Genomic DNA, 56,955 nt, shown 5'->3' with positions numbered 1-56,955 from the left:
AGCAACTGGCTACTTCAACCTGCAGGCAAACAGAGGCAGAAAAGTACATTATCAAGCTGCACTGTAAATTATTACAAGAACATATCCTTGCATCTCATACATATTAAAACTCATGCTGTATACAGAACATGGTAAATCTGCACTAAGTAGCAAATTACTCAGCTGATTCATTTCAAAGAGACAATGTTGGTTTAAGAGGTAAAAATAATTTTGCATGCTACCTCTGTTTAAAATAATTGCATAGTCCACCTGTGTTTAAATAAATAGATGAGTTATTAACTATAGGGAAACATTTTAAAACAAAACCGTCTTCCATTTTCTAGCTCCTTCACACTACTTTGACCTTGTAAAGCCAGTTTCCCTCACAATTATCTTACATGTCTCCTCCTGACTCTGTTTCTCTCTGTTCAACCAGCGTACCCCTGGTTTGTCCTGCTGTCACTAGGGTGACCGAGAACCCTGCTCGATTTGTGGTTCTTAGGTGTTAGTGCTTCAGTACTTGACTTTCAGCCAAAACAGCACTGATGAATGAACGTTTGCAGTCTTTTAATGTCAGAGTGCTCAAAAAGCAGTCTGCAACCCCTACCTGCCAGGGATGGTTTGTGGGGCATCTTCCATCAGGTTTCCCTCCCCTCAGCCCTGGCCGTAGGAACCAATGTAGAGATGGAACAGGAAGAATATAATTTCAAGATGGAGAAATAAATGATAAACGTTGGCGTGTCCCTGTAGCAAAACAGTATGTCCTCAGAAGGTCACTGCAGCTGTCTGTGAGATGAAATTCAATGGCAGTGTATAGGAATAGAGGAGAAGAAATTAAGAAAATGTACGTTATCCAACCAAAACTGAAGTGAATACAGGTAACCAAATTAACTAAACAATATGGAACAGTGAAGGACATATGGCTATTAGTGAATGTTAAATGCCCAGACACAGGCTCTAGCTGTGATTATAATCATAAGTGAGGCACCAAATTATCCTTCAGGATCTGTGTAACATGCCCTGCCTCTGCAAAAAGTCCCATGAATATTTAAAGATACGAAAGTACCCAAGGCCTGCATTGCTCTGCATTTTATACCAAGGAAAGAAAGAGCAAGAGGGAACACAGGACCCAACAGAGAACCCCCCCAAACATACCCATGGGGGCTGGTTCCCAAAGGGATGTCTCTCTGGTGGCCTGTGCATGTCTTCTCCTGCTCAGCAAAACCCATTGCCACATTGGTGATAGACTCTACCCCTCCTCAAAGCCAGGTCCTCTCCAGGACACCAGTGTCCCCCCCATGAAGGTCACAGCCTATTTCCCACCCTGAGATATCTGCACACTGAGAATATGTAGAGCGGGAAGCTGTTGAAAGGCAAGCCTGGCTCCAATCCAATTGCAATTCTGTAGTCCAAATACATTTCTAGATACACCACAGGAGGTTCCTGTTGGCTCTGGAGGCTTGTGGCTCCCCTTAGGGGCATCAGGCTCCCCTTAGGGGCATCAGGCTCCCCTTAGGGGCATCAGGCTCCCAGGTGTGGCCTGGTGTCAGTCTTCTTTGCTTGGCATCAGCCCTGTGAACATTCGTAGACAACTGGCAGTGAGTTTTATCAGCACAGGAGAGGATGCTCTGATTAAGTAACTTGGTTTCCAGGGATAAACACTCTTGGCAGAACTTAGCAGGTTTAGTGGTTTGTGTTGTACCATTTTTTTGACAGATTCCAAACTCCTCCTAACAAAGGAAGGAAGGGGAATGAGTTTGAAGTTTTAATCTAATTATGTTTGCATCATGAATGAGCAGATGAACAACAACATCTGTTTTACATAACATTACTTCATCTATTCAAAGATTTTACTCTTATAGAATGACCTTCTTTTGAGCAAATCGTCATGCCCTGTGGAATTACTGAATGGGTTTTTTGTGTGGTCAGTTGCTTTGAGTCCATCACCAGATGGCCACCAAATGCAATGGCTCTGGAGGTAGATTCAGGGGGTAACACCTTGGGGAACATTGTGGTAGTTTCTCATTAACACAACAGATTTCCAAACTGATTATTTCCTTTCACCCAGTTTGAATGCTTGAAGGCTGCAGATGTTTGTGCTCACTTTGAAGAGGTCAGAGTTAAATATCTTTGCTTTCAGTGCTGATGGAGAAGCTGGCAGTGATGCTATAGTCCTGATTGCCCAGGGCTATTAATGAGCCCAGGTTAGCACATGATGCCACCATCTCTCCTTCCAACTATGAATGTGACTGGAAATAAGTGCGTAAGATTTTGGTACACCCTTTTTCACCCTTTAATGTGTAATGCTATTTTTTTTCTACATCAAAGTGAATAACACATGTGCTGATCAGACATTTTGCTTTAGTTCTGAAAATGTCCAAACTTCCCTCTCCTAAACATTTTTTTTCAATCAGTGAAAATAATGTCTCCTTTATGGTCAGTCTGACCCTTTCTCATTTGCCCACTCGATACAATCTGATTACCAATACTCCAGGCAGGAACCAGGCTGCTCTTCCTCTATGAACAAAACTCAGGACCACGCTCTTCATTAAGATCTCCCATGTAGTAAACCAAACTTTTATCGGGAAAATGATTTGTTTATCGCAATTGCTGCTGTGGTTATATCTGGTTTGTGATTGACCCGCTGCTGTGTTAGGTGCCTCAGAAGAATGCTCTGTGAAATTGTTCTTATCCCCGAGGAGTTATGCTCTCAATCAATAAGCAAAACAGATGAGGACTAGGGAAAGGGTGAAGAGTTACTCTTGTTTTTTTCCAGTCAGGCACTTCAGCTCAGAGAGGTTCCTGGCTGGGTAGCACTGAGCATTTACATGCCCGGCTGAGCTCGCTGCAGGGATGAGCATTCTCCACCCCTGCAAGCCTGAGCTTTTGCAGCTGGCCTGAGACCAAGCAGAGAGGGAGAGAGGGCTGAGGTGAAGCCATTCCTCAGGAGGAGGGAAATGTCTGGAGAACCATCCTTCCACAAAGCACGCAGTGGTGAAACCACCGTTTTTCTACAGGAAACTAAACCTTCACAGTAAAGCACCACCAGTGCCTCCATTGGTTGATGTCCCAGAGACGGGATGGTGCAGGGGTTTATTGGAGGGGGGTGAAGCCATGCCTACCTGTTGTGCTGTGCTTTACATGACAAGATGGGAGTATTAGCCACCTGGAGCTGTGCCCTCCCGGCCCATGGTGAGAAGCAAGGCAGCACGCACAGGGAGAGATGAAATGGCATTGTGGAAAAAGAGACGATTTGGGGCACACAACGTTTCTTGCAGGGTTTAAGAACATTGTTCCTATTTTTATTTCTGTTCTCCTAATCAAGACAGAGCAAACTGAAAGTCCTGCTATGCTGAATGTCTTATCACTGTTACACTGCTACACTCGATTTGAGACTGACCTGCGAGTAAGTACATTAGAGAACGCCTGGGCTAGCATCTGTATGCCTGAGCACTCAGAATTTCAGACACGACAGCAAGCAAAGGCTGGAGGAAAGGGAGGAGGATGATGCTCTTACACGGGTGGGTGTAGATGGCTTTGGCTTGGGGAGGTTTGGGGATTGGGAACCAGGAGAGCAGAGCACACCTCAGGAGAATTGTGAAGGGACTTGGTATCAGCCATACCCTGTCACAGAGGGGCAGAACAGAGAAAGATGCTGATACCTGCCAGGTGGGACAACGGCACGGTGACCTGCCTTGGTTAGAGGCTTGTAGGCACAGGCAGCACTTGCCAATGATGTCATCAGGTTTTCACATCAACACACTCCCTTCTGCCTCTTTTTTAACAGGAAATTAAGCCAACACTTTAAAAAAAACATCCCTTGTCTTTTCAACAATTCATCAGCTTTTTCTGAGGGGGCAAGGTATCAGTATATACTTTTTTTTTTTTTTCTGTCGCATTGAGGTTGAACTACCTCACCATGTCTGAACTTGCTTTTCTGAGGAGCTGTGGCAGAACTAGAAAAAAAAAATATGGGCTTCTTGAAAACCTTCCAAGCCTGTGTCTTGCCTTATAAGTTGTATGCATTAGTTATTCTCAATCACATCAGAATATATTTCTTCTTGGTTTTATATCACACTTCCATTTGTCCCCCAGCCTAATCATGTGGTTTGGTATCAACCGTGTCCTATTACCCAAGTCCCAAGCTAAAGTGATGCTTGTCAGATAACTTGAGGACAGATGGCTTGACTCCCCTGTGTGATGGCTGAGAAACGTGTGCAGTACAGCCCACATGCTGGAGAAAAGGTTTTGCATTTCTTCCCTTCCTCACACTGCGCAGCAGTACATCCCTTTGCCAGCAGAAGCAGGGAGTCCACCTCCGTCCTTCTTCCTCACGGGTGGGGTGCCTGTGGTTGAGGAGACCCACATGACCACAGGGATGAGGATTTCTTGCTGCAGCCTCATCCCTGCTGCGTCCTCCCTTCTCTCCTTCCAGGTGTGCTCTGCATCCTCCACCCAGGCCAGGAACCAGCCTCCACCACAGTCCAGCCACCCCCAGAGCACACTGTCAAATATACCTGCAAAGTGACTGGAGGGTGTTACAACCTGGACCGGGAGCCCAGAGAGTTGTAAAGGTTCTGTGATCCCCTTCGGTTAAATTAAGGTGAAATGACACCAACCAGGTAAAATGTTTTACTTGTGGTAGAAACAACTTGGAAAAGGATAGTAATCAGTGTGGTCTCTTACAACTCTATAAGAAAGAAAAGAAAGGAAAGAAAGGAAAAGAAAGGAAAGAAATTAAAAGAAAGGAGGGAACAAGAGTCTGGATCACCATTCCAGGTTCCAGCATTGTCTCAGATCCAGTAATCTTGGATGGTGGATGCACACACAGCAAAGTTTTCCATTGTTTTTTAAGTTCATCTTTATCAGCTGATTAGCATACTAGACCAAGAGAGGCAGGTATTCCACAAACTCATTCCCCTGAGACATAAGGAGAAGATGGAGCATGGGTTTTGCACATGCATTGAGGAGTGGGGTACATCAACCCCCTCATCCAATTGAGTCAGTGGTCGTGCTCCACCACAACCACCTTTATTTTATCCTCAGTTTTCACTTAGGTCCATCTGGTGCTGGTGGTTTATCTCTCTTATAAGTCTTTTATCCTAAACATACAGTTTCACTCAGTCCACATTTCCCCTCTTTGAGGCTTACTGAAGGAGTTTGACAACACAACTGCACGGGAGTGGAGATGTGCACCCTTTGATACACTCTGCACTTTCGTGGACAGCATTCCTTAGACTGACCACAAAGGCCACAGCTTGTCCTTGAGGCTTTCTGTGTTGATGAATGTTTGAGGCATTAATTCCCTCAGTTCCTTACAGGGGATCACAGTTCACCCACATCCACTGGTAACCAGTGTCACCTGGCACCCACTCCTCCCCCAGGGAGACTGCTCTATATCACCCTTTCTGGATCTGATGTGAATCTGGACACTGATTTCTCCCAAAAGAGAAACCTCACCCATGGCTGGACTCTTAACCTCCTGCCGTTTGCTATGGCAGTGATGTGTTTCAGAGGAAGGATCCCTACAACCCCGTGAACATTTTGTGTAGAGGCATTCCAGCTTATTTGTCTAGACAGGGGAGAACAGCAAGCAAAAAAAAGGCCAGGAAGTGTTTGGTAGGGGACTAGGCGCATCCAAGAGCGAGAAAAGGAAGAAAGGAGAAGTGCTATCCTAAGTGACTAGGGGCCAGGGGGGCATTTTGGATGAAATTGCTGAGTTTGCATGTCCCATGGCAATTTTCAAGTTTTACCCCGGGATAAAGAACTTTATGGATGCAAAATCCAAAGGGATGAAGAAGCAAAATGTTTTCCAGATGTAAATAGGGAAGGACACAGTAAATGCTGGAGAACCCTTATGGGAGAAAACCACCTCCATCTTAGAGTCCTTCTCAAATTATCTTCAGTTGAAGACCTGGGCAGGAGGCATGAGGGGCTGCACAGTGCCTGTGATTTCAGAGTGGCCATCCTAGAGGCCATGCAGCACTGTCTGCCACAGATCCCCCTTGCTACTCCAAAGCAGTTCAGGAGAAGTGCAGTCTTTGGGAGAGTCAGTGAGGTATCCTACTTTGCACGATGCTGAGCATCTTGTTGCTCCTTCCTAGGTTGTTGACTCTTCCTTCCTGGGCTGTTGGCTGATGCGAGGTACACCACACAGCTGATAAGCAGCTGGGAGGTGCTGCTAAGCTATGGTTTATGTATCAGATAAAAGTCAAGCACAAACACGGGCTATTTACAGAAATATAGTACTTAAATATACACTCTCAGCAGTCTTTATGAAGTTGTATCAAAGGTTTTTAGAACTAGAAGTGACATTTTAAGACATCTGCCAGATCCTACAGTCCATCCCGATCCGCGTGTAAGATTATTTCTTATATGGTTTCTATGGCAATCTAGTTTTAGCAGTCCCCAGAATGGAGCTGCCATCATCTCCAAGGGAAATGAAGGGCTACAGCCTGGCTTACCTCAAGATCAGAATACTGACAGCCTGAATTTGCTGTACCAGCAAGGGCTACTAACACCGAATTCACTTACTCTTCTAAGTCCCAGAAGAAAAGGCTTACCATTTTTTCATGCAAAGGCTAAAGAATGCAAAGCACTTTGGGAGATTCACAAGAAAGGGGTCCTTGTATGAAAACTATTTTTAATGAACTCTAATGAGAAACAGAGAAACCCAATGCTTCTGAATTTGCTCAGGGCTACACAGGTTTAGGCTTTCTGAACAAAGCATGCATTTATTGTATGTTAGTTTTATAAAACAAAGATTTAAGGAAAAAAAGCCATCGTTTGAGTATGAGGGTGGATAATTTTCAGATGCAGAATCGCAAAGAACTCCATTCCCAGGTTTATCCCATGTTTGGCTACACCTTGCAGCAAGAACCAAAGGGTAGAGCAGTACCTATATTGGAGCAATTCATCTTCTTTTTCCAGTCTTTGTTGCCTCTTACACCTCACATGGGGAGAGTGACCAAGGTAAGAAACTTCTGACATGCATGTCTCCAGGATCAGTAATGTGCAAGACCTGGGCCAGTGCAGCTCTGCTGTTGAACTTGCAACATTTTGACATTTTACAAAATAAACTCACATAATATGTTTTTAAATCCCACTCAGAAAACCACAAACTTCATTTTCAATTGCAACAGGCCCACACTTCTGACTATTTTGCCATTAAGACAGGAAACCAACAAAACGCTGTTTAAAGATCTAACAGCTATGGGTGCCAAGTGCTACACCATGAAACAGTAAACAGTTGTTTTGATGTTGAAGTTGCGCTTCTAGAAGGTACTTTTCCCACACTTTGTATTGGTAATGGGATTTTCACTGCTGGTGTGAGCTACAGCCCCTTGCCGTGACTCCCTCCTGACTTGCTCTCAGTGTGAGTGCTCAGCACTTCGCAAGGTGGAGCGTTCAGCCAAAGCCTGGCAGAAATGAGGGGAAGAGCCCCTTACCTTGGGAGGACTTGTAGTAAGCCAGGAGACAACCAGAGCACTCTTCCAAGCTCAGTTCAGTTCCTGCTAGAGAGGAAATGACCAGCTTGCCCTACACATTGGGTGTTTCACGCTCCCAGGAAAGGGCTGGGTTGGGTCTGCTGAAGTCAGTAGTATCTTGTGTATTGGCACGAATGGTAGCAGGTAAAGATAATGGAAGGAAGGAGAGAAAGGAAGCAAAGCCACAGTCAAAGCACAAGGGAAGGGGGGAACCTGCATTCAGGTATTTCCAGTGCAGTGGGGAGCAATGGGGTGGGCTGGCCGAGGAGTGGAGTAGACTCTTTCCTTATCTGTGATGGCTGTGATCTTCCAGATAGGCCTCAAGTCTCTTAAAATTTGAAGAACGGTCTCATGCATTTCTTTACAGTTCCTTCCTTGCAACACACACCTCCTCCTCCTATCTGCCTTGGTGAAATAGCTGACCCGATTTTCATGTCTTCTCACCAAGCTGTAACTTTTGAGCACAGGAAGAAGCCAGCCCTGAAGGCGAATACTTTGTCACAACAGAAGCATCTACAAAAAGACTGTTGGAATGTAATCCTTAAGTTACCTAAATTCTTAGTAATCACTGTAATTGATTAATGAGCTTTTGAATTGCTTTACATTCTCTTCACAGATTCTGTGATACACTTATCAGATGTATCAATGCAGAAAGTACTGCTGAATTGTTAACTTAGAATCTCCTTGCTGAAATCAGAACAACAACCAACGTTGAATGCAGTTCCACCTGTTACAGAGTTCTGACCACTCATGTCTCCAGAATGGCTCGAACAAGTTCATCAAAACCACGTGCTGGTTCTCCACTCTGAGCTGGATGAAGCCACTCAAAATCAGACTTACTTGTGGACAGTCTTGTACCTACTAGGTCATTCAACACTGTGAGCTGTGTGGAGCTACACAAAGCTCCTGATGACGTTATGATTTTATACTATGTATGAGAGAAACCCCAGGTACAGTTTTAGGTTTGCAGGAAGAAAGAGTCAAGATCTTTTTATTAAAATAAATAAATAAATATTGATTTGTTGCTTTCCTTAGCAGAAACTCTTTTATATATTAGAAGCTGATAGGAGTTAGGCTAGGATGAAAAAAAAAAATCTCTATGTGTAGGTTGTCTCCAGTTATTTCACAGTGTTTGAAATCCCACTGAGATGAGTAGAAAGAGTCCTCGAGTGATCCAGGCAGAATTTTGGTGTAGGAATAAGAGGTGTGTAAATTACTTCACAGTGCTGAGAAAATTATATCTTGTGTAAGCAACTGATTTCTACTTTAAAAACAAAGAACCCTGATAGCATCAGCATCAGTAAACTGTCATTATAAAGTGTGTTTTTTCAGACAGACTGGATGAGGAAGCAGCAGAGATGGGAGATAGCTGGGGGAGAAGGTTGTTCATCAGCAGGTTTTCAGACCTCAGCATTGAACTTTTTTTAAAATGAGATTCTGGTTTGCCTGACTAATGCCAGCTGATATAAAAATACTCTGGCCCATGTGCTGCATTTGGCTTGGGAAGTGCCCACTATTTTGATTAGATAATCAGACAATAAACTATATGAGACAGACGCATAGAAAACATGTTCCAAAAATGTCTCTCTTGCAAGTTAAGAACATAGTAAGAACACGCAAATGAGTGTATTCCTACTGATGTCCTGCAGATGTCATATAAACTTATACTATAAAGCATCTCCATTTAAGCTAGAGAGCTAAACATAGATTTTAGCCTGCTAAAATTTGTAATGGTACCAAGACCATGGGAAATGGCCAAGTGTGAAGACAGTTGCCCCCGATAGGCAGGGAGAAATCCCAGTAACGTGGGAACCAGCAACTACAGAGCCAGGTAATGGAAGAAGTTTCCTGGACAGGCATAATTTTGATGCATATTTACAATATTTTAATTACTGGAGCTGTCAGTAAAAGTTTGAAAACACTTGAGCTTCCTTTACAGTCCATACATTGCCTGAAAGAACGGGGATTTCAGGTAGCAGTTATATTACGGGATCCCATTTGACATTCAAGATTCAAAAGGAACGGGAGAAATTGTTAAAAGAAGAGCTCTGGAGGTATTGTCATGGGAGGAAAAATCACCCTACACTTGGAGCCTCCAACACCTCAGCCAGTAAGAGAGCTAAGGAATGAAGCTGATCTCTGTCTAGTACCATATCTGGGGACCAAATCTCGGAGAATAAACAAATATATATCCAGGCAGAAATAAAGCAAGGGGAACTTGGGCTGCAAACAAGACGTAGGAGTGGGGCGATGAATTGCTGAAGCATCTTTCCTGTGGCTGTGGCACAGTCTCTGTTGCAGGATCATGAGGCAGTGTCCTTAAACAAGCCGTAGTTGTCCACACAGGGCTTAATCTGGGGAGCCACTGTGCGTGGTGGCATCCATTTGCAGGGTGCCACCGCTTGCAGGGATTTTCAGGTGCAGATGGAGAACAGCTCCTGTGGCCCCCCCAAAAAGCTCGAGGCCATTAGAGGAGGTGCCGCTGGGTGATGGGGCTGGGGCTGGGCACAGCGCCTGGCGGGCTCGGGCTCGGGGAGACAGGCGCGACATGGGGTGATGCGCACGTTGCTGCTGCAGATGTGAGTCACAGGGGCTTGGGAGAGCCCCCGGGGCTGGTCACTGCTGTCACGACAGTGCCAGTTCTCTGCTTGCCTCTAGACGGAGCTGCGCAGAGCCTCAGGCCACCAGCAGAGAAGTGCAAAGGGCTGAGCGGATCAGCTGACATTTTTCTGGGTCAGACTTTCCAAATGCCTTCATCCACCAGTACGCACCATCAGGGGATCCTCATTTTTATGAAAAATCTTACAGAGAAAATTGGGGGCTGAGAAAGAGAGGAGAGAGTCCATCTGTACTCTGATGATAAATAAAATGACAAAGCAGCAAGGGGCTACCTATGATTGTGCATGATTGTGCCACACAGCCTTAGAAAACCATCCAGGAGCTGGCAGAGAAACCTCCTCTGTGCTCCCAAGGACTGGAAAACTCCCCTGCATCCCGGGTACTGCTTGCCAGGCTGGGCTCGCCTGCAGGAACTCATTAGGGTGACAAGTTATAAAAAACAAGGCGCTAAACATCCTAAAGCGTTGGCTGCTTTAGCTGACTAACCTGGAAGGGAAGGCAAAAGGGAGTTACTGCTCTACCAGGGTGAGGTAGAGTCACAGTTTAACCCTGTGTCCCTCTTTGCCGGGCGCAGCCCAGTGCTCTCCCTCCAGCAGCAGCCAACTGCAGGGGCCTAGAGGAAAGTGTACGAACCAACACGCAGCAGCAATTTCCCAGAAATGCTTCCTGGTCTCTGTGATTTAGCGCAGCAACTTTGCCTGCTTTTGAGGGGGCATCTCTTCTCTTCCATCCTCTGATAGCTGATGCTGATGTACTTTAAAAATCCCGATGTGAAGAACTGACATTACAAGCTAGCACACATAAATCATATGCTGAGAGAAAAAAAAAAAAAAAAAAAAAAAAAAAAAAATAAAAAAAAAAGGTGACATTTTGCTCCTCATCCCATCATCCAAGCAAATTCCCTGCAGAAAAACAGAAAAAAAAAAAAAGTTTGCCTCAGTAGTGAGCTCTCTTCCTACAAGGGCAGGGTTGTTTTTGAAGAAGGGTGTGTTTCTGTTTGCCTTCTATTTAGGTGTTAATCAATGGAAATGTCTTCTGCATCATTATTTAACACATCCACAGTTGGCACAGCCTCATTGGATGGTTTTCTGCCACTCAGATCTCCTCTGCCCTGACTTGATCCTGGTCCTGACCCTGTCCCCGGGAGGAAGCCATAAGGAGAGCAGTGACAATGTGGCTGCTGAGCACTTTCATCCTGGCAGCTGTTTCCTCTTGTACGTGCCCTGCTCACCCCTCTGGCTCCACGTCCACCAGTGACAACGGGGACACTCTCTTACTTCAGCTTCACGTTTCTAATTTTTCTCTTTCTCTCACACAGGCGATTCTGCACAAGTCTTGCAGCAAACCCCCATATCCATCACCAAGCCAGAAAGCAAAACGGTGCTAATCAACTGCCATGTCTCCGATCCTGATTTTAATAACGTTTTCATTCACTGGTACCAGAAGAGGCCCAATGCAGCCCCCAGGCGTGTTGCCTACATGTCCTCCAGGCTCTTCCTTCAAAACAAGACCGAGGAGAGGAAATTTAGTATCGAGAAGGACCCCGCCAAATCTGTCTGCACCCTGACAGTGAGCAAAGTAACTCTGCAAGACTCCGCTACCTACTACTGTGCTAAGTGGGATGCACAGCAGTAGAAAGCCATAGGGGACCTGCACAAAGATGCGCCCTGCTTTCTGAACCAGATCCTGAAGTGTCTGACAACACGCAGGAACATCCCCACCCTGCTTTCCCCATCAGCCTTGAACCAGACACACCGTGCAGGCAGCCAGGTACCACGGCCGGTGCTGAGCACACGCTGCGGTCGGCACCGGCAGAGCTGTTATTTCACTTTTCTAACAAAAAGGGCATTTTCGCAGGTCTGGCTGGATTGCCTCTGGGTGGGTTTACAGGCTGGTAGGTTGGGCTAACTAAAAGAAGGAAAAACCTTTTTATTCCCACTATCCTTCCAGCTACATCTGGAATAAATCCCCAGTTAAATCATTTGTGTGGCGGAACAGAAGGATACAAGTGAAAATAAACTTGAAGCACCACTCAGAATTGCAGATGCAATATACTCATTCAGTACTTCTTTGCTGGTGGAGAATCTTGTTTTATTTTCTCTTTGTTTTCCATTTGAACCTGGTCAAACCTTCATTTAAATTCAAACACAACTCTCTTAATTGACTTCAGTGGGGCTCCTCATCTTTCACGGCATCAAGTCTGCAATAAAATAGATATTCATACTTCCATTGTGCAAACAGAAAGACATTAATTTACATTATTTCATCCCTTTTCTGCTTATGGCCTAACAACTGATTGTTAAAATCACAGGACCACTGTGTTCTGATCCCAAAGGACCCAGTATTCCCAGTCTCTGGTACAAGGTACATTTGGAGATGCCACCCTGGGGTGCAGCATCTCACTGTACCTGTGACAAGAAGCAGTTACAAGTGCAGTAATCCTGAGCTCCAAATGGCTGCTGTTTATTTTCCTGTATGATGAGCCATAACATGAGAGCCTTTGAATTCATTAAGCTCCATGTTAATTTTTTTCTCCCTTTTACTGACAGTGGACCTGAGGAAACGTGTTTGACACTGGGCTTTGTTTAACAGCTTTCCACTAGTCTAAAAGCAGTGGTGAAATTTGTTTCAGACTTCGCAATTACTTTGTAAAGGATTTAAAGTAATTGTGTGTGTGTATGAGAGAGCAAGTGAGCAAGAGGAGTTTGTGCCACTTGTGTGAAAGCCATACTGTGACTGTTAACATTTAGTGGGGTTCAGTCAGGCTGTTCTAGCTCCAGATAAAGTACCGGGTCTCCAGAGCACACTGAGCACTGGGGTAGCAGTTACATTTCACAGAAGAGTGAACAATCGAATTCCTGTCACAACTGTAGAATAGAAGTTATTGGATCTGTATGAAAATCTTTGAAAAAAATTAAAAGCTGGCTGACCTAAGTAAAATAACATTACAACAGAGAAAGGGGAACTGGTTTAGTTTTCTTTCCGAGGGAACCAGCAGCAGCCTTGCCTCTGAAGAATGACTTTGAATTACATAGAATAATTCCTATATTTTGCTTATCCTAATTATCTTTATTTTAAACTAAGCCTGTGGGGGCTGTAAAGCATTTGTGTTTGAATTTGAAGATGCCACTCGGGGGTGTAGCATCTCACCTTGCCTGTGACAAGAGGCAGTCAGAAGCGCACCAACACTACTTCTGAGCTCCCAGATGGCTGCTGTGTATTTCCTTGATCTTTGGCATTCAACCTGTGTGATGAGCAGTAATTTGAGACCCCTCAAATTCATTAGGTCACATGTTCTTTTTTTTTCTTTTTCCCCTCCTTTTTATTGGCAGTGTACCTGAGGAAAAGTTTCTGACCCCAGGCATGGTTTAGTAGCTTTCAATGAGTCTAAAAGCAGTGGTGAAATTTGCTCCAGACAAGGAAATTACTTTGTAAAGGAGTTAAGGTAATTGTGTGTGTGTGTGTGTGTGTATGAGAGAGAAGAGGTGAGTTTGTGCCACTTGTATAAAAGCTATACTGCGACTTGTAACCATTTAGCGGGGTTCAGTCAGGCTGCTTTATCTCACCCTCACCCACCTGCTGCCAGGGCAGCCCCTCCGGATGATGCCCCAGTGAGTCATTTCCTTTCCCCGGCCGCAGCCCTCGGTCCCTGCCGGGACGGGAGAGCCGTCACCTTCCTCCCGGAGGCAGACGCCAGCGAGAGCCCTCGGGATGCTGCTGCTCCTGCTCCTGGTCCTGGCTGCAGCCTGGTCTTGTAGGTTCCCCCGCGCTGCCGCGGCACGGGGCAGCGGCAGGAGGCACCCCGTATGTACGTGTGTGAATGAACAGCAGGCTAAGAGTGGTTTTGTTCTGTTTTCTAGATGGACAAGCACAAGTGCGCCTGAAGCAGAGCCAAGTATCTGTTACCAGAGAGTCAACTAAAACTGCACGGATAGAGTGTGTAGCCGAGGGCATATCCAACTTCCATTCTGCATATATACATTGGTACCGGCACATACCCTCCAAACCTCCTGAACGGATTCTGTATATTGGATCAGGTGCAGCTTCTTTTGATGACCATTCCCACACAAACAAGTATTCTTGTTCAAAGACAGGAACAAACGTCTGCATTTTCTCAATCAAGGACATCAACTCAAACGATGAAGGTACCTACTACTGTGCCTACTGGGAGTATCACAGAACTAGCGGACCACAGGCAGTCTGTACAGAAAGCTGCCTGCACCCTGAGCGGCAGGCTTTCTGTCAAATGCAGAGAACCACAGTTGTACCTTCCTGCCTCTAAAACATCCCAACAGGTTCATGCCGAATATGTAAGTATAAATAATGGCCAGAGTGAGCAGCAAAGAAATGCAGCGTGCTACCACTCAGCAGGTACAACGTGCTGCGCTGGGGAAAAGGAGAACTCCGGTGGGTGATGGTGTTACAGATGAGTTGTACAGTAACACAGATTGCCTTTGAATAATATAGATACTTTCCCAGATATGGTCTGAGCTAAAAAAAAAAAATGAAGTGATGGCAGGGAGGGAGCATAGGAGGAGGATGTTTGTGCTGAAGATGTAGACTGGGAGACTTCAAATCCAGGTCACGATGGAGATACTGATGATACTCATCACCAGCCACTCTCATCATAATGGTTATGATGGCAATGACTGCTTTTTATATGAAAACCCCTTAAGATCCCTCCTTACGGGTAAGGATCCATTACACTGGGCAACACCTGAAAAAAACGCTCATGAGAAAGGGTTGCAAAGACTGTTTACAAGAGAAAGCTGCAGATTAAATCAGGGAATATATGGGAACAGTGACACAGCACTGCTCAGCCAGCCAGCTGGGAGCAGAGCCACAGTGAAATGTCATTTATAGTGATGGTATTCGCAGCCCCACGTCCATGTGAGTGCTTCATGCAACCCGAGCGTGTCGTTTGCTGTCCTCAGCCCATCCCCCAGCCCAGGTTCACTACCTGGGTTCCTACAGGCCCAGCCATCTTCTCTGAAAGCATCATTGCTGCTGGTTCTTCTTGCAGCTTTAGTTTCACCTTGGGAAATACCTTCCTCCCTGGCTTTCACACTTAAGCGGACTAAGAATAAAGACAGAGTCTTCAAGTAAGTAAACTCCCCGCTTGTTTTTTGTTCTTTCTATTTATCTATGTCTACACTACAGAACACGACACAAATTCATGTATGAATCGCAAGAACAACAGAAGAACATGAACTTTCTGTACTGGTTGTGAGATGAGATTTAGTGGTATACATTGCTATGGACAAAAAGACCTAAAAAAGATCCAGAGAGGATTCTCTCTTTTGGGTCAGAAGCTGGTAAATCTTTCTTAGCAAAGAGCATGGTGTGTGGTAGTGGCTCCCCAAGGGACCATTTGCTATGAAGTTTTTGCAGGGTACCTTTTCAGGGCTCTGAAATGAGGGAAAGTACAAGAAAAAGCAGAAGGCAGCAAACAGCTGGCTGGGAGGCATGCATGCTCAACCCTGCCTTCCCTTCACCTTCTCTGGGGTAGCTGGGTAAGGCTGACCAAACAGTTTGGAGCTGTTTTAAGAAAGAGTAAGTGATGATAGTTCACTCTGAATGATCCAATTTATGTTACCAAAACAGGCAGTATGTTGTAGGAAAGGCTGGTGAAACATGCTTCTGAGGCAGCTTTGGGGTGTCCGAGGAGAGGAGACCATCCTTGGGAAGGGGTGAATTGAACAGTTATGTGTGAGCTCAGCAGGTAAGTCTGAGAGGAATGTAGTAAATAGATGGAGAAAACATTATTTCAGATTGAGTATTTTAGGTCCTTTCTACACTGTTACTGCTGTGGTTTAAGTTGTCAGTGAATTTAACCTCCTCCATGGTGACGAGTTGAAGAACGACCATTGGATGTGCCAAATGAATCATTTCCTCCTCCCAGTCATTTGAGGCTTTCTCCACCCCACAAGCTTTGTAACGTTTCTGTCTCTACTTCATTTCCAGGCTTAACCCGCATGGGCAGCATGTTGCTGCTTCCAGTCCTCCTTTTAACTTCATTTTGGTCCCGTAAGCCCTTTTTTTCTCTCCTTCCTACGTGCAGAGAACACAGTCCTGGCTCCAAAGTCCAGAGTTTTCTTCCCCTCACACAATTTCTTTTCTTCTCCTTCCAGGCGGAGACACGCAGGCAGTGCCATTGCAAACCCCAGCGCTGCAGAGGCAGGTGGTAGGGAACTCGGCCAGCATGCAGTGCCAAATGAGGACCAAAACCATCGTGCACTGGTACAAACACCTTCCTGGAGAGCCTCCGACGAGGATACTGTACACATCGGGACAGTCACCTATTTTTGATGACAGTCGCGATAGCAGGAAATTTCAAGTTCGGAAGCATCCTACCGAGCTCCGCTATGGCCTCACAATAAATCATTTAACCCTGAGGGATTCTGGCACTTACTACTGTGCGTATTGGTTTTACCAAGGCAACACGGCATCAGACGGGCAAAGATAAGCCATACAAAAAGGCACTTGGTGCTCTGAACTCTGATAAGAATTCAGATACTTCCCTATTCCACCCCTCAGTCATGACTTTTTTGCAGCAGGATAAGAAAACCAACAATATCTTCTGACAACTGTTAAATATATGATGTTAACAATCAGTGTACCATTTCAGTACTCACATATATTTGCAACATCCAGAAACTGAACCGTTGCAGTCACTTTAGGGTAAATATATTAAACATTGTTCTTAAAATGAAGGCTTGATTGTACTGAAAGCACTCACCTGACAGTGAACACAGCCTGTCTCTGTGTGTGAACAAAAGTAAGCCATAAATTTCTCTTTTCTATTAGAATCCTTAGAGCAAACAGAGAAACATATCACCATCCCCTCAGTGTTTTCTCTTGAAAAAGACAAGAATATAAAAGGAGGAGAGAAGACCACACACACACTCCCTCTCTCCATATTTTTCTTCTCTCTTCCTTCACATTTCAGTCACTATAAATTCCTACAGCTGCCCAGAAAACCCAATTTTATTGTCACAGTTTCTCACCTGATTTGTCCAGGACAGAATGGAAAACCTCAGCCACGGGCTATGCCCCTGGCAAGCAGTGACTGTCAGGCCCTTCGGGTCAAGTGTACTGAGTTTTACAAATCAGGTTCTACAAGCAAAGCCTGGTTCTAAATACGATGGCATTTGCCTGACAGCTAACTCAGAAAATGGAGATAGTTTTGTGTCTCTGAGTTCCTGAGGTAAGACAGAATGCACATGCTCAGTATCCTGTGAGATACTCCTCTGATGTGTTTAGACCTCCAAAAATGGACACAATTACGTCAGTAGTGGTGGTTTTACAGTTCTGCAGCTCTGAATATTGTTTTTGCTAAACTTTTGGTAGTATTTGAGTACCTAACGACTTGCTATTGATGTGTCTGGCCTCCTTAACTATTTGAAAAATAGGTTGTAGCACATGTGACCTCAGATGCTAATTTCAGTCAGCTTGCCTCCTGCCTTCTGTGGGATGTAAGGATCCTTCATGATTGTTGTGGTTTAGGCCTGATTGACAGCCAACCACAATGCAGCAGCTCTCTCTCTCTTCCCCTCCGGCAATGAGAAGGGACAGAGAGCCAGGCTTGGGGTTCGAGATAGGACGGGGATGGGGAAAAAATCCCCCTTTTATGATCACGAGCAAAAGGCAGACTCGTTAGGGGAAGGAAAAAAAACCATACATTTATTACAGACACTAACAACACATAACAGAGTAGGACAGTGAGAAGCATTGCCACATCTTGAGAACACCTTCCCCCCACCCCTCTCTTCTTCCCAGGCTCAGCTCGGCTAGGGGAGTGTCCGAAACTTGTTCCCCCCTGCTCCATCGTGGTCCCCCTCTCACAGGAGACAGTCCTCCACAAACTTTCTCCAACATGAATTCTGACAGTCCTTAAGTCATTTTTCCTTCTCATCCCCCTCAGGGCTGCCTGACAGAAGATTAAACAGGCTTTTCCACGGTTATTTACTGGGAAGAGAGGGGGCCTTCCCTTTGCCATCACACAGAGATGGCTGCCTCTCCTCACCTGCCTCTCTCCGTGGCCCTGCGCTCGTGGCCACCTTTCCAGGCCAGTCAGCCACCTGTCCTCATTGTTTTCTTTCTGCATGTGGCCAGAGGCCAGTAGGAGGGAGGCCGAAGCCGCTCATCTCCCTCACACCCAGCAAAGAGCAGCCCAGGCTCACCGGTCACAGGGCAGCTCCCCGCGGCACCAGCCCTGCTCAGCGAGATGCTGGGCCTCACTTTTGTTTTCCAGTCTCTCTTTCCAAGAAGTGTTTACATCTCATTGGAGCTTCAAAACCGAAACCCTGTGGCTCTACGTTTCCTCCCGCCCTTGAAAGCAAAGCAGAGGGGCGTCCCCCCCCTCCACCCTCGCCGCAGGCTGATGGCCCTTCTGGCTGCTTTGGTGGAGGGGAGCGCCGGCTGGCTCGGGGGCACCCTGGGCGCTCCGGTGTGCCGCAGCTGGGTGGCTGGGCTGAGGCGGCAAGAGGAGGTCCCTAACAGGGTGGGGAACCCCCGCCCGGGCCCTGTACACCCCTTCTCACCCCTCCGGGTGACGGCACGCACTCACCGCCCATGGGGCGACCTCCGGGCTGAAACCTTCATGCCCCGAGACACAGCTGGCGCTGCTCTCACTCACAACCCTTCCTCGGCGGCTCTGGCTCGTTTTACAAGGGCCACAATCCTTGGATTTGCCAACGTTTCTCATATTTACCTGAAAACCAGACAGGACTACAGCCTTCTAGCATTTGCCAGCCTGGCAAGGGTTTTCGGCAAATGTGCTCCATCTGCTTGCACACAGAAGACCTGTTGCTGGAGACCTCTCAAGGGAGGTGACTGCCTCTTCCTCCCACACAACGCTGTCCCCACCTGGGGTCCCTTTCACCCTCCTCTGACGCCCCAACGACAGTGGAGCGTGACCAGCAAACATGCTGCTACTGGCAGCACTTGTGGCCACAGCCGCTTGGTCTTGTAAGTCTGGCCTTATTTTCTTATCTTTCCTCACAGGCACCCATGGCTGTGCTCACAGGCATCTTCCCAAATCCCTAAATTCCATCTAATAACATCATTTCTCCTTTTCTCTTTCCTAGATGGATTTGCACAAGAAATTCCTGTGCAGAGCCCTATATCTACCACCAAGTTTCAAAAAAGTGCACAGATGACATGTGAAATTCAAGCATCATCAGTAGTGTTTGAAAGCCTCGTCATACACTGGTATCAACAGAAGGAGGGTAAAGCTCCAGAGAGGCTCCTCTTCTTTTCAGGAGGGAAAACTACGGTTGAAGGTGGCTTTCAAACAAATAGGTACATCGTTAAAACTGTTCCTACGCAGAAACTGTGTATTCTTAGAATAAGCGATGTAATTCCAGATGATGCTGCTACTTACTACTGTGCCTACTGGGATCCTCACAGTGATAGAAATTCAAAGATCATCAAGGTAAAAACCTCACCTCCCTCAATCTCTGAACCACAAGGCTGTACCCATGTCACTCCTCTGGTCTTCTCGCTCCATCTGGTATCAGCTACAGAAAAGCCAAACCTTTTTTTGTTACCCAAAAAGAGCAGCTAACCCTGCACAACTGTCCTTTTCAAAGTCTGGGTTGCCAATAACACACTGGTGTTCAAACACACATCTACTGTTTTAAGGGCAAAGGAAGTCTTCACTGCCTTAAGACTTAGCACATAAATACTAGAAAGTCATCTGCTCCTTTGGCGTTGTTTGCACAGCCATGGCAGAAGTCCGGTGGCCCCTGAGGGGACCAAATGTTGCATTGACTTTCTAGTTCAGCCACTGTTGTAGAAGAAAGAGAACATGCTGAAGAAAATACCTTGATGGTGGGATCATATGCTTGCCACCACCTAGCACTTCTAAGAGAAAGCTCTGTATGTTCCCCACTTCTTCTTCCCTGCTGTACATGTAAGCAACCGCAAGTCCCTGGAAATATTGTTTACCTAATTTGGATACTGCAAAATCCCTCACAGGCCAATTTAAATCAGAGATTTACAGTCTCTCATCTACCACAGATGATGATGTGCTGCTTACAACCATCCTCTTATTTCATTTCATGTTAAAGCAAACAGGATTTTTTGGAAGAAAGGAGATTTGCTGAAACTGTCAGGTTTAATGGACTTATTTCAAATTTGCAGTATATGGCTCTGGGCACAGCAAGCATGTCACAGAAGAGTCTGAGTGCAATAATTTTTGTTTGTGCCTTTAGCCAAGTATGTGCCCACTCATCAGCTTTTCTTCACTTGATGAAGAGTATAATTGGATACTTGAAATGTTGGACCGTCACACAGAATGAGCTATGGGACTTTAGAAAGAAGATCGGGCTAGGTGCAAATCAACACCAAGCACCAGCAACCTCAGATCCTAAAAGCTTTGAACACAAAGTGAAGTTTAGGCAGGCAAGTGCTCACTGATTTCACTGAATCCTGTTGGCAACTTCAGGGCTAGTCAGCGATGTGACACACAACTCCCAGCCAGAAATCGGTACTATCACATGCTGTCTTTATTTATAGGATATCACAGCAGTTTTCCAAAGGGTTTCCCTTTAGTTCAGTGAATCGTTCTTATTTTTTGTTGTTTTCTGCCTTTCACGTGCAGTGGCTTCCAGCATCCATCACTACTACACTTGCAGTGCTGCAGTCAGCACTGATGTTTTTCTCAGGGATCCTTCCCTTGTGGTCCTGTTGTGGTGACAGAAAGCTTGCTGAAGCAGATCTCATCCTTGTCGGAGCATGTGGCATCCCTTCCCTTCCCTTCCCTTCCCTTCCCTTCCCTTCCCTTCCCTTCCCTTCCCTTCCCTTCCCTTCCCTTCCCTTCCCTTCCCTTCCCTTCCCTTCCCTTCCCTTCCCTTCCCTTCCCTTCCCTTCCCTTCCCTTCCCTTCCCTTCCCTTCCCTTCCCTTCCCTTCCCTTCCCTTCCCTTCCCTTCCCACTTGCTCCCTCATGTCCACTGCTCCCCTCAGGAGCTCAGGGGACACGTTCCTCTGGCCTGACGCACAGTGTCACCAGCTGCCACCCAAGGGAGTCCCCTCCTCCTCCCATGTGGTGTTGCTCACGCTGCACCAGGGCCCGTTCCCTCCTCTGACTCCCAATGACAGCGGAACGTGACCAGCAAACATGATGCTCCTGGCAGCACTTGTGGCCACAGCCACTTGGTCTTGTAAGTCTGGCCTTATTTTCTTATCTTTCCTCACAGGCACCCATGGCTGTGCTCACAGGCACCTTCCTACATCCTTGATTTCCAGCTAATGATATAATTCCACTTATTTTTTTCCCTAGATGGATATGTACAAAAAATTCCTGTGCAGAGACCTCTGTCCATCACCAAGTCTAAAGGAAGTGTGCACCCAGAATGTCACTTTAAAGGCATCTATGGATATTCTGGTGGCATCATCATATACTGGTATCAACAGAAGGCAAATAAAGCTTCGGTGAGGATGCTCTACTTAAGAGCAACAAAAATAGTAGGTGATGGCTTCCGAGCATATAGGTACACGGTTGAAAAAGTTTCTAGCCAGAAACTGTGTATTCTTACAATCAGTGATGTCGTTCTGGATGACACTGCTACCTCCTATTGCACCTACTGGCATAGTTACTGTTGTAGGAACTCAGAGATCGCCGAGACAAACACTCCTCCAGCATCCCAACCACAAGCAGCTGGAAGGATCCCAGCTCACATCCCTTGGCGTGGATGAGCTGCCTGGCCTCAGGCGTAGGCTCTGGAGAAGCAGGACATGTCTTGGAAGCATCGGCAGCTAAAACCTAGAAATTTTCACGGAACAAGTGCCTAGAGCAAAGAAATCAGTGAAGGTCCGACACCTATCCCATCTTCTCCATTCCACTGTCTCCTTCTTTTTGCTCAAGCATGTCAGCAAACTGGTTGCAAGGATTTATTTAACAGAAAGGGAGCACATTTCCTTATTGTTGTTCCTAGAAATAGGTTCGCCTGTGGGACGGGAGCTCTTCAAGGCCTTTTCCCTGACAAAGAAAACTGAAATAGAAAGCTTTAGCCTGAAGGTTTGTAAAATTTTAAGTAAAGGAAAAGCAGTGTTATTTTCACTTACAAGTTAGTAGCTATCTGAGGAAGAAGATTTTCTATTTATTCCTCCTGAGATCTGGAGGTGGACATCTTTGTTGTTTTGGGGTTTTTTGTTCTGGGGTTTTGGGGGGGATTTTTTTTTGCTATATCATTCCCTTTCTCCAACTTCTTCTTTATCACTGTCTGTATTTCACTGGTGTTGCACCTGAATCACCCAAAAAGTTGGTGACACTTACCAAAGCTAGTACCAAAGAAAAGAGATTTAAATAGTTAAGAACAACTTTTCATTCTTGAGTTTCGTATGCAATGCATCCCTCCTAGCTATCTCCTCAAGGTGCATGAGAAATTAATCCACAGAGGCTTTTCTCTACCATCAGTCCTCTCCTTAATATTTTCCTTTACTGTGGTGCCCTAATACTCTCCTCACTTGGTTCATTGAAGTGTAACTCATTAAAGAATATTAGTCTGATGGGATGAAAAAGTGACACAACCATTTCAAATATGTATTAGGTCTCCAAATGGCCATAGGTCAGTTTTGTCCTCCTCACACTTGCAAGCCCAGATCATACAGAGGAGTTAGACAAGCTGTCTGCAGTATGCAGCGTTCCACTTTGTTTCTTCTAATGAGACCTCCCAGCTACTCACTGTCATAAGCACAGTCCAGCAGTCCCAGCAAATGCAGGTGAGATGGTGGTGGCCTCCTTTGATGTGTGACTAAGGCCACGGCTGGAAAAGCACCATTCTCTGCCTACATCACTCCTGACACTGCTTTCTGCTTGTGATTATGATGTTTCTGCCCAGGAGCCTTCAGAGCAGATGACTGGTTTTGTTACACCTACTTCAATCAAAAGACTTTCACCCTCGGTCTAGTTCCTCCCTCTAGGCACAAATCATAATTTCTTAATGTTGTTTTGCAGTCGATATGCCACACGAGATCCCAGAAGTACTCAAACTCAGTTTCTTTTAAATGACAAACTAAGCATGCAGGCTGTTTGATCAAGAGCAGCGGTGCCTCCTCTGATGTTATCTCGGGCTGTTTTATAAGAAACCCGTGCGCAAAGGAAAAGCCGCCTTCGCCCATGCATGGAAAGCTGCCGGTGAGCTGCTGCTGCAGAGCCTGGAGTGATTGCAGGTGATGGGCAGACAGTAACCGTGCACCGAGGTCAGAAAATGAAACCTGCAGCACACAGACACCTTCGCGACGCTTATGGTGCTGCCTCTCCCTCCTTTCCATTTGCTGAATTGCGTTAAACCAACCAAAAATGAAATCCATGCTAATTGTCCTTGATGTCACTTAATCGCAGGTGAGAGGTGGGGTGTACCCCTTTGGGAAAGAGCAGTATCATCACCTGAAGGTATGTGGTTTTTAACATGCACAAACCTGTGCACCTAATGGGTGTCTAAAATTGAAGAGAAACCTTCACCTAATTCTTTGGCATTAAGCAGAGGAGTTATTGTACTACTCTGCAACACTTTAGGAAAGAGATATGCTCCAAAGGCTGTGAGATATCAGCTGAACAACCAGATGCAAGTCTGAAATTCCTGACATCCTCCCAGCAGCCAAGGGTCAGGCCTTCACGCAGTTTGGGAAATAAATGGGATTTTTCTTCAGCAATGGCATATCAAGAGAGCACGCTACCATATTGAAAAGTCAAAACACATTGTGGAGCACCTGGATCAAATACTTTGGCACAGGAACCAAGCTAATTGTCTCTAGTAAGTACCATTACTATTGATCTGATTTTTACAGTCATTCAGGTTCTCAGGATTATTAAGAATGAAATACTGTAGGAAAAATAATTTTTGCCTGATAAATCATGTTTTTTTGTGAACTGTGCATGGTGCCCCAGTTGAGTGGGTTGATGGGCAATAAATATATTGACCTCTAGAACAATTACTGAATACTTATTAATGAAGGGGGAATGGGAAAATGAAGAGAGGTAAAAGTTTAAATATTGGGATCGAGTCATTCCTGTTCTGGGAAAGAAAAGTGAACTGCTTGAAAGTTTACTCTCAGAACAGCGAGTGAGAAATGCAAAGTTTCTTCTTATTGCTAGAGGTGGTTCAATCTAAGCTGACGGGGAAGGAAAATTGCCTGGTATGTAATAAATGTCTAGTTCCTGGACCTACTGAAAGTAACTGATTTACTTTTGCATTTGTATTATTCTTAACTGTGGTGAAGCTATGCAGTCAATACGATGAATGCTGTTTTCAGTATAAAGCATAGAGCAATACCTACAGTACATTGCTCAGAAAATATATATTATCAGGGTGACTATTATTAAGTCAATTCATATAAAGCAGAGAAGGGTTACAGAGAAATTTAAGATGTTATCTATGACTCTGTCCAAAAATGTTCTCTACTGCAATTTGCAATTAAACTGTGCCTATGAAGAGGCAGCTGCTTTTGACAAAAAGATGACAGTGTAACTGATTACTAAAGGCATGAACTTAGCTATGGACATCAGTAAATTTTGTTTAGAATATGAACATTGCATTTAAAAATTGGGCTTCAAAATATGAGTTTGATGAAACTTTACTTAAGGTACTTCCACAGAATAAGTAATACACAAGATAGGACACTTAGGAAAAAAAAAATGTTTACCTGAATATTTAAATCAATAAATAACTAGTAAACTTTCTTAATTTCCTTTGGGAATAAAAATGTAACTGCACTTCTTAAAAACAGCAAAAAGAGATTACTTCAGAGAAAACCTAGCAGACCAGAGGCAACAGATCTTTGTTAGAGAAATCCCAGAGCTAAGAGGATTAGAACATAGCTATAAAATAAACACAGCATTGATTTCTTCTCAGGAAATGCTGGGTTTAAAAACCCAAACTTTTTCCTCACTACAAAAATGAAAGTATTTCTAAAAATAACACTCTAGTCAATGTTGAAAATTGGGCCAGATTTATCACCAGCCTTTAAATCAGAGAGACTTTCTCTCGCCTGTGCAAGAAAAGTGTAATGCAGGAGATATTGCTAAGCATTACCAGACTGTGGGATGCTGATGTCAAAGTGTTTGGAAGTGGAACTAAGCTTATTGTTTCAGGTAAGTAAAAAAATGTAAAAATGAACTACCTCTGAAATACTTTTCAATACAGTTAGATACCAGCTGCACAAAGTGCTCCGTTATTTCAGCTTCCGCTAGTTTTAACCCTACTGAATGCTTTGCAGGATTTTCCTCTTAAACAGCACTTCCACAATGCAATTGTTTTGTATTCATGTATGAAATGGGGGGAAGAAAACAACTATTGCAGCACAGATGTATAGCTAACCCCATTATTATTTTCTTTTTAAACATTAATTTCAATAGAACAAAGATAACTTTCAGAGAACTGAAAGTTGTTTTTGTCTTTAAATGTGCATATTCAGCCACTGTGATATTTCCAATTCGTTCTGAAAGAAAAGTGTCAAGCCTCTGTGTTACTCAAATTCTTTGAAAAGCAATACATTTTCCTTTAGGACTGTGTCTGAGTATACCAAATGAAAGGAGTTAGCTGAGCTATGCCCAGAACTGTCAGAAGATACGCATAGTTGAAAGGCTGCTCTCTCTTCCTAGCTTTTGCAGAAAACGTTTATTATCAGTTTATTATTACTGTTATTAAGGAATAATGCCAAACTCAAAATGTTTTGACGTGCTTATCAAAATTATTTTGCTTCAAGTAAACTTCAGGTGCTTTGCTACTTGCCCGTGATTCGGCTCAGCTAAGCACCTGAGATGAAAACAATTTGCTTAATTTTGCCCATCTGAAAATGGTGTATCTGGTTAGCGGGAGGTTTGATTCCAATCCATGCAAAGTTTTGCTTCATGTTACTGACAACAAACATATTGGTCAGGGATTGTGTGTTGCTCAGATCTCAGCATAATGTTCACCGATTCTAGGTCTGATTTTATGGGGGTGTATAAGGAGAAAATTAATTGGCCAATATCTGATCAAATAGATCCTCTGCTGGTGCTGCTTCTCTCCAGAAAGCAGAGACCGAGCCAAGGTGCTTGATCTCCACCATCCATCTAAACTTTCAGAACACTATAATTAGTTGAGATGAATCCTGTCCATTTAACAACATACATGTCTTCAAAAACCTCTGCACCTTTTTTTTTTTGTTTTGTTTTGTGTAGGCGACTGCTCCTTTTTTTATTTTTCTAGGGTCTAAAAATTGATTAGACATCTGATTTTCTTATAACCTGATTTTCTTTAAAGAATACTAATTATACATATAAAGATAACAAAGCTGTATTGTTATTGCAAAGACCTCTTTCACTGTGACTGATTATTACAGTAAGGTGTTCGGCTCCGGTACAAAACTCATTGTGTCAGGTAAGTTACATGCTATTTTCCATACAATAAGCTATAGGAGCTCAGTCATCATATAGATGAGTGTTACAGTGTCCCAGAGGGCACTCAGCCCGCTTAGAGCCTCAGTTGGCACCATCCTTGTGCAGGATTCCCCTCCCCAGCCTGTCATTCCTACAGTAAGCCTTGTTGAACTTGTAACCCAGTGGTTTAGGACCACAAACATTTCTGAAAAGGAGCTATTTTGAGCCACTTTTGATCAGGCTCCCCTTGGTGGAAAATGGCCTGTAGTAGTTTCCAGAGACCTCATTGTTTCCTCCAGCTGTACCAAAGGAACAAGTAGGGAATCAAGCAGCTGTGAATTAAGCATAAAAAGAGAAAACCTCTTCCCAATAGAGATACAAAGAGCAATATGCAATGGCCATTGCCAAAATCCTTTTTTAATTAGGTTAGTAGAAGTGGAATAACTTGTCCATAATTATTTTTGTCATGTACACAGCACTTTGGCAGTAGAAATAAATTGGTGCCACCAAATGCTCTTATTGTTTAATTACATGCATATGAAGAAGTGATCCATTTTTTTTGTCTTTCCTGTAGACATCTATTTTAATAGAAAGTGGAGGGAAAAAAAATCGTCTTTTTCCCATTAAATGTGCTTTAAACACCATAATCCTGGAGTAAACAACTACACAAACACAAGACAGAGGAGTGATTGTTACCAAATGATTTAAGCCTGGTTAAATATATAAACTTTTATTAGCATATTAAGCAAAGATTGTTTTTAGTAATCTATGTCAGAAAGACTAAGTAAATCATAACTAGAATTCAATAGAAATATCTGTGTCAGGATAAGCATGTTTTTTTTAGTGAAAATCCTTACCTTATTAATCAGGTGGTTGCTATGCTTTTAGTATCTACAGTTTAAAATACCTTATTTTCAAGCATTATTCTAATTCTGTAGGATTTTGTCTTTATCTGGCCAAGGCTTTTGACTGATTATTAAAGAGCTGAAGTTCCCTCATTCTTAAGATCAGGCGTCTAATCACGGCTTGTCTGTTCAGATGTGACTATCCAACACTAGCTCAATAAGTTACTCCTAATGGAAAGATATAATAGAATAATAATAGAAAACCAGGACTTAGTATAAGTGACCTTAATTCAATTGAATCATCATGGTTTGAGCTTGAGCAGAAACTTTTCCCAGATCTATACTGAAAGAGTCAAATATATAAAGAGCCAAACTCCCATCAACTTGTAATGAACTTGATTTTGTTCTTGTTGGTCTCTTTTAATTAGATCTGACCAAAAGAAAGTTGCTTGAGACTTACAATAATGCAGGTAACAGAAGGGCTGGGATTTGAGAGACTGGTCTGGCATTTGCATTTGCTGGACTAGATGGGGTTTTAGAAGCTTACAGCAAAACAGGAATATTAATCCAACATAAACTGGCAATACAGGATTCTTCTGTATGTATCTTTCCAGGGAATTTAGGCACTCACAAGGTTGCAACAGGGAAGCTGAGACTCAACCAAAGACTCAACCAGCCTCTCCAAATCCATTTTTTTTCCTTCAGCACAGAAGCAGAGTGGCTTGCTTAGCCAGTGCGGGGCTGGTTCTCCTCTGCCATCTCCAGCTGCAGCTGCAGCTGGGTCTCCCTGGCAACTCACAAGCATATTGCTAACTTATTTTGAAGTGATAAAAAGAACAATCTACTAACATTTTCAGGAAATTATTTCATAGCAGAAATTACGGCAGCAGTATTTGATTTCTTCAAATGCTATCTCCTAAATATTACTGAAGTATCTACCTTGTTTTCATCAAATGCATTGAAGTTCACAGTTCAAAAAGCTACAGTTGTTTTTTTGCAATTATTTATTATAAAATATATGTTGCCTAAAGACAGATTATATTTATTTTACATTACCTGAAGTTGGATTAAGCTGACATTCTGCCTTTTTAAATCAAAATAGTGAAGATTAACATATACATTAATTTGCATTTGTATTTTTTTTAATGGGGAAAAATGTGAAGCCCTGTATCAAAACTGAGTAGACTTAAAAGTCCAAACAAGTGTTAAGACAGAAGGATGGAGCTATAAGACATAAGGGAAGATGTGGCCACTCAAAAGAAATCTGGGCAGTGAAAGCCTCTTACCATAATTAATATTAATAGGAACATTTGTTAATGGCTTTAAAATATCAAGGATTTCATAGTCATGAAGATGAATTCAGTATTCTATTCTTTTAAGGCAACGTTCACAAACAGGTTTCAGTGTGAAATAATGATCTCTGTCATCCTAAAGCCATGGCCCAAAAAGATCAGCTTGAATTGGTGATAGCGTGCAGCGTTAGGTTCTTGTTGTAGGATACATACTCACACACAGCTGTACATGCATACATATGTAAATGTATTATTTCCCATGTTTTCAAGGTGACAACCTTTACTGTTCCTCACATTTTCCACAGAAACCCCAGGGGATGCTGTAGAAGTCTCAGTCTATAAAATTACAGATTTCAGGTGCACAGGATCTGCTTAAATATTTCTGTGTTTTTAAATGCCCGCTGTTAAATTAGGACTCCATCCTAATTTGGTCAGTATTACAAATCCTTAGGCTTTTTATACGTGCAAGCTTATTTATTTAAATCTGAAAGATTAATATAAGTGAAATCTGTTGCATGAGCAAACACAGGTTCATACATACATGATCTTGTAAGGAAAATTTTAATTATGGAAACCAGAGTGTCAAAAAAAAACAGGTGCATTTTTAATAAGAAAATGAGACTAGTCTGGGACACAAAAAGGTTTTAAAAACATTGAGACAAAGTGTGTTTTTGTAAAGCACTTGTACACAGTGACTATGACAAAGTCTTCGGAACAGGCACAAAGCTTATTGTTTCTGGTAAGTTTTTTAGTATGTAAGAAAATATGCCTTATTCTGATAATCCAAAATCTAGAGGAGAGGGAATGTGATATCCTATTAAAAACTATAATACAGATCAAAATTCAGATTTAAAAATATAATACGGAAAATTGATGTGGACTTTGCAGTAGCAGAATTCATTTCTTTAGCACCCAAATGCTGGTATAAGAGAGGTCAGGGTAACCTATAGGACTTCACAAAAACCATAAAATGCTGAAATATAACTTATTTTGGATACTTAGGAATACATCAGGTCATTCCCTTGTGCAAAGCTTGCTGCCCAGAGCAGCAGGGTCTGAATAACTCAGAAACGTGGCTGTAGATCGCTCCTTGGCCTCAGAGCAGGGGGAATAGAGGTGCTGTGCAGGAAAACATTGTGAGTTCCAGCAAATCCCCTAAACCATGGCTGATGCTCTGCATCTCTCTGCTTGGTCAAAGGGAAGGTCTTTCCCCCATGGATTTGTCCTAATAAAGCTGATTTGTTCAAGCCAAGAGGAACTGAGCTCTCTTGGATGCACCACAGCACCAGTTAGCTGCAGGCAGGCAATAAATAATCAGAAAATTAAAAAGTGGGGAGGAAATCCTGGACATTTGGAAATGCTGCCATTGGTTTCAGCGTCGGCAAGATTTCCAGCAAGGTGCACATGGTTTTCCCTGGGGAGAAGCCAGAAGGCCCTGGGGAAGGACATGCACGGGAATGGTGGATGCTGGTGCTTCTCTACAGCATACGGAGATGCACGAGTGATGTTTCCTTTTGGTGGTACCTGCAATAGCACTGCACAGGCAAGTGTGGCAGGATCTGAGGGTGAACAGTCCTGATCCTGCCTCCATTTAAGCAGATTACAGTAACCTGTAATGCAGAGGATTAGGCCCAAAATGAGTAAATGCCCTTCCACTAGATTTGAGAGGAGTCATGGCTGTTCAGGACTGTCTTTCATTAATTCAGTTAAACAGTGGTCTAGCATGCATATATTTTTAAACCATGTGATCAAAAACATTCACCATCCTGGAAAAAAATAATTTTTTTATGGAGGAAATATAGTAGCAAAATCAATGCCCCAGACAACAACAGTTTTGGTTTGTTTTGATAATTTTTTAAAGAAGTGACAGCTAAGATTAACTTGAAACTGAATGTAAAGTACATATCACTAAAGGCTCTTTGGGAACAGCAGCATTAGCTGAGATATTGAATTAAAATTTTCTACATTCATGTAGTCAAATTGTTCATGTGACGCTTGTTAAATCTGGTCCTTGTCTGGCCAAAACATCCCAAGCAGTTTCTGTATGGGAGTATACCAGTGGGGCTTCAAAAGGATATTTGTTTTTGGCACAAAATTCATCGTCACCAGTAAGTGTTTCCAAATACTTTTTTTTTTTTGAAGTGTTGTAATGGGAAATCTTTGGAGTGAAGGTTGACAGCTCTTTAAGGTGGCTGGGGAGGCTCACAGTAGGTCAGGACTATACTGTGTTACTGTCTATGATAACACCTGAAGTCACTGGCAAGCAGGACAGGAGCGCTGTTAGTGAGCTGGGTGTGCTGGGTGCTCTCAGCTCCCACTGGCTTGGGGGAGAACTGAGGAGCGTTGAATATTGGACAAATTTACTCCATTTTGCAGGATCATCCAAGTAACGAGAATTAAAATTTCAGCTTAAGAACACATTGCCCTTATTTATAAATCTCATTTAGAGATACTTATAAAGAAACCGTAAGGGAGTTTCATTAAGAAAACTTTTAACGGTTAATCTATAAAAACATATATTTTGAACCCAAATCCATTAATAGCTCATAGATTATGAGCCTAACTCCAGAATTTTATTTGCACAATGTTTTGCAGGCTCACTGCATTATTACAAGAGAGAAAAGACAGATTTTGGCTTAAGAAATATCTGCATGTGCTTATATATTATTTTAAAAAGTAAGACCTACGTACCTCTTAAAACCTGCCTTAGAAAACTGTTTAACAAAGTAAACAGTAAAAGATTTGAAGTTTAACTAAAACAAAAAAGACAGTGGAGTTCTAAATTCTTCAGAAAGGATCAGATTATTTGCCCAGTAAATGATCTGTTTACGTACATTGTAAACTGTCTGGTTGACTTCAAGGACTTTACAGATCAGCCTGAAAACAGATCAAAATCTACAGTCAAGTCTACAAGTTTTCATCCTTTCTTCCATAAACATACCTACAGTTTATGGAGATATATTTATTTTTTTTCCGCATGAAAAGAATATATAGACGTGTATATATGCAAAACTTAATTTGTTCAGTTCTCCACTGTCATCCATTTACCTATGTGTGCACATGAGACTCTCCCATGCATGCACACAGTTGCAGTTATTCAAGCAATGTGTTTCCCCATTATTGTGATATGATTTAAGTGTTTCATTTAAGCTAAGCACCTAGGGTCTTTCTACAGTAAGTGGAAAGACATTGGCAATTCCAGAGGTGGAAATTAGTCCATCTTAATAGAAGTCTCCAAAATGGGCAGGATGAACTAGCAGCTGGAAGCATCTCTCTGCCTTTCTATTGAGATTTGATAATCCAGCATCAAAGTAGACAATTAAATTTTAGCCTACTGAAAATAGTCAGGGTAACCTACTAAGCACTGGAAATCTAAGAGAAACATCTGAAATAGTCATGCAGCTTTGCAGAGTGCAATGTCACTGCAACAGAAACTACATAGTGGTCTTCTGAACATATACAACTCTGGAGCAAATAAATAATTTCAGAAATTAGTTTAATCTTGCATCCCTGTGAGAACTGATGCTTAAAGAAGATAAAATTAATGACCAGATTAATGTTAGAGAACCATAAAATTGTTAGCATTTTTATTTCTGGTACAACAGAACTTAGTCCACTTCTTCAGTTCAGTGACAAATCTCTAAAACGAAGGAAATTCATAACATAACGGTTATCTTTTGAAGGTAGACAGCCTTATGCTTTGGTCATCTCTGGTTTTAAACACCAAGTATTAAATACTTCAAAGAAACACTAATTTGTTCTAGGGGGAATGCAATGTAGAAGGTTGCTCTAGAATAGCTAGATCATTTAAAGAAAGGTGGAAGCTTTTTGACAAAAATACATGTTTATCTGAATGTGTTTTTTCACCATGTATGAAAAGTGCACCACTTAGCGCGACCACACTTTAAACCCTGTGCATCTCGCTGCTCAAAGTCAGTGTTGGAAATTTACATAGGGATCTAAAGAGAAAAAGTGGTGTAAGGAGACAAACACCTAAAATCTCTCTGCTGCCTTAAGAAAAATAGTCTTAAGCAGTACCTGCTATACAAGAAGTCAATTTTGAAAACTGTATCTAGTTTTCACTTGCAATTAAGCATAGACAAAAACGATTGCCCATGAACACTGCCTATGCATACACTGCAGAAGTTCACATTTAACTAGAAGAGGCTCTTAAATTTACTATCCACTTCTACAATATCAAAATGTCTTCTCTGTGTGGACAAAATCTGGATGATTTTGACTCCTCCTAATAACATAAGGTTTAATCCAGAGAGGCAAATGAAATGGAGATTACCTACAGTTAGCTTGTGGCAACGGCTCACTTTTCATTTGAAATATATTCATGTAGGTACACACTGAGCCTGTTTCACAAAGCGCATTTCCTAAAACAACCCTGGTATGGATTGATATGTTACCTGAATATAGAAATGTTATCTAGATATTGCATGTTCTTTTGCTTTAGCTTAGTTTTGTTTTTTCCATTTCAGAGGTGTTAATTCAAACACCTGAACAAATCTAGTACTAAAGGAACAACAATGCCAGCATTAGGGGTCCAGAGCATTTTTTAATTTTAATTTTCCTATCTTTATCAAGATCTTCAACTGGAAAATACATAGAATGTCTTCCAAAAAATGGCAACAATAAATTTTTGTTGCTTTTTTTGCTCCTCCCCCCCCCCAATCACATAATTAATATAAACTTTTGAAAAATTAATTAGATCTAGGAGATGCTCATTAATTATCGGCAAGGACTTATACTGGGGACATAAAACTGCAAAGATTTGAAAGCTGGTCTACCTTTAACATTCCGTAGACAAAATTTTCATGTACTTGTTTTTGCATAAACATCATAAAGCAATATTAAATTCCTCTTATCAAATAAATGAACAAAGCTCTTTCAGGAACTATTACTATTACTTAATAATTGTCAGAGACTTATGCAGACAGATACACTTTCTGCCAGCAGTACTACTTGGAAGGCTGTGGGATATGGGCTTTCATGTAGTCACCCGAAGTATTCTATCTCAGTTTCAAGGGAGATTATTAATATCTTTAATGATATTTCAGTTTCTTAACTTTTCTCAAAAATAGTGTTTCAAACATTTTTGAGTAGAAGTATCTTCCTCTACCAGGTGCGTTGCTTGACAAGAAGCATGGACAAAGCAGTCTAGATGTTAGTGTTCACTAAACAATTTAGGACTTAAATAATGTTTCTCCATGCCCATGGCACAGTGCCAAAGCTTAGATTAAACATTCTCCAGCCTCTGGAAGATGTGATATTGTCCAAATAAAAATTAGTTTAGAATATTTTAATAGGGTCTTGTCTTCTGATTTTGAGCTTGATTTTCTGTACCATACTCATAAAAGCTTCTAATCATTTCAGTTCTCTATAAAATAATATACTCAAAAATAAGGTTACAATAATATTTTTCATTCCAAATTATTCTAAATAGTATTGTGACTATTTTTGACTGAAAATTAAAACTTGCCATCTGGGTCCACGGAAATAATATTTAATATGTGTTTGAATGCCAGGTTTTTCGAGCTCACCAAAAACATACTAACTTCAAGGGTGGAAACAGCTGTAATTCATCCATCCTATTACCTAAAATTCCTTTCATACATGAGTCATTTATATTCCCTTCCTAAGTATCTCATAACAAATCAGAGAGTTAAAGCATTTGTTAATAAGACGTTTAGGTTGTTGCTCTTCAGAATTTGCATTTTGTGGATGCTTATTTATTTGCTGTACACTATTGATCTTCCAACTCTCTATTTTGTATCCAGACAAAGGAAATTCTTCACCGAAAACCTCTGAAATCATATGGAAGAAACATGAAAATCAGATAATATATGTTTGCCTTATTGAGAAATTTTACCCAGAAGTTATTCGGGTGACATGGACCGATGAAAAAGATAAGGAGGTAACAGAAAACGTAGTAAAAGGAGAGATTTGGAAGCCCGCAGACGAGGATATGTACTCAATTGGCAGCTGGTTAACCGTACCAGAGAAGAACAAAGACAAGAATTATTACTGCAAATACGAGCACGGAAGCAATATGCAGTTACTGCCAACACAAGGTATACACTACATGTTAAAAATTTAATTCTACTTATTATTATAGACATCACTTTTTCTTTGCAATATAATTGTAGAATTAATGCTTTCTACTACTGTTCCTAAAAGCATCTGTTCTCCTTGGCACAACAGTAGCTGAAATATGCATCTGGAGAAACTACCAAAGCTTTCCCAGGACAAGCAACCCAGCCTGTACTACTCTCCCCAAGTGAACATCCCTTTGTATTCAGAAAAGAGCAGTTCTTGAACCTCATCAGGTGTAAACTAGCATAGCTCCGAAAGGTCTGCCCTGAGCCGTGTTGGTTGCTATCCCATTTAGAGAAGTTTCTGAAAACAGTATTACCTCTCTGTTGCCTATGGCTTATAGGTGTAAGTCCTTCTGGCACTCCTGACAGTAGTCACAGCTATAAAAAAACGAGGAGTTAAAAACAAGGTTGATGGGGATGTAGAGCAGAGTTTAAATCTATTACTTGCTCATAGTGCAGCCACACTGAGGTAACAACCATGTATGAAAATAAAATATCTCATTTAATTGTGGAAAGATTGATTATGCAAAGCAACACCTGAAAGACAATGCAATTTTTAAAAGTAACCTATAATCAATGCAAGTTGTTTAAATCATGGTAATATCTGTAAGAAAAGCTGCCTATATTGGCTTAGATTAATCTTTTCTCAGTACCTAACTCTGTTCAACTTACTATAAATTAATGTAACTCCAATGAGTGAGAGCATTAGCCATTACATTTTGACCTTCAAAATATATTCCAACAAAAATACGCCTTAAATTTATTTAGATGGAGGATGTATTCAGGGATGTAATACGGGTGTCTTTAAGCCCATGTTATCACTGCATGCAAACACCATAACCAAGAACAAACACAAATGTACTGCTTCAAGCACAAAAAGGGTTTATTTCAGAGAACAACCACAACCAAAATAGCAAATAGAGGAACCTTAGATCATACTCTCCTCAACATTATTCTTTAGTGTTGAGCAACCATTAAATAACAGACTAATTGAGGTCTCTTCCAATGTAAATTTTTTCTACATTTCTAATAACAGTATGTTGTGAAGGCAAACAGACCTCAGTTACTTCAGTGACAACATCAGGTGGTCAAACTGACTGCAGTTATAAATCAAAGAGACTCTGCCAAGGAATAAACAGCCTAACGGACACATTTTTCAAAAGAAAAGGCAAACCTACCACTTATGGCAACAAATACCCCTTCACACCCCAAAAAGCATTTCCCCCTTTCAGATTCTCTCTGCAAATGAATCCTACTTGTGAACGTTTTCTCTGCAGACAGATCCTAAACATCTTGTTTTCTGTTGTTTAATGCTAACTTCCCATTTCAGTGTCGCTGTACTACCTCTTTTTTCTTTATTTCTCAATTCATGCTGGTTAAAATTAAAGAAAGGCCTAATTGGGGCATTTGAACTCTCTTTCCATTAGATTATAGGAAGACTGCTCTTCCGGCAGAGGACTGCATTACATATCCTGGAAATGGCACAGTTTTTAATAGAGGTAATTAAAATGTGTTAAAATGTGTCAGAAAGTGATGCATGTCATGCGAGAGTTAGATATTGTTGCATGTGCTCAGAACATCATGAAAATGATCTTTCTAAATAATGTACAGTAAAACTTTTAAGTCTTGTGTCTGTAATTTAAAACTCTTCAGTGCTACTCTGAATTAACTTCTATTGTGAATTACAAGAAGGGGCTCTCCTGCATTTACTAGGTAGCTTTACCAGGAGCTTTCTTAGGATGCTACAGATACTGTTTGGGCTACTGGATTATTAGCCAGCATTAAGTGCCACTTCTTTAAATACCTGAAGTAGCTAAATGCTCAGTGCTTCAGCTGATGCTCCACCAGCCTAGCAATTGCCCAGCACTTCAGACAAATACATTTTCAATTAGTTTAAACAGGGATTTAGGAAGAATCATGTGCACTTATGTTCAAAAATCCAGCACAAAAGGATTCAAGTGAACACAGTGATACCGGTAATCAGTGCTGGAAGCACTAGAATTATGTTCTTACCTTTGCAGGGAAGAATAACCCAGCAGCATTGAGAGGCAGTCTAGAATTTATTTACAGTGCAAGCCCCCTCAAGGGACAGTCAGACTCACATGTGTTTATACACTGTCCACTGGAATCAATGTAATTGCAGCAGTCAACAGACTACACAGTCCCAGTTCTACCCCTCTTTAGGAGGCTGCACAATATTGACATTAAACAAGACTTTTCTGTCTTATGTTTGTTACAGATCACTTAATGCACAGGACAGCGTCTTTAGTGTACATCATCCTTCTTCTGAAGAGCTCCATGTACTATCTCGTCATACTCTTCTTCATCTACAGAGCGTGGGCTCCAACCAAGCACCAAGGAAAGAAAGCATAAATACTGGTGTAGGAAAGGCGTATAAAATCATCTTCAATTTACTTTGCTGCGTACTTATTCAGATAGACTCCCCTGCTCTCAGTGTGAGATGTAACAACAAAAAAAAAAAAATCCCCAAACAATTTTCTGGTATTAGTGCATAGGGCTTGTTTTGCTTTACTGCTAGTGTTTTTATATCAGTCTGGTTGTACTGAACTGAGTATTGAACTGAGGTGGGCAATAGGAGTAAGGTTACATACCTTGGATTTTAATCTGAGGTCCGTACTGTAGAATGAAAAAGGTACTCTTGCTAACAGTAGTTATACATGCAAAAGTTTAGAAGTGTAACAGGGCTTTTGACATATATAGCACAGATGCATTTTGTCATTGCGCTTAAGGCTTAATTAGGAGCATTCCTGCACTGTAAATTCACAAGTATTTGTTCATTTATACTTTCAATGATTTATTGCAACTCTCATGTATCCACCAAATCAGGACTTAAATATTCTGAAGTGATGTGTGCTTTAAGAGTCAATTAAACTTGATTTTAAAAAGTGAACATACTATTTTTAAATTAAGATGTTAGATGAGCTTAAAAGCAATTCTAAGGTGCACACATACAGAAATGGAAGAAATCCAATAGACCCTACACCAGCATTGCGACAGACAACCTGCACATTGTATTTTTAAAGAAATAAAACAATTGTAGTGATCACAAACATCACTTTGTTTAGAGGAACCTTTTTAAGTTGAGCAAAACCTTAAATCTGAAGTTTTGATAAAGTATTTTCACAATAGATAGAAAGCATTTCACAATTCTTAGATGTTGGACTTAGGACGCTTCATCTCCAAGTTCCACAAATTTCAATTCCTTTCAAATTCTTGTGGAAAAATCAGAAGTAGATATATTGGGGTAAAGCATCTGCTCAGTCTGGGGCAAAACACTGCCATAAGTTTGGAGATCGGTGCCTGCAGCATTTACACTCCCTGTGTCAGCAGTGACATGGAGGGCAATAAAAGCTTTCCTCCAGGTGCATTTGGGAGGCCTGCGTTTGTTCTCCAGCATTTCCACAGCATGTACCAAGATGGCTAGAAAACCTGATTCATTTCTTGTTTATCATCAATGCCTTAATAAATCAAAAATCCTTAAAATCATCAGTTTTCTGTTTTTCAACGTATTAAACAGTAAAACTTTTACACGGAACAATAAAAGCTAGCTCGTTACTCCTTTTCTATCAGAGCTAAGCCAAGCCAAGGGGAAAGGCAGTGCTGTTACAACAGGACTGCTTCTAGGGCTCACTCCTTTGCAAGGGAAGGACAACATAAGTCAGGCTCAATTCTAACAAACACAGCTATTTTACTAACAGAATATCTTACAAGCTATTTTACAATCTGCATATTGAAGCAAGTGTATCTAATTACTGCCTTCAGTGTCATGTTACTCTTTAATGCCAAGAAAGATGTGAGATGTCAAACTCTCTGAGAAACAGCTGATATCCCATGCTATTATTTGTTAAGGCTTGGTTCCAATCAAAGTGAAATAAAATAGCTATAAAAGTATTTTTTGAATGCAATTACTGTAGATTTCGGTAGCATCATTATTATTACTGTTCCGGTCTCCCCTAACTTTATCTCTGCTAGAGAAACACTTGATTGCTTTAATGAACCAAGAGCTCTTTCACTAAAATGATTCCCAAGTCCACTTCTCTCATACATGAAACTGAAAGATGCTGTCCATGCAGCACAGGGAAACAGAGAGAAAACACAGCTTCTTAAGCTTTTTGCACAAAACTCCCTGCCTACATGCGACCCTAAACCATGCTGGGCATATCTATTACTTCACAATTTCTGGGGTTTCTCAAATACATGGGTGCAGGTTTTACATCTGCAGCAGCTCACATGCCCCTGAATTTTATTTATACAGACACATACTGCTGATACTAAGTTTTTAATTTTTATTTACTTAGTCTGAATTAGAGGACATGTGGATTTGAAAGGCTTCTGGTTGCTGGGGCGTTTGTTAACAGGAAGGTTTAGTTATTTAGTGGAAAACCCCTGTAAACTGAACCAGTCACAACTGGTTCAGAGGAGGTGGGCTGCGATGAAAATGGGTGATAAACTGAGGACAGTTAGACCACAGCCGTCCTGCCTGTTACCACAGTATACTGCTAAACCATTTCCTTCTAATGGAAATGCAAAGTGATAAAAACCACATGCCTAAGTCACATGTAAATAACACAGTGAAACTCACTGTTCACCGTGCGTGTCGGTCTAACTGCATGCTTGTGATATGTACGTGCTGGGGCTATTGCTACCACAAAGACATGGGTGCTGCAGGATGTCTGCAGGACTTGCAGTCTTATTTATCATGAGTGCATACCAGAGTTAGATGTTATCTACTCAGTGTAAACTTCTGCTGTCGGGGACCTTGTTAACAGTTGAAAGACATGTCTTCTCAAATACATACCGCCACTGATTTTCGGTGATTTCAAGCTTCTACAAGTATGAGCATTCCAGCTGCTCTACTCCTGTTACAGAGTTGCAGAATTAATGCAAATACTACAAAAATGGTTACAGGCGATCTGGTGATTCTAACAAAAAGAAGACAGAGGGGGCCAGCTTTTGCCATGAAAACAAAGGAGTAATCAGCACAAATTAATTTACTTGTGGAAAGGGATTTGCAATGTATTCTTTATCTTTCTAGAATAATTTTGTGTCCTATATTGGACATGTGCTTGAGAATACTGACTTCTCAACTATCAGAATAACCTACAACAGGTGATACGGAAAACTACGTGTGGATTCCCCTCTCACATGTAGTTGTAAATGAGAAAGATCTGCATAAGGATAGCAGTCTGCCAACAGCTAACTTCTGTTGATGCTAGCTACCAACACTAATATTTGAATCTTTGAAGAAAGATTCAAATAATGAACTATTCAGTTTGAGATTTTGAAACTGCTCGGGCACTAGCACACACTTAGAAAGTGCTGAGGACATCAAAAATCTTAGAGGAATAGTTTGAGAATTTGTTCCTCAGCACCTATATATATTTACAGGGAAATATATTGAATGACAATTAACAGCAAGTCATTGACAAGTTTTACCTAGTGAGTCTAAACAATCCTTAAACATAGTTCCACCATAGATAAGCTTTACTTCATTGTATTACCAGTCTCTTGATAAGGTACACAAGACAACACTTTCAAGTAATTACCTAGTTCTTGGAAGATTAACCTCAGGAACTACTGAATACATCTTGGACAAATATTTTTATACGACCTGGGAGGCAACCTAATACACATACGTCAAGAAGATACAACTTTGTGAGGTATTACTGTCCATGGGAACCATTCCCTTTGTTTTCTAATGCATAAACTCTCCTGTCAGCAGCTCCACCAGCAAGCCAGCCACAGACTGTTGCCACAGTTTCCAAATCCCAGCAATTTCTCCCAGAGATTTTGTTTTACAGAAGTCAGGATGAATGGAGATGAAAGTCAGGTCAAGAGATACCAAAAATGAGCAGGCTCAATAGAAAAGGCCACCCACTGTTCACAGTGAGCACTAGAAGATTTCAAATCAGAAGCTTCAGCTTCTCAAGAAGATTCCATTCCTCCCCCAGCTGGAGCTTTGTCATTTGTGGCAAAGTGAATGCATGGGGCAAGATAATCCTGAAAATGAATGAAGTAATTCCCAAAATGAGAAAAATCACCTTTCACACTCAACCAAAGCGCTCTACAAAAAGATACAGGTCTCTGCTGTGACAAAGTGCTCAAAGACCCCCACAAGAAAGCTTAGGTGGTCACAGGGCTACGTGCCCAGAGAAAGCTCCTGCAGGAGGCACTGCCTTGCAAGAAGGTTGCTTGATGGATCAGTCACTTCAGGGAGGCTTTTCTTTTCCTTTCCTGGAACAGCATAACTGCTGATCATTTTGAGGCTCAAATTGTAAAATAACAGCTGGAATAAACTGTTTCCAGGCTGATTTTGTACATGATGTTAAAGGAATGATTACTCAGCAACCAAGACTTTGTGTCTAATCGCTTCACCTTTAAGATGAAATGGCTAACCATTTTCACATAATTTGATATAGTTTCATTTCTCATACCCATAAAGGGTGCTTGAACCAACACTATTTGCTCGACAGCGGGGGTGGACCAGCAGAAAGAAAGTGCACAAGCTATTACAGAGACTCAAGCGGCAGCCCGCTGAGCTCAGAGCAACGCCAGTCCCAGGCCCCTCGCCACCACTTGCAATGGGAGGTATGGTAGCTGAACGCACGTGTGGCATTAACCTGGCTAAACTGCAGTGGACAACACATTAGCTCATTCAACTCACATACATGGGCAGGGAGGAAGAGAAGGAATGAAAGGAGGGGAGTCAGAAACGTCAGCCATTTCTGTCTTCAAGTACAGTTACAAATCGGAACAAAATAAGAACATTTACAGAGCGAGCATACAGTCTTTCAAAACTTGCTGAATCTTCAAGTTTGACTGTTATACCCACAGCAAAAGGCTGGAACTCCTCTTCAAAATATTAATAGCTTAAATTCTGCAGTTTCTATTCACTCTTTTGGTGAAAGCACCCTGCTTCCACCAACACTCCTCAATCCACCAGCTACCGAAACCAGATCACTGAGCCTCTGTTATGTTTAACTAAAATACATTTTCCTTTTGAGTCGCTAGTGTGTTTTTAGTCCACAGTATTCCCGGGGATCACACCGCCACATAAGGTTTCAAGAATCTCCACGCAGGAAAGACTTACTATACCTGGAGCTCCAGCAGCCTGCCTAGTAAGCAGGGCATTTAATTTGTGATCTGTACTCCTGTAATCCAAGTTCTCCCCCTCCTATCTTCTCTGTCAAAACCAGACCTTAATTTGCAGTGCACTGGTACAGCACAGCTTTATACACTTTGTTGTCCTGATGCTTCATCACCCCTAGACGGAGCTGTAAGTCACTTCTTACGCCAATACACTGCAAGGTTTCTTACTGTTTTATCAAGTTCTAATTCCTCTTGAGAAAGCTTTTAACATGTCTTGAATATACTCCAATTCCTAATAGGTATAGAGAATACCTGCTCACTTTCATATAAGCTTGCAAGATAAATGCCAGCAAACTCCTTAGCGCAAGGAAAAACACACAGAATGTGCACGTGGGCTTACAAAGGCCATGAAAGGTTATGAATACTTCCACCTCAGGGCTGGCTATCCTGCTTCTGTTGCCCTCTACTTCTTGGGCAAAGAATCCTCTTCCTTCAGAGAGCTTTGGGAAAGGCTGACAGCTGAGCTCTAACACACTCCTTTAGACAAGCACAAGTGCAGAGTACCAGCCAGACAGCAATTCCACTCTGAAAATGTTTTCTAAAAGAAAAGTCTAGCAGGAACAAAAATTCCTTCTTCAGTAAAGTGTCTTCCAACCTAGCTCATCATAGTGAAATGCCAGGTCAGAAGCTGCCGAATTTCAGAAGCCAGGTAACCAGCTTCTCCAACCCTGTAGCAAGAGAGGCAGCTCAGACTTCTGGAAGATTAGCTCTCCACAGGGCACAGGGCTGATAGTTTTGTTTTTCTTCCCACCCAACACCATTAAGAGTGGGAAGAACCCTTGGTGAACCATCAGGCTGAACATCATTAAGGTATGAGAGAGTGCTGTCAAAAAAAAACCAAACCAACACTCAGAAACTGTTAAGGCAGCAATTAAGCTGTGAAAGATACCACCAGCGTTTATAACTTTATAATAGAAGATGGCAAAGGACACCTCTAGTGTTTGGTGGTTGCTCCAAAGATGAGAGAGCACAGCGTTTCTGACCACCACTCACCAGTCACTCTCACCCAAAGGAGGGAAATCTGATCCCATATAATCACCTCCAACTAAGGACAGGACCATAGAGGACTTGCAATATGAGACCAATAGATCCTGCACGTTTGAAAGGTGCCACCTTTCATTTCTCACAAGGTCAGCTCCCCTCCTCTCACTGCACATTTCCTTTTGCGTACTGCGTCCACACCAGTCATTTCTGTTACAAACCTCTACACTACCTCACAGAAAGCTGTCCAAGCCATCTGCATGTCAAACACAGAAGCGTTAAGGCCAGCTGCACTAAGGGCTTTGCTTCAATTTACTCCGCAGCCAATTCCAGGATTGTTCCAGCCACGGAGCTCTGGGGAAAATATTATCTGGTTACCCTAATACATCATGTACCGATGAGCTCAGTGGGGGTTACTCTGGGTTAATCTGTGGATTATTCAACACACAGAAATTAGAAATTTTAAAGCCTGAAAATGCACAAACAAAGCACAGCCTTGGAGTGTGCGTAAGAACAACTCAGCTGAACGTTTCCATCAAAGGGAGGCCAGGACATGGTCAGTCCCCCACCTCTGCTTTGTAGATGGCTCTTCTGGTATAATATTTACTACTGGGAGGGTGACCAGGGGAAGCAAATGGCCTGCACAGGTCCTGGGTACCCAGGTGAGGTGCTCAGCATTTAAGTTCACAGCCCTGGAATAGAGTCCAAGGCCCTGTCCTACAACTAGTTGTCTGAAAGTAAGGACTGACAGACCCAGTGCTCAGAGAAAGAAGTTAACCTAAAGGAGGCTCCCAGCCACCCATTCCCTCGCTCTGGGGCTGACACGGTGCTTCTGCTTAGCGTGGCTCTCCAGCCTGGAGCAGCCTCTCTGGAAAATGAGCTCTTCAGTCTTCCCCATTCCTGACGCTCTTTAACACTGACAGCTGGTTGTGTTTTCCTTTCTGATGGGCCCAGCAGTTATAGCCCTCCCCACATTTCTCATCTATTAGGAGAGTGCTCTCTGCTGAGAGATGAGAAGGTAGCAAACCCTGCCACAGTCAAGGTATATTAAGTGTAGGTGTCAAGGTTTTGGTAGTGGGGGGCTGTAAGTGGCCCACTGTGAGGAGAGGCTGGGGCATTCTCCATTGCTCATCGCCCTTGATCCTCTGAGCTCTTAGTTTCTCCAAGATCTGCTGTTCCTGAATATAGCTGTAAAATACATTTTCTTCTCCTCCTTTTGTAGAAGCAGCTATTAAGTATCTGCAGTCTCTCCTATACTTCACTGGATATTGGAACAACTCCACCAAAACAACCTTTAGGTTTGCATGCAGCCATTTTCTTTCTCTGCCTTGTGGGTGCAAAGGCTGTTGTTTCTGTGACCCATTCATATCTTCAGCTCATTTTCTTTCCATTTGTGTATTTAAGTCTCAGTAGTTAGAGAGACTCGTGATAACCATCTGAATAAATAGCTCAGCAAGTAACAGTTCAACCTTGAAGGATAAGAACCTGTAACTAAGTACCGTTACACAGTAATAAAAATTTGACCTTTCCATCTCTAAGTATCTTTTTTACAGTTTTGACTAATATTTGTTAAAGCACTGTAGCTAAGCAAGTCCTTCCAAAACCCAATTTTAAATCTATAAATTCTTGTAAATGCTTCTGCAAAGTTGCAGAGCTCACTATCTGCAGGTACCGCAGCTGGCGAGTTCAGTCTTTGTAAATATTGATACAGCACGCAAGATGAGTTTACATACTCGATGGGGTTTTCTAATAAGGCAAAACCTGCAAAATAGTAAAAATGGTCTAAAACCAATAAAGGTATTCTTATGTGCAAAGAGGTCTGGAAGGTTTTGAACATAGGTTATAGTCTCCTTGTGTGTATCGAATTGCACATCGTCGCACAATAGCTTTTGTTCTAATATTTGTCACTCTGCAGTCAATCTTGAGGAAGACTCTTCTCTGACTCAAGAAGAATTTTCATGGATGTCAGAGGACTGCTGCAACACAAACAACAGAAGTAATGGACTTTCTACTACGTTATTACCGTAATCCTCCTGATAAATTGAGACACCCTGGATTCCACAGAATAAAAGCTCTTAATATGAAAACAGTATGAACCTGCTCTATTTTGATACATCGTGGAGACTACCGAAAACAGACTTTGTATATGACAAAAAGTTAAAACTACAGCAATGTGACTGTAGACTCTTAATTCCATATTGATAAAAGACTCTAGATATAGCTCACTTACCAAGGGGGTAAACACCTTCTGTTTTGCATCAGGAGGTGCTAGTCATTACAATCCAGTAAGAGAGGCACCCAGGGTCTGTAAACTATAATTTAAAATGTTATTTACTAGAACTAACACTCCTAATAAGGAAAGAATATTATAATCTCACATCCCTTGAGATCGTGGGAACCATGCTGCAGCTTCAAATAGGCCTCTGATCTACATGCAGCACGCTGGACAGACCCTGTCAACAGGATAAATTCTTCCATTTTGGTCATTTGAGCTAGTTTTTCATTTTCTTACAAGAAAACAACTCCATTCATAAAGGGTGTTCACAGGAGAACTTCTTGCTGTATTTTTAGATAAAAGGAAAGCCATGCAGGTGACATAACCACTGCTACCAAGTGGGAGCTGCCTGCAGGCTCCTCTTTTACAATGAGCTGGCAGGGTTGACCCTGAAGCCAAGGAACCTGTGAAGCATTCAGAGCCTGAAGGCCACTTTGCATGTGCAGCACAGCACAGCCCTGTGCCTGCTCAGGTTAAGCCCTACGTGGCTCACTAACTCCAAAAAGTACAGTGCTCTCTGGTCAGGATCATTACATTCCATCCCTTAATCCACATGCTGTTTACCTTTCCCAAAGGTATCAGAGATTGTATTAAGAACATGCAGGCTTCTCATGCCTTAAGGTCTGTTCAAGATCACCAGCTCCCCAAATACAGCATCTTCTGCAAGGTGCCCAATACACACTCCCAAACCACCAGTGACCTCCTGACATAGCAAAAAAAAAAAAAAAAAGCAACTATACCATTAGCAAGCCCTTCATGAGGTATACATGCACAGGTTTCTCAGGCCATATTCATGCCAGCAGCACCTAGTGTTCATGTGCTACAAGCGACAGCCTCTGTTGACATACACTGAAACAAAAAGATATTAATTATCCACAAGTCTCCTGCCTTAAAGACCTTAGACTATTCTCAAACAAAAAAAAAAAAAAAAAAAAACCAAAACAAAACCAAACAAACACCCCACCCCCCCAACCCAAAAAAGGATGAGATGACTTTACCAGTTAAAAAAAAAGCCTGAGGTTGGGGAACCATGACAAACATTAAAAGGAACTTCTCAGGAGCATAACTGTTTTCAAAATAATGTAAAAAGTTCATGGCACAAGAAATTCATTCATCCCTCAAGAGCTACCCTGGAAGGACCAAGCAGCCCTCACTACTGTTCATTTCAGAAGAGAAAGGTTTTTTCCCAAATACCCTAGAACGGTTGCAGGGAGATTCAGTGTTTTATGTGAATTTTAGTGCTTTCCCTTGGGAGTCCATCAGGCTCACAATTTAGTGGGACCTCACATCCAGAACAGTCAAGAACATTGCCTCCACACTGGTCAATAAAACACCTATGGAAGCCATCATGAAACAACACCGTCATTTAGATTTTCCCTCTGCACCTCCAGGCAGAGCAGCCCTTGCAGGACCAGGTCTTCCTTTTCTTCGCAAGCTTGACAAAAGCACTAGAGAAAACAGAAGCACAAAGCAACTTATCAACAGAGAAAATGTGAAAGACTTCCTTTGCCAACAGGTAAGGGACTGAAGTAGACAGGGACAAGAGAGAGGAGCTGATCGCTACCAAGACTCTTTTGTACTAATATCAGCACTTCTTGAAAAAGTAAGAGCTTACTGCCTTTATTTAAATATTCCCCCCAATACACACACCAGACACTGAAAGAACACTCATGGTGCTCCATTAGATGAAACAAAGATGCTTACCCTTCCATACTTGGCTCTTTAGAGCTCAAAGGAAGAGGACAGCTCTGCCCACCTTCATCTATTGCTCCAGTTTACCCTTGGGTGCTGAGTAAGCCCTCATGGAAACATGCCACAGCCAGCTACCAGATGGCTCAAAAGCCTCCCTTGTTCAGAGAGCTTTAATGGTCACTAGATCATTCATTGAAGATAACTGAAGCAAGTGTGGCTCTTTAAAAGACAAGGTCTACAAGTGGGCTGGACATGAACTCACTCCAAGCTGTACCTCTTGCCATATAACTTGCATTCAAGAAAATTTAAATATTTAATTTGATCCTACTCATGGTTTAATTAGCAAATAAAACAGGAAAAAAACAACCACTCCCTGGCACAGGGAAGCACTATTTATTCTACTTCTCTCCTGCCTTTCCCTTACCTCCACCACATCCTGAAACACATCCTCAACATAGCATTCATTCATTTTTAAACTACTGTAGCTATTATGTGTCTCAAATTAGTCACAATGTTTTTTCAGTGACTTTTCACAAACTACATTGAGAATAAATTCTACAAATGTGCCAATGTAATGGAGAATTTTTTCTGTACATAATTTAAACATGTACATATTTAAACAAGTATGATTGACAAGTGAGGCTGCCATTCTTGCAACCAATGTGCCTGTTTTACAGCTAGGAATGCAGTTCTGTTTCTCACAAGTTAGTGTTTCAGGAAACTTCCCTGTTCAGTCATTAGCACTCCTAAAAATTCTTTCTGTTTTGCAAATATATTATACTGAAGATACAGAAATTTTATTTTATTAAAGTGATGTCTTGTACTGCACTTAATGTCTGAAGATTTTTTCCATGACCAGTTACAATGGTGCACATAAAGTTTTATTAGTTACAGTGCAAAATCCCTCAGAACATGGCAAACGGCACATTTCGAAATATGAAGACTATTCAGGTGTTTTAGCTAATGAAGTATCAGGCTGAAAAAGCTTCCCTCCCTCCTCCCCACCCCCAATTCTATTTCACTAGAAAAAGATATAATGAAATGAGGGGCTGAAGAGTTTAAAGTCTGAGACTTTATCTTTTTTAATACAGAGTTTTTAAAGAAATACTCAAGTGAGAGAAGAGGAACAACTTACAGAAAAACAATTTCATGGATCTTCTATCAAGTCCTAACCCAATGTAAGTAAAACTTGCCTTACTTGGGAGCCTGACAAACGTTCCACATGAAATTGCAGTCTCTTAACAAGCATGTGAAGAAAAGTGTCTGGCTAGACACTTCATGCTTCACTGATCTGGTTTATGCAGGACATAAGAACCCAAAATAACTTTGAGAATGTTTTTGGCCACTTAGACTTGTATTTAAGTGGCTTCAATAGGATGAGGTTTTGATGTACTTCCTGATAGGCCTCATACCCTACTATTCACTGATACATGCTTTAACTCTCCTGGGACAGAGATGACTACTGTATAAAATATCATACTGCATAAAACTGAATACACATACATACATACTCCTGCTTCCATGACATCCCAGATATAACTCTACGGAGATAAACGTCAGCAAAACAAATCCCTTATCACTTGATATTTTCTAGTTAAAATTAATAAACTACTCTTATGAAGACTAAAACATACATTTCATTCCTGGTGGCTGATACTTGCAGATGCTCCACAGGTAAAATTTAGAAGGTACCAGGCTGAAAAGAGGAAATCTTGTGACAAAAAAATGTGACTCTGTGGGAGGAGTGTGGGGTGTTAAATCAGGGGTCTGTTCAGTAAGAACATGTGAGGGACCAGCTGGAAGGAGTCTCAGCGACAAAAATGGCATTCCAAATGGAAGTTTTCGAGATACTGTACAATGAAGTGACAGTAACATGTGATTTATCAAATGCTTCAACAGCTGACCAAGTCCATATTTGTCAAATCAATATTTTATACTGGCACAGAAGAGGTTTAACTTAAGTATAACTAAACCTGAGTTCAGGCTTCTACTTTGCTAGGTCTGCCTTCAGCATATAGTTCATAGAATGGTTTAGGTTGGAAGAGACCTTTAAAGGTCATCTAGTCCAACCCCCCTGCAATGAGCAGGGACATCTTCAACTCAATCAGGTTGCTCAGAGCCCCATGCAACCTGGCCTTGAACGTTTCCAGGGAGGGGACATCTACCACCGCTCTGGGCAGAGAGGTTGTGCTGCTATGTCACAACTGAGCACAGAATCTGCAAGAGGGCAGTTACTCCCCCTTTCAGCAGCCCTAAGAAAAGTATTCAGAAAGCCTACAAACTCCCTGGGATAGGTCCATGGAGCCCAAGCAGGGCCCAGTCAGCAATTCTACTGGGAGAGCAGGGAAGATCCCACATAACTTTCATACCTTGTTACAAATTGTACTAACCCTGGCACTCTTAACACCTCAAGCAATTCAGATTTATCTGCTCAGAGGTCTTGAGTTCTCCTCTGAAAACACATGCTCTTTGCTAGGTGCATATTTTGCCCCTTTGTAACAGTACACAATGAATAGAAGCAATATCCTCTCCCTTTGGAGTTTGAATTTACATACCATCATCTACTGGTATACAAGTTATTATTGGTACACTGGAAGAAAACTCTCTAAAGGGTAGGGCTACGTCTTCCCAGTGTTAGAGAGGGACTCCAAAAAACATGGAATGATGGGCTGTTATTCATTCAGTAAGACTTATTCTGGGGCTCCACCACCTAAGGCAGAGAAAGTGTATGATAAATATACTTAACATTTGCTAGAGGTCATCCAGCAGTTTCCAGAGAAAACCCAGACTTGTTTTCTTGACAGCCCTAGGCCCACCATTACAGAAGTGAGAAGCAGCAGCACACTCAGGTTCAGAGGCCTTCCTATGCTTCAGGCAGGCTTTGTACAAAGCTGGCTTTCTAGCCACAGAAAATAAGAGTCACTGCAGGCTGCAGGTGTGCTAAGGTGACAAAAAGCACCTGGAGGGAAGAACACACCTCACTTACATCCTTCTGAGACTACAGAAGGGGACAGCAACATCAAGTTTACAGTCCCCACTGGAATTACTGACCCCCATGGGAAGCCTGTAATCTTTAGGTCAACAGCCATAACACTGTATTATGGTGGAACACTAGAAAACATTCAGCTGGCACTGCCTTTATCTGAACTGCTGAGACCATCATGAACAAAGCAAGCCCAAGAGTGACTGCTGTTTACAAACTACAGAAAGGGAGAAGTCTTGTGCCTCTTCACATGGGACAGGTGAGGCCGGGAATCTCTCCAGTAGAGACAGAAGCTGTACACTTGTTCTCTGCCACCATAAACCTGGGATGCACTTCTTTTCATGTCCTCACAACAGAAGCAGCCCCTTCAGAAAGTGGCAGAGAGGCAAAGAAAAAACAGCCAGTGCTACACAGCTTTAAAATGGTTTAACAGTTTGCATAGGCTCCTCTAACACACCACCCACTGCAGTACTGAGACCATCAGTTCACAAATGGAGGGCTCTTCCTTGGTGGTTTGAGGTTATGTTCTATCAGGGACAAATGCATCAAGTCCATGAGAATAAAGCAGAGAAGCTCTCTGCTGCCAACACCTCTCTCTACCCTTGCAATATTCTCCTCCCCATGTCCCAAAGCAGAGCACTTCTCACAGGCTTCGCAGCACGACAGACAGGCACCAAACCAAGGCAGAACCCGGTTTCTATTTCTCAAGCCCCATTTGTAGGTGTGTCAGCTGTTTCAGATGGTTTTCAGCTCCAGCTGGATAGTCAAACCAGAGCTGACAGACTGGCTTACACAGGGATACAACAGGGGAGGAGGTCTGTGCCCAGACCAGACTGTAGTGCCTGTCAGAGGACACTTAAAGCAACCCCTGAAGCCACGAAAGAGAAGCCAACCAGTCCCCAGGTCTCCATTGTACTTCCTAGTGCATTTACTACAAGCATCAATATAAAACACCAACCCTGTCGTAAACTAGACCTGAAGAGACACAAACATTCAGAATCAAGTGATCCCAGGCACTCCAAATCCACCCACATCAACCAAAGTCCTACTTCAAACATGATAGGAAAGTCAACCTGTAATGTTCAACCATCATTGTATGGGACTTTTTGAAAATGAGACAGAGTGAACATTATTTCTCCCAGAAGAGTTTGGATAGAGTCACCTCTGTTTTACAGCCACCTTATGCCTTACACACAAAGGGCACCTACTTAAAAAAAAGTCAGTCCTTGGACTAAAGACAAAAGAACCTTTTGTCTGTGTTCCTAGTATCAGATGCCCAGATATGACTGTATTTACAGGGATGTTCTCATGAATCATGAACTGTCTAGGTGTTACGAATGACAGGAAAACTCACTGATAACTAAAACATTTTTCCTTCTTCTCAAGAGATTTTTTCAAAAATCTTTTTTTTTTTTTTTTTTCTGCTGGAAAATTGCAGCTGTCAGACAATACTCATCTGCAAACACATCTCCGCTAAGATTCCTGCAAAAACAACGCAGCAAAATGCTGTTGTTGGATTCTATTTCATCTCCCACTCCCTCCTCTATTTACAACAGTTCAACTCCCAACTACTACATTTGTTTCGAACTGTTGAACCAAACTTTGAACTGGTTTGTACTACTAATATCAGACCCTTCTTCAAAGGCCATCCTGGAACTTTCCGCCGAGAATAACCCTCACCATATCCTGCTTTTTAAGAAAGACCACAGTGCTTCACTGTGTTAAGCTGAGAACAAGGACACATATATGGTTCCTGGGATCATGTTGCTTGCATTTCAGAGGTGGTGGCCTTTCACGTGGTGGGTGAACAACTGTTATCCCTGTGCTGAGGCAGGAGCATGCCATGATGGTAACATTATGAAGACATCAACGAGAGGGCTCAAAAGATTCCCCTGTTCACAGAGTTTCAAGGCACGTTAGTTCATTATACACCCAACACTTCAAAAAAACATGGATCTTAAGGCACAATATATACAAATGAACTAGTAGACATTGAGCAGCTGCCAGCTGTACCTATGACATTCATCTCTCCATTCAAGAAAGAGTAAGAATTAAGCTGATCCTCTTCAAGCCCTGATCTGCCATTAAAAGAAGAATATCCAGCTTTCTCTGGCAACGTGCTCTTTGTTAGTAGCTCTGACTTCCTGTTTCCCTTCATCCTTAAAACACTGTGAAACACAAACAACACAGTATACTTTGGTTTTAAGCATTTTTTCAAACAGTATCCAGCTTCAGTTACCTCATTGCTGAAAAAACAAGTGGTTGGATAAATGAGACCATCATATCAGGTTTCCAACATCATTTCATGTGCATTTGTAAGTGAAGGCAGATTGAAACAGTCTACTTCCCTAAAATAACAGTCTAGGAAGTGCAGAAGTCGATCAGGACTCGACCCTTTCCAAACTCTCCTTACCCGCTAGCTTTGCCCCCTCTTTCATTCTGGAGCTCCTACTCAGGCTCTGCCAGACACCTCCCAGGTCCAGGTCTTCCATGCTCCCCCAGCCACCTGTTCTGGCCACCAAGCTGCTCTTACTGGGCGATTTATGGTGATGAGGCGTGTGAAGACATCACCTGAATCCTCACCAACACTGCCCAACACGTGGCCAGGTCTCATATACACCTTCTGTGTCAGCCCTGCTGGCAGCTGGGTTAGTCACCCTCTTCCATCACCAAGCCATCACCTGATGTCCATTCGGAGATATGTGGCCCTTACCATCACAGCACTCAGCCAGCACTGCTGGCTTTCCTTGGAAAGCCTTCACTCGTGCTAAGCTTGGTCTGGAGGCTTCTCCAGCACCTTCCAGCTTTCTCTCCTGATACTGCTCCCTCCTTACTCAAGAGCCTTTTAATACAACTTCCCTCAGGTCAGGCAGATTGTCTGAATTCAGCTGAGAACCTGCAGAATCTACCTGCCTCAACACCAGCTCCTGTTCTCTCATGCTCTCATTTTGTTGAGGAATACTGGGATTTGTTTTTTCAACATTACGTTCTTCTAGGCTTTCTGGAACAAACTTCCTCCTGTTTGGAAAAGGCTTTTGTGAAGTAAGGTGTCCCTGGAAAGGCAAAACCCTAAGAACATACTGCCAAAGACCTTATCTCTGAATAGCACTGCTCAGCAGACATACTTTTGTGGAACGTATTGCTTGGCAGCACACAACCTTCATTTGAAGAAACAATCTCCAGGTCTGGCACTATGTTAACAAGGCAAAAAAATAAAATTAAAAAATCAACTTAGAACAGAGGTTCCTATTGAACTACAGATTAACAACCCAGAGAAAATTTGCTTACTTTCTAAATCTATCAGTCAGATCAACTGCAGAGTTTTCTAAAAAGATTTGCAAGATCCAGCGCGTGGTCACCAAGATAAAGTTGCATGAATATAGTCTCCAGAAAGCATCCTGAAATAGGCTAATTTGGGTATTCTCCTCACAGGAAAACACGAGTCCTAACAGCAGGACTCCTGGAAATTTGAGCTGCAGCTCATACCTATTGTCCAACTAGCCTTTTCAAATATTGGGTTTTAAAAAAGTTGCTCATTATAAACACTAACCGGCCACAGGAAAGATTTCTCTAGTCAGCTGTTCAGTAGATCAGGTCATTAGCAGGGATACAAGAGTCAGACTTTTCAAATTTTTCCCCCATTCTGCCAGGCACAGTCACTCAAAACCTTTAGCCTTTGCTGATATGCAAGTCTGCTCCTCACCACAGCTACCACTATGCAGAATTCCTCCGTTCTCATGTATTATCTCACTGTTACCACAAAGGAGTATTCATGATGCAGTTACAGGCATAGAGTCTTCTACCTTATCTCAGGAGGGAGGAGTGCCCCATAGATTTCCTTACCACACTCTGGCTCTACTTCATTTATGGCATGGGCACTGGCAGATTCACAGCAGTCCTCTGGAACGCAGCCAGCTGGCTTATTGTCATCTGCTGCGGCCTTCGTCTCACTACCAGGGATTTCTTCATGTTCCACAATATGTTGTGGAGCTCCCCTAGGGAGGGGAAAAAGACATTGCTTTTAGGACAAGGAATTATTTCTGTTGCATTACATCTGCATCCCCCCTCCTTTACTGTAAGAAAATTGTAAGAGGAGTGACAAGACAAATTAATCAGAGCTACTTACACACAATGCTCTTGTCCAGTGACAAGAGGAATCATTACAGGCATGGAAGGAAACATTCCTGCATTCTGCCAACAAGAAAGGTTTCACTGTGATTAAGCAGCTGAAACAAGACTGATAGTCCCCAGGAGGGCAATGCTTCAGATGACTAGCAGCAGGAGAGAAGAGAAACCTAAATTCTGCCATGCTTACTGCCAGTCCTCTCCTTCGCTTCCACAGGTGAATTGTGTGGATGTCTGCAGGAGGAAAGCAATGGAGGTACTTGGAGGGGAAAAGTCAGAAAACAAAAGCCCCCCGGGCAGACAGAAGTAAAGATCCAGACCAAAGATGGGAAAGTGGCATGCCACCACATCTTAAAGCCCCCGACTTTTCTGACCCAGCAACTGATTACAGTAATTTTGAAGGAGCTTCTGAAGACAGGAGCCTAAACAAGGCTGACACACTTGCGTAATGAAGGAACAGTGAAACTGTGTTGGTGCAGTTATTTTCTGCTCCACATACACATACCTCACAATCATGTTATGAGAAAACTGAACTGTATGTAAATCAGGTGTCACAGACTGTCCATTAAAAGGAAAGAACTGACTGTCCTTAGAGAAGGAGAAGAAAAAAAAATGGAAGTATTAATGACTAGAACTGAGGAAACCCAACAAGACCTGTGTAGCTAACTGTCTTGTCAAGAGTGACTAAAGGTCAGGAAACCTCAGGCTTATCTGGAGCCAATTCTGATGCTCCCCATTACAGCAAGACAAAGGTGGTGTTCAGAATACCTCATCAGGTGCCTGCACTTGCTGTCACTGAAGCAGTGCTTGCAAATAAAAGATCTGAAATTTCCAGTACTGATTCTCTCCCTTCAAATATAGAAAGGCATCTTGGGCTTTTCTCACTTTGCGCTTCTCCTCCTGCAGAGCCAGCGCTAGAGCTCGGTTGTTGGCTTGGATGCTCTTCAGTCACACAGGGCTGCTGGCTGCATGAGAACCGTCCGTCCTTACCCATGGGAAATTAAGAAGAATGAGCACCTGACCAGCTGTGACACGGGCAACCAAAGCATCTGACTTGTGCCATTGGCACTTGTAAAGGAGGGTTTGTAGGCTTTCCCCAGCCCTCTCCATTTCTTGTTTCTCTCTTTTTTTATTTGTTCTTTCAGGTTGGCTTGATCCTTTCTGAATGGCTTTTGCAAGTGCTTGGCCATCTCCTACCTTCACAGGTAACGGGGGCAAACAAGTCACCCGCAACGGCCGTGGCAGGGGAGCGGCAGGGAGGGGGGACGGGCCCGGGAGCCTCGCCCCCCCGGCTGCACAGCCCCAACGTGTGCCTGTGGGTTGTAGTGCTGGTGTTGCTGCTGCTCAGCCTGACTGGCCTCACCGGTGTAGCTTCTATGGGGGGTGTGAAATCAAGAAGTTGCAGTTAACAGACTCCTGGTTTTCGGTGGGAAGAGTGGGGTGAAGATCATTCGGCGTGCGCGAGGCTGCGGACATTTGTGGTCTTGGCAGAGCGTGGTAGAATAAGCCATGAGCACATTAGGCACCCCAGAGGCTGCTTTTTGGCATGTGATGTCCCACAAAAGACAGATCAGGGAAGCAGTCTGCCTTCACCCTTTTGGTGCTGACGTCTCTCCCCTAACAAACACCGAATCTTTCCACCCAGCCCCAACAACCCCCCATGGACCAAACAAAACCCCCACAAGCTTGAGGGAAGAACAAACTCTGCCGGGTGTTAAAAATCATGTCCTCAATAAAAATACTGGTATTACACCATGTTACAATCATACCTATGCCCACTTCCTTCTAACTTGCACCTTTTTGGTAATGGAGCATATACCTGCATGCAAGAGGCACTAACCACCTTCTCCGTCCCCCTTGCAAGCATCTCTAAAATTATCTGATTAATATAATTAAATTAAACTCGTGTTTTTTTTCTTAACCAAACCCCAGCTGGTCTGACCAAAAATAATCACCCTATAAACTTTCCGTAATTATGGCTAACGCTTGTTTTTCATTTGGCTGACAAGCAATTAGTGGTCTCAAGCAATGCTGGTAAGGTCATGTAGCCACTATTCACTTGCTTGTCAGAGACACACTGGTTCTGATTAAATGAACTGTACTTTGATTAAAACAAAAAGCGCTTTCTCTAGTGCCAGTCATTATTACTTACATTTTTTCTTTGCATGCCTGTACTTTTATCAAGCAAAGTAACCTCTATTCTACAATTTTTTTTTTCTTGTTACTGCTTTTCATGGTACTTCCCAGGCCATTTCAACAATTTCAGGAACACCTTTGAGATATTTCTCTGGCTAAGCTTTTGTTTGTAAATGTCTAAACTCCAGTCTTCCTGAGAGAAATTGGATGCTTTTCTCCAGCCAGTGAACCACCCCTACGTACAGGCCCCACTGAAGGGATGACAGAGGATATGTGCTCCCCACCACATGCCAAGTAAGGTTTTAGCAAAGTTTTGTTCACGTGAACACTCTCAAACCCCCTGGAGTGTCCCTTTATCTTCAGAATACATACCATTAAGAGCAAGTAATCAAGATCCTGATAGTTTCTTCTGAACAAATACACAACAGAATGCAAAGAGGTAACAGCACAGACCTAGGTATCACCAAACTACAGTCTTCTCCTCTTTAATGAGTAGACCTAGGGAGATCCGCTACTTGCACGGAGGTTTCTCAACAGGGAAGGCATTTTCCTTTCAAAGACCAAGAGGCATCCAAACTGAAAGACAGAAAGCTTCAGTCTTGCACTGTCAGAATGGCTGTTCTTTGGAAAGCAGCTCTGGTACAAGCAGAAGTACTAACCCTCTAGATCGCAACAGTCCTGAAACCTGCATTGCTTTGAGAAATAACTCCTGAAGGGTAGCAATATGCAACAGGAAAGAGTCTGATACAAGTCCAAAGGAATGATTCATCTCAGATCAAATATCGGGCTCCTGCTGGCCTCAAGGAACATCCCACACAGGCAGTGCTACTTCAGAAATACCACTGCAGGTGCTGCTCACTTCCCACTCATGATGTGTCACCTCAAAAAGAGTGGAACTTC

The 56,955-nt window shown here is 42.5% G+C and overlaps 1 protein-coding gene and 2 gene segments (V, D, J or C); all 3 read left to right on the top strand.

The window, feature by feature from the left end:
• The first annotated feature begins 11,256 nt into the window (after positions 1–11,256).
• On the top strand, positions 11,257–11,720 carry LOC104361841. The segment is given in 2 exon segments: positions 11,257–11,299; positions 11,404–11,720. Coding segments are annotated over 2 exon segments (360 nt in total).
• Positions 11,721–13,763: 2,043 nt separating this feature from the next.
• On the top strand, positions 13,764–14,581 carry LOC122154765. The segment is given in 2 exon segments: positions 13,764–13,839; positions 13,946–14,581. Coding segments are annotated over 2 exon segments (465 nt in total).
• Positions 14,582–15,534: 953 nt separating this feature from the next.
• Positions 15,535–38,197, top strand: LOC104361840 (V-set pre-B cell surrogate light chain 1). Its single transcript, XM_032997430.2, has 7 exons — positions 15,535–16,112; positions 16,217–16,522; positions 18,010–18,027; positions 26,403–26,453; positions 34,376–34,669; positions 36,121–36,192; positions 36,933–38,197. Exons 1-7 carry the CDS (start codon positions 16,061–16,063, stop codon positions 37,064–37,066), a joined length of 927 nt encoding a protein of 308 aa, XP_032853321.2. The 5' UTR covers positions 15,535–16,060; the 3' UTR covers positions 37,067–38,197.
• The last annotated feature ends 18,758 nt before the right edge of the window (positions 38,198–56,955 follow it).

This window comes from Tyto alba, unplaced genomic scaffold (genome assembly GCF_018691265.1).
Source record: "Tyto alba isolate M040663 unplaced genomic scaffold, T.alba_DEE_v4.0 Super-Scaffold_46, whole genome shotgun sequence".
Classification (NCBI taxonomy): Eukaryota; Metazoa; Chordata; class Aves; order Strigiformes; family Tytonidae; genus Tyto; species Tyto alba.
Note: the sequence above shows the minus strand (reverse complement) of the source record. Positions and strands in the feature narration are given on the sequence as shown.

Coding starts and splice junctions, on each gene's coding strand:
- LOC104361840 (XM_032997430.2), top strand. CDS start 16,061: ATGGGCAGCATGTTGCTGCTTCCAGTCCTCCTTTTAACTTCATTTTGG. Junction 16,113..16,216: donor TTTAACTTCATTTTGGTCCC/GTAAGCCCTTTT, acceptor TTCTCCTTCCAG/GCGGAGACACGCAGGCAGTG. Junction 26,454..34,375: donor TACAAAACTCATTGTGTCAG/GTAAGTTACATG, acceptor TTTTGTATCCAG/ACAAAGGAAATTCTTCACCG.